Below are 72,089 nucleotides of genomic sequence, written 5' to 3'. Positions count from 1 at the left end.
GCGCCCTCTTATCAAGCTTTTTATGTGTAACAAGGTTTACAAATACCTTTTTGTATTTTAGAGTGTAGTCTGATAAAAATTTGATTCCAGGTTTCACCTATATCAGTTATTTTATATTTATATTGCAGTGTTAGTTCATTATTGTCCCGTTTTCAGTGATATCATGTTTTTTTTAATAAAATGGATAATTCATGATTTATCGATGAACAAGCATAATATGCCAGTTTTCTAAGAGTGTTGTATTTTCATGCATTCCATCTCTGTGGAGTTTCTTACTTTGGGAACTTGTTCTTACCGCTAGTTTTAACAAACTAGCAGGATGATCTGCCAGCTTGCTTATGTGTGATTGGCCCTGCTCATGCTATTTGCTAACGCATTGATACTCTTTAGATATCTGGTAAGCCAATCAATGTTAGAAGGGCGCTTTTTGAGATTTCCACTTTATTGCATCATCATCCACGAAAAGATAACCCTCCTTTAGAAGATATCATATCTGCAAGTACCCAACACCTCTACCCATCAGGTTCTGAAATACCTCCTCCTTTGCCGCATGGAAGTCCAATGTTGTCCCGCCATACGCCACCAACATCATGGTTTGATGGGTATAGAAATGAATCATCTAGTCACGGCCCAAGCAGTTTTAACCTTGGTGCTGTCAGAAATGGAGTTCTGGAAGATTTTTCCATAAAAATTTTGTGTGCTACAGAGAAGATTGGCAGTGTAATTGGCAAAAGTGGTTCAAATGTTAAACAATTAGAGAAGCAAACTGGTGCTAGGATTCATGTCGAGGACACTGATTCAGATGCTAAGGAACGAGTGATTATTGTTTCTTCTAAGGAGGTAAATCTTCTACTTCCTGTCATCCTGTGCCATATGTGTCATTCTAGTACCTGTCTTTCTGTTCACGTTGTGATGTCAACTATAGCGACATTTTATTTTCTGTTGACGCATTTAGGGTCCTGCAAATCCAATTTCTCCAACCATTGAGGCTGTTCTTCAACTCCAAAGAAAAACTAGCGAAGTAGCTGAAAAAGGCACAATCACAACAAGGCTTCTTGTCCCCGCAAGTAAAATTGGTTGCATTCTTGGAAAAGGTGGAGATGTAATTACAGAAATGAGGCGTCGTACCCATGCGGATATTCATGTTTTCTCAAAATCTGACAAACCAAAATATGCAGCTAATGATGAAGAGCTTGTTCAGGTATTCATTGTTACGTCCATTTTTGGCAGGTTCTCCTGCTTTTATTTATTTAATTATCTCAACTGAAGAATTATGCTGATTCTATGTAAGAACTGAGAAGAGACTATAGTTATTAGTGTGTTTTTAATTCAAAATCATCAACTTCGGAAAAAGAATTTTATTCAGGGTAACTTAGAAATTGATCATGCTGTATTCGAGTGAATATATTATGTTTTTTTTTTTTATTTTTTTTGAGTGAATATATTGTGTAAAGAATCTTGGAAAAGTAAAATAGGGTAAGGCTGGAATTTTATTAGAGAAAAGTAAAATCAGATTATATTGATTAGAAAAAAATGTAAAGAATCTTGGATTTTATTTATAGATTAGACCAAGAAAGGAAGGCCTAGATGAAGTAAGCAAGTTGTGCAAACCCTGGTGAATGGTCTAAGAATAGGTACCTTGGTGAGGCCTCCTTTCCTAAATTTCATTATATTTGGAAAATCATATGATTGCTCAATTGTATAGAAAGAACACACTTGAGCAGTGAAGCATATGCTTCAGTTGTGAAGTGCAAAGAGAGTTGATCCTCTTTTTTCACATATATCATTGTTTTATGATTACGGTTGTTTTTTTTTTCTTGTCGTTGAGCCCATTTTTTTCTTCTTTTGGGTGAGGCACGTTTAAATCTTGTTATTGCTATGACATTTGTGTAGGCTTGCATGTGTTCTTTTAGTTTCCTCATCTTATCCATTAAATTCTTTGCCAGACATCTACTATCATTTTTTTTCTATTTATGCTTACATCTATTGATTTTTTTCCGTGAATTATTCTTCATACTAGTATCTGATCTTTCATTTTTCTTTTCTTGTTGGGGCATTGTTGCTCATTCTTAAATTAATAATTTTATATTTTTATTGTTATAGACTGGTTCTTCTGTACTTTTGTTAAATAATGATTTGTTTGTCATTATTTTCTTGGTTTTGTTTTGTATGTAGCTTGATGCTCATATATAGTTTACTTTTGGTCAAATAGATTGGAAACTTCTACACTATTTTACATTGTATGTAAAACATAAATTTATATATTGGACTTTGCTTAAGGGAATTGAAATTGTATGATGCGATCTTCCATTGGAAAATGAATAAAAAATAGTTCCATGAAGAGGGAGGGGAAAAAGGATTTTATTATTATTATATATAACAACAACATCAACCTTTATCCCACTACATAGGGTCGGCTACATGAATCTTTTACTCCATTATGTCCTGTTGAGTTTTAAATTCTCATTGAAATCTAATAGAAAAAGGTAATTTCTAATACTTTTTAACCAAGTCTTTTTAGGCCTATCTCTACCTTTCTTAATATATTTGGCCAATTCTAATACATCTACTCGCTTAATCGAGTTATTAGAAGGCCAATGTTTTATGTAACCAAACCATCTAAGGCTACTCTCTCTAATCTTATTTCCCACTCGAGCTACTCCAACCTTATCACATGTATACTCGTTTCGCATTGTCTCTAAGAGTGAAGTCACTCATCCACCTGAGCATCCTTATCTCTGCAACACTTAACTAAATTTTTTTCTTTTTGTTTATAATGGTTAACATTTTGCACCATAAAGAATTGCAGGTCTCACTATCATCTTATATAATTTTCCCTTAAGTTTGGGGGATACTTTTCTATCACTGAACATACCTGATGCATTCCTCCACTTCAACCATACAACTTGAATTCTACTAAGAATATCCCCATCTATTTCACCATCACTTTAAACAATAGACCCGAGATATCTAAAACATGTACTATTTTTAATGATTTTATTCCCCAAAGTTTAATTCCCCTATTAGCTATCACTACGAAAATTATAGTCCATTTATTCGGTTTTAGATCTACTCAAACAAAAACTTTTGAACTCTAAGGTTGACCTCCATAATTAAAGTTTTCTTTCAACTTTCTCTCTAGTCTTGTCAACAAGAAGAATATCATCAGAAAAATAATATACTAGGATACATCCTATTGCAAATATCTAGTAAGAACATCCATGATTAAGCAAAAGATATGGGCTTAAAGTTGATCGTTGATGTAATACAACTAAAATAGGAAAATACTTGGTTAAATTGCCTTGTGTTTGAACTCAAGTAACAACTCCTACATACATATCCTTAATTACTTGAATATAAACATTATTAACTCCTTTTTGTTGACCTCGATATCAGTATTGAGTTGAATTGCACTAAAATGGTGAGCGAATGACTTGACGTTGCACAATAATTGTTCAAAATGTGTTGACCAAATGTCAAGATTGATGAAATAATGTTTGTTCACAAAATGAACAACACCGACATCTTCGGGACAACTGAAACAACCAAAATCTACACCCATGTTGGCTTGGGTTTTCGATCGACAACAATTGAAAATTTATGTGCACGAGAAACTCCCCACTAACCACTATCTCTCCCCCACTCATGGCACTCACACGCTAAAACCCTTAGCCAAAATCATATCCGTCGCATCCAATATGCACGAATCCATCCTCATGCAACCCATCTACCTTTCTCAATCTTCTCTCTCTCATTCTTGCGTGCACGATCCTAAGTTGAACCCCCCTTCTTCCCTTCAGCCACACACAACCCGACCTAGTCTCCTGCTCACCTTCGACACTAGCTCCCCGTGCACGGCTTGCAGCCCAGCCGCCGGCCACCACCGCATTTCCCTATCATCTCATTTTTTTTCTTCTTTTTCTTCTTCCTTTCTCTCCTCTTTCTTCTTCTTCTTTTTCCTCTCTTCGTTTCCTTCTTCTTCTAATTCTTTACATTCTTCTTCTTCCTTTCTTTCACCCACCTCCATCAACTCCTACCGTCAAAAATCCTATTTCTGCTAGCCACCTATAGCTGACAGCCCTTCTCACTAGTCCAACTCCCCTCTCTTTCCTTTTTCTGTAAAAAAAAAGCCACACACACATGTAATGTATATATATATAAAGAGGAGCCTTTGTCCGAATTCATAGCTGCAGAGAGGTACAAAACTGCACAAAGGTATACCTTATATTATCTTTCTTGCTTGAATAGAAAGTATTTAAGATCCCACATTCCATTGGTCTTAGATTTGGCTGGGAAGAACAAAGTATATGAAGACCTTGTGTCCGTTGTATCTTTGATTCGATCGGTAAGAGCAAGAACTATATGAAGACCCGTGTTCCCTTGATCTGTGATTGGTCTGTGAAAGACAAAAAAGGCTTTAGCCTACCCGACAACGACTGCGGGGGAGATGCTGGGAGGTTGCCAAAGTTTTAATTGACAAAGGACCATTAAATAACTAAAGTGAGTCTAAAAACATGATGATAGATCATATATAATTAATTTAATATATTAAAAAAAAGAAATGAAGATGTTTGCTTTTGAACTTGCTCGCTGTATATAATGTTAGAAGATGATCATGATATTTCGCTTATTTAACTTGTACCATGAGGGCAAGTTGTTATTAGCTAGAATATCTTGATACTCAGTAATGCATGGATTAAACACATTTTATATCCTCAATGAGCAAGCATTAGAAGGAACACACTGATATTTAGATTGTTGATGGCGGCAATTTATTGAAATAAAATCATACTAATGAAAGCGAGGAAGTATGCTGATCTCAATATTAATATAAACTTATCAATATAAATCTATTTTGCAAGACCAGTCCATGATCATTAGATAGTCATGTTAATTCAGATGTTATTACAATTTAAGGATCAAAATGTATATCATATGATGATCCTTATATACTATGTTAAATGATAGATTTGATTACCAAGTAGCTAAACATATATTGATTAAATTATAAGTTAACTCATGGCCTTTTATTGAAGAAATTCCTCTGTGGATGATGTTTTTTTCAGAAATGCCTTTTTTAAGCTTATGTGCAACATGCCTTTTTGAGTTCCTATCCATTTTGTTTAGGCAAGAACTTGTTTAATTCTTCAAATGTTAAAAGAAAGTATTATAGCCTCTAATGGTGCTATATTATATTAGAATATCAAATCTTACGGCCAACTCTTAAAATAGAGTAGTAAGCCCCAATTGAATTAAAACACTCGGTCTTTCCAATGAATGTAATCCCTACTAAATCAATTTCTAGCATTCCAATAGATGTTAGCCTTTCCATAACCAAATCTATTGGTCAGTCTCGCCCATAAGGCTAGTTGTAAGACCCATAATACGAGCAACTCATAAATAGAGCAATAAGTTCTATCTCTACCCAGCACAAAGGTGTCCTACACTTTTTCCCATATAAGCTTCTTATGGAGTCATTTTAATACTAGATTTGAAACTATTATTATAGGCAAATTCTATTAAAGGTAGACGAATTTTCCAATTTCCACCAAAATACTATACACATAATCGAGTAAATCCTCTAAAGTCTGAATTATTCTTTCTGATTGTCCATCCGTCTGAGGAATAAGTGTAGTGCTAAAGGTCAGTCTATTACCTAAGGTGATGCAGAACTAGCATGTGAAGACTTGCATTATGAAATTAAAAACAAGTTGAATTTAAAATCAGTAAAGATGGTGAAAGAGTTGGTTTAATTGTAAAGTCATGATGTGGAGGCTTTTGAACCACAATAATTGATTTGTAATATTGGATTTGACTCATCCATAAACGACAACCAATATGAATTGTAGGATATGTGACAACCTACCTACAAGTCATTGTGCAAAAATCTTTAATGAATGTCATAGCTAATTCATAAAGTCTATGTCAAATGCAAATCACAATGAAAAGTTGTACTATATATAAAGAGTTGTTTGGAGGTGACAACAAGAAATATGCGACCAACATGTATATGAAAAGCATGTCACACGCCTATAAACAAATGAAAGAAGCTATCATGATGGAGAATTTGATTGTCACCAACGACAATTGACGGGTGGACTAATGCATCAATTTGATGATACTCAGCCACCTATTAATCATGGGGATGTGTAAAATATGCTTCAAAACAAGTAAGAAAGGCAATCCACAAATAACAATTAATCATAACGAAAGTTCTAGAATTCAAGAAGAATAAATCAAATCAATAACTTGCTAACATGGGTTGGCAAAAAAGATTCAACATTTAACATAGATTAGTCACTATAAGAACCATGCACTCAATGATTTAAGAAGCTAGCAGATTTAAATTAAAATGAAAATAATGATGTCACAAAGAATTGGACTTCAAAGATATCTACTTAAATGTATGAAGAGTAGAAATACTTAGGTATTTGTGTCGCAGGGAAGCTTCCTTTAGATGTCGTGTGGTATTGACCGGTTGATCTTCAAAGGGTTGCTCCGTAGTACCTTCCTTTTGTCTTGCTTCATAGTGGAGAAAAAGAGATGCTGGCCGAAATCTGGATGGAGGGAGGCCACAATTTTTGCTATTTGGAGGAGATTAGGAATGTTGTGAGGTTAATTAGAGTGGTGGGGCTTAGGGGAATGGGAGAGAGTGGGATTGGAAAATGGAAAAGTAGTTTTGGGAAAGAGAAAAGTGAACTTTGCAATTAATTGGTCAACTTCCCATTAATTAATATGAAGAGTTCCAAGAGTGGGCCAACTATGGGGAAAGGGAAGGAGTTGTGGCTTTTCCAATTCCCAACTAATTTTGAAAATGAAAATAAGGAGAGGCAATTAACACAAATGCCCTTGAGCTTTCAACATAACATTACGGAAAAGTAAATAAATGCACTTGGGCTTACAACATAATATTAAGCAAAAGTTCACAAACTAAATTAAATCACATACAACACACATAACAACTAATAATATAACGACTCAATCGTGGCCGACGATCAACGACCCCTTCTATGATAAACTTTCCATGCATTGATGAGCCTATCATAAGGCTTCTTGAATCTTTTTCCATAATTTAGAGGTAAATTTGACATCTCTATCAGAAACTATAGATTTTGGAACTTTATGTAATCTCACAATTTCAACATATTTCTTTACTAATTTTTTTATTGAATTGGTTTGTTGATTGGTAAGAAATGATTGGACTTTGTTAATAGATTCATAATAACCCAAATAGAATCGACACTTTGTTTTGATTTGGATAATCCAATTACAAAATCCATTGCAGTTTTATACAATTTCCACTCAGGTATTGGTAAAGGTTGAATTGACCACCTGGCCTTTGATACTCTTCTTTAATCATTTGACATGAAATATATTTTGCAACGCTTTTTTTTTAATCATGGCTACCAAAATATTCCTCTAAATCCTTAATACATTTTATTACTTTCTGGATGAATTGTATGGCAGAGAGGTGTGCTTCAGACAATATTTCTTCTCTTAATTTATCAACATTTGGGACATAGATTCTGCCTTGATATTTCAACAGTTTTCCATCATCTAATAGAAAATTTTCCACTTGCGCTACTTGAACTTTCTTCATAATTTCTTGGAAATTAATATCTTGAGATAAATAATTACATATCATATCCTTCTATGTTGACTGAATCACCAACAGATTTAGTATCATAAATTTTGCTTCTTAAGATTTACTACTCGTATTTTCAATTTTTCCTTATCATTAATGCTCCTGCTAGATGAGTATCCAATTTGCATTTCCAGAAATCTTTCTACTTAATATATCCGTAACCACATTTGTCCTTACATGATGATACTATATATCTAAGTTATAATCTTTGATACGCTCCAACCTTCTTCTCTATCTTAGATTAAACTCTTTCTAATTAAATATGAATTTGAGACTTTTATGATTTATAAATATCTCACGTCTAACTTCTTATAAGTAATGTCTCCATATTTTAAGTATAAAAATCACAGTTGTTAATTTCAAATCATGGGTGAGATTATATCTTTCATATATTTTTAGTTGTCTTGAAGCATATGCCATTCTTTTAACAAGATACAATGGTGAAAAATGATTCATGTAGCTGATCCCACGTAGTGGGACAAAGGCTTGATGTTGTTGTTGTTGAAGCATATGCCACACTACTCCTTGTTGCATCAATACACATCCTAATCCCCTCAAGGAAGCATCATAAAAAATTTAGAATCCTTATGTACCTAATGGAATTATTAATATTAGAGTAGTTATTAAATAATTCTTCAATTTTTTGAAGTCTTCTTCACACTGATTGTACCATTCAAATTTTATTGTCTTTTGTGTTAATCTTGATAATGATGCTACAATATGAGAAAATCTTTCTACAAAACTTATGTAATAACCAACAAGACCCAAAAAACTCCTCACTTTTAAAACTGTGGTCGGCCTTGGCTATTCTGCCATAGCATTGATTTTATTTTGATCCACTAAAACACTTTCACTGCCAATCACTTGCCCAAAAAAATTCACTTTTCAATCAGAATTCACATTTGGAGAAATTTGCATATAGTTTATTCTTCTTGAGTGTTTGCAGCATTGCATGCAGATGATTGAAATGGCTGTCTTCATCTTTGAATAAATCAAAATATCATCTATAAACACAATCACAAAAATGTCAAGTAAGAGTTTGAAAATTATGTTCATTAAATCCATAAATATTGTTGGAGCATTTGTCACCCTAAATGATATCACTACAAATTCATAATGGTCATATCTTGTTCTGAAAATAATTTTAGCAATATCTTCTTTCTTAATGCGCAACTGATGATATCCATAATGCAGATTAATTTTAAAGAAAATTGTAGCTCCCTCAAGCTAATCAAATAAGTAATCATATATGGGCACGCTCCGTCCACATTCTTACGATTGTATGAGTGGAGAGTGATTCTGTTTGGGTTATGCCACACTCCGTCCACATTCTTATGACTAATGAACGAGTTACTCAAATCCTTCTTGGATAAGTTTTGTGTTGTTTATTTGATAACATCCTTGTCTGTAGCCACACATTTGAAAAGTAATTGCAACATTTAGCAGTTATATTTACAGCCTTATGACAACATAAACTTTATTTTATCATACCAAAATGTGAGTTTGCAACCTCTCAAGTTTATTTCATGGGCTTTATCATCTTATTTATCGGCGTTCATTTAGGCCCACATAAAGTTGCTTCTATTGTTGATGGCTTATGCCTCAATCATTTTTTATGTTTGTAGCTTTCACAGACTAGCCAATCTGTTTTGTCATTTTATTTGTGACTTCAGCCTTATCACAGCACCCATAATAGAATGCTTAAACCTCAAATTCTTTGAGTGGAATGACAAACAACTCAACTTTAAATCCATAAAATCTGCACTCAGTTGGGCCCCTGTTCTTGCTTCTTGACTTAAAAAAGCCCATTGAATTCTTTAGCAAGAAATTAAGTGCCGCTCTTAAAAAAAAAGGACAGTATATTAATAAGAGTTGTATGATGTTCGTGTTTTAAAATAGTGGGTGCATGACCAATTACACTTGTATTTTGTGTTTTGCTAGTGATAATCATGTCTTACAATATATTAATATCCAAAAAATCATTAAACTTTTTCTTCTTTCATGTTTCCGACATTTATGCATTTTATTGCCCAGACAATGCCTCAACCAACTGTAACTCGTTAGACATGAGTTACTATGTTTCAGGCCAGACTTGATGCGGTGCATCATTCGGTCATAGCAGCATACTACCAACTATTATTCTATCTTTTTATTATCTAGTTGTGGCTCCACTTTGACTGACACTTTATTCCCTTTTTCAATTTTATGTTCTGTTACTCCCTTTTCGCTTATTGTCCTTTTACAGCAATATGAGTATAACTCTCATATATATATATAAGAAAAATGTGGAAGATGAAAGTTGAGTAAAATATATATACAATATATCTAGTTTTCTGCTAGCTTTCGGATTTTTAATTTCTATAATGCATTCTTACAAGTTACAAGGACTATCCGCATCAATTTTGTTGGGGAGTATTAGTATAGTAGGATTGGTGAATGATACTCTCTTTATGAAATAAAGAAGATACTTCGTGAGTCAAGTAATCATGAGCATTATTTATCTGAAATATTTTTATTTTGGTATTAAATTAAATTTTTATTGTGGTAGTGAACGTGGGGAGGAATGTTGACACCAGATTTTAATTTTATGAGATATACTCATGGCATTTGAGTACAATCATGAATAAAAGTGATAAATCAAGTAGCTTCAAAAATATTGGAAATTTTGGAGGATCTCCATATATTAGAATGAACTATCTTATGAAGTGTGGAAAATCTATAATCACTTTCAGGAAAAACAACATGATGATCTTTTGTAATTTCACAAGCCTCACAATAAAATTTTTTATTGGTTGTATACATTTAAAAGAAAGGAACCATATATTGTAGAGTTTTAAAGGATGGATGCCTTAGCATATATGATGCTCTCAAATGATTTCAGTATTGTGGGTGAAAATGAATGATCATGACAAGTGATTTCTATCTTTAATCAGATGTAGCCCATCATTCCATCTAGTTTGCTCGATTGGCTTTCCCATAATGAGGTCTTGAAATAGACAATGATTAGGAAAAAAAAACTTGTAATTATGATCTTTGGCAATTTTATGGATCGATAAAAGATATCTAGCTAGATTAGAAACGTGTATTACCTTGGGAAGAATTGAAATATTTTTTTGACCTGTAATAGGGTTTAGGGAACCATTGGCTACTTTTATATTCCTATTATTGGAGCATAGTTTGTAGGCTTGAGAGATGTTGATAGGATTTTTCATGTGGTCAGTGGCTTCTAAATCTAAGATCCAATTTTGGGTGAATTATCTGAGGCACTAAAAACACGGGAGTTAAAAGTCATACCATTTTGAGTTAAAAAAATATGATGTAGATGATTTTTCGAGGGAGTTGAGGAAGTTAGTTTGTTAATTTTTTTTAGAGTTAAACCCTTCTAATTAAAAAAGACCAGCTTGCTATTTTTGGTGTTATTTATTTTCACCATAGCTTTAGGGCTTTTTGTAGAGTTTCCAACACTTTTTTTTGGTCATTTCTTCTTATTGTAGTTATTCCATCGATTGCCTTTGATCCTTTAGGAGAAGAGTATGTGGCAGTAAACCTCTTACCTTGGGGTTCGATGTTAGCCATAACAAATGTTTTGAAAAATGGAGTGTTTAGAATTACTATCATTCTTCCTTCTTCGATGGTAGATTTTCTCTGCTTAAGATTTGGATATGAACTTGATCGAAGTCATTATTGAGTCCTATGAGAAACTCTAACACCATTTCTCTTTTTACAAATTGCTTGAGAATTGCAGCATCATTGCAACGCGTCTTCTTGATATCTTAGTAGTAGTAGTCTAGTTTAAGCCTATAACTTAATTGCATTGAAGTATTCAAAACAAGAATTTTCATCTTGTTTGGCTAGCGGTGTCCCAAGATTCTTTTGCGGTAGATATGAATATATATGACCCACTGATTTCATGCATCATTTATTCCACAATCATGTCATGATCATGGAATTAGTTTCATCATAAAATAAAATTTTGGAACTTTTAGCTATGGAGGAAGATCCACGTGGTGATGAATATATATATATTTTTTAATTTCAGAAAGGTCTTCACAATCTAGAACCACTTAAGATAGTTTCATACCTTCAAATAATATAAAGCTTGTAAGCTTTGGAGTTCTTTCTTATTCTAATTTTAATCATTCATGTGATTGACTCTTTAGAATGGGAGTAAAAAAAAATCAAATATAATGAAGAGAATTATGAATCCCCACTAGAAAGAAGAATAGAAAGAGAACAAATATTTGAGAAAGAAAACCCTAAATTGCTTTAATATCATAAAGAAAAGTAGAGATCTGATTAAAAATAAAAAATAAAAAAATATAAAAAAAAGTAGAGATGTGATTATTTATTAGAAAAAAAGCAGAAAAAGTAGAGATGTGAAAAACTATTTTGAATTTTATTGCTTACTTTCTATACATAGATTGGAGATATTTATTGGTTCCTCCAAATATATTACATTTGGAAAAAGGTATATGCAATCTACAAAAAAAAAAAAAAAAAAAGGGGGAAAAAAAAAAAAAAAAAAAAGGTGAGGCCGGTGGCTAGGTGAAGGGAGAAGAGTGCATGGATTGCTATCCAATACTTGAAGCTTCTTTATCCATGTGCTTAATAATCATGTTGTGATTTCCTGCATAGTGGGACCCACATCTTCATTATGTTGGAAATTTGGACATGCAAAAAAGAAGCATAGGAGTTTGTCCCACAGTGTGGGTCGTCACGTTCTTCAACTTAACCAATTGTTGGGTTAAGGCCTGTAGCTTCTACTAGTTATTGATGAAACTGGAATGGGCTTGAGAATCTGAAGTTTATTTGCAATATATTCTTTTAAGCGGTCTCAGCTTGCGTCTGAATTTGATAAAACTCTACTAGTCTGCATTCTTAGCTAAAAATCCAGTACAACGAGGATCACTTGCAGGTGTTATAGGGTCCTGCTATGAGAAATAGTGTTTTGATTCGGAGTCCAATAAAGTGTTTGTTATTCCTCAACCTTAGTCTCCTATAGTTTCTACCATGTTTTATTTTACCTATTTTGACATGGCTTTTAATAAATTTTTTTATTAAATTTATCTGATTTTCTGACTTGGTTATTTAGATATCTGGAAATGAGAGTGTTGCTGCGATTGCTCTCTCAGAGATTGCATCCAGGCTCAGAGCAAAGTCTCTTACAGGAGGAACTGTTCCTATAGATCTTTTGGCTCCTGGACCCGGACGTGGATTTGCTCCTTCAGAAAGTTTCTCTAAAAGAGCAAGGCAACCATCTGCTGCTTTTGGTTCTGCTGATCCAGATATCTATGACTTCCCAATGGGTTATGATTATCCTAAGGGCTCGGATTACTCGAAGAGCTATGATCACCGAAAGGGCTATGACTACCCAAAGAGTTTTGACCATCCAAAGGATTATAACTACCTAATGAGCTATGACTATCCGAAAGGTTATGAGTATCCAAAGGGTTCTGATTATGCCGAGAGTTATGACCACCCAAAGGTTCAATTCTTTATCTATTAGCTCTTATTCTGTTGGATGCAAACCGCAGCTGATTTGCATGCTTTTATGCATTCTTTTTGAAAAACTTGCTTTCTCTAATTGACTTAATGAAATTAGTTTCAGGTGTCTCTGGTTGCTTTATTGTAATCTTTGTAAGCTTATAAATAATCTTTATATGCTTATAAAACTCACGCTGTTATTTATATTGTTAGAAAAAGCTTACTGTCAGCCTATGCAGGTATTTATTTAGTTTGTTCAGGATTCATTTTATTATAGGTTCCACAATGCTTTATATGTGAAATTTCAATTATTTGTGCATGCTTAACATGAGATAATTGTTCTTATGAATATATATGACTTGTATTGATTCTGGATTTAGTTTTTAGTCATGGGGCGACAATGTTTATGTCTTCTATTATGCAAGATGTTACTTTGCACTGGCTATCCTCTCTTTTTCAATCATAGAAGTTGAATTGCTGATGCTGTGCCTCTCCTGATCGTATCTTCTATGTACTAACCTTTATTTTCTTCTGATGACTGAAGAAATGGGTCGCTGCGTTCTAAATAACAAAATAAATAAACTAGGGGAACAAAATAGTTTTTTTATTTTTCCTTTCTGATAGAAGATTTCATCTCTAAGTTTTTCCATCAAAATTTGACTCCAATTGAAAACTATCTATCAAGTTTTCTAAGATCACGGAGGATTGAAGATATCCTTATATCATCCACCTGACTTTCAACCTTCTTCTATTAATTGCATAAAATATGTCTTGTAACAAAGACGTATGTTGAAATTGATGCAAGCTGCTCAGACCACCCTCAGCATCCTTGTGGTACTTAGCTTCTCTCAATCTTAGTGATCTGTAAATCTTGGCATTAGTGCAAACACCCCCTTTTCAATACCATATGTTGCTATGCGGTTTAATAATTTTTTCTAACTATTGGCTTGTTCTACTATTTGATGTCTTATTTAAGAAGTAGATTTGCGACTTTCATAGCTGTTCATGTGAGGTTATATGAGGATATATTTGACTGCAAGAAATCATTTTGTTTCAGGCTGTTCTCCTTTGCTTCTTTTTGTTATTCTTACTGTTGTTTGTAAATTCTCCTACAAACCGACTTTTGCATTCTTTATACTTATAGCGTTCCTTATGTTTCATTATTTACCTTCATCTTCAAGTTTCCCCTGCACTCCCAAAGCAATAAATATGTCTGCACCCCCACTTTGCACTCACACAAACCCAATCCCAAACTTAAGCATAGAATTATTTGAGTGGCTTTAACATGGCTTGAATACAACCTAACACACGTGCCAAAGGACATCTTTGTATTCCATAAAATTTGCAACACAGCCGGCATATTGCTTTGTGCACATCGAGTGGCTTCCACATAATTTGGTCACATTTCCAGAACTGGATAGTTGTTGAATTGGTTGGTTTCATTGTTTTATAAAGCATGAAACCTTGATTTTTAATTTTTTTTCTTGTAATGCAAATATTTTAATATTTTGCAAATAGCAAGGCATGTTTATTAATGCTAGCAGTAAGGGTGTCAAAATGGGTCAACGGGTTGAGTTCGGGTCCAACCCAAATTGGCGTGAGTCTAAACGGGTTGACCCTAACCCAATCCAGTTTTGCAAATAGGTCAGGAATTCCAACCCCGACCTGCGTGGGTTACCGGGTTGACCCTACCTGCAAACCTGGACGTGGTTGCCTTGCTGCGGTGCAGGATCGAGCATTTGCATTATGCCGACTGCTGCGATGTGGGCTCCGAAAATTCGGCCCCGGCCTCCCCGCCGCGCTTTTCTTTTGTTTCGGCGAGGGAGTTTTAACTGAATAAGTTCCGGGGTAAATTTTGGAAGGCAGATGAGTTTGTAGATAAGACACTACCCAGAAATTTCGCCCTCATTTTGCGAGGACTTTATGATCTGAGTTTTGGTTTCCTATAGGCGCAAGCCCCTATAGTTAATTACCCCTCCCGATCACGAGAGAGAACTTTCGATTAAGGCTAGTTGTCAATCAGATACGTAGAATATACGTGCATCTAGCATATAGTAGTAGCAATGAGTTTGAGATTGGATAAGTCTGGATATTTGGATAGAGTTGATATTTAAAACAGAAATTGCACCATCTTGCACTTAAAGCGGATGGTGGGGGAATGGATGATAGACCCGATCAAGATCCCATGGTTCCGTCGTCCCGGGCCATCGTGGTCCCTAGTCTACTTAGTCAGAGGAGGTAGTCGACCCAACCTGACAGAAGGATCCTTGTCGGCAGCCATGGGTTGCTTCGTCCAAGGGGACCTTGTAGACCGAGGTTGAATGTTTGTCTAAAGGGACAAATTTGAATCCACCTTAGTTTACAGAGGGCTTTGTGCCTTATCGATTATATCCTATTGATTGATATCTCAAGGATTTGATGCCACTAAGGAACGTATTGGCGCTGGCCATAACTGGTATTTCGTGGTGCCATTTGGCGGTAAACCGCCGGTTAGAGAACACGTACCACGTCCTTATTAGCAGGAGACTGTTTGAGAATGGATTCTAGTGATATTTTCGACTATGCATTTGACTCTTTGTGAGTAGGAGTAAATTTTAATTTGTCCACCTCGGCAAACTGTTGCGGAGGGTGGATGGATTTTGCTTTAAGTGTTTTAGGGATAATTTCAATTTTAAATATTTGAGATTTTGAGATTTGTGGAGTTTGGATTTTGAATGGACTTTTAAAATATTTATAAAATGGACCCCTCCGGTTGAGATCTGCATTCAACACGGCCATCATCGGGGTGTACTATAGGTCATTTCCCTTTATGGATTAAACCCTGTCAACTCGACCAAGCTATTGATCGAGGATCGGGTTTCTTATAAGCTTTATGCCTTTATTCATGAATTTTCTTTGTTGAAGGCCTTGAAGGCCGAATATGAATGATAAATATTCTGGTCAACTTTCATGACCGTATATTTATCCGATATCTCGAACCCTGTCTACAAATATTTATCTACTTAGGAGGATCGGGTTTCGTAGGCTTCATGCCTTTTGTTTAGTGAATTCTTTTGATTGTAAGCCTTGAAGGCCTAATATGAATGTATTGAAACAAATACACTGGTCGACACAACCGTGTATTCGTTTAAAGGTTCGAACCCTATTGACTTCTATTGGTCCGTATAGAAGGATCAGGTTCGAACTAGAATTCACTTATCGACCCGCGCAGCATCCCTAGGCGTCACGTGTGTACCAATAACACGCTCGCCGGGGCCCATTCGGGTGATTTTTATATTGATTTAGACGTACCCCATTGTGTACATATGTGTATACAAACTATAGTGCAGGTGCAGGGGTACTTTGAAATATTTTGTAAACGCCTTCTGCCCGCTTGCATGGATATTGCGGGTCCAGTGGCATGGCATTGTAGATTGTGGACGCCTTCTGTCTGCTTTCATAGATGTTGCAGATCCGGTGGCGTGCGTCTTGGTGTTGACTCCCCCTTTCTCATTCACTGGGAAGGTCTTTCTGAACTTTGGAGTCAATGACTGCTGATTTAGGGAGAACTCATTTTAGGATCTTCGGTGTAATTGACTTGTTATTTTCGGTGTTTGTGGGCACCCGAACTGTTATCTTCTTAATTATAGAACTAAAAAGAGACTTTGGAACACCGGGATGTTTGGTTCTAATTTGTTCAAACATTTTCTCCATTCTGCCAGGGGGTGTCCTTTTCGTACATAGAGTCGCCCTTGTACTCAACGCACTTGTAGATCTTAGTTACCGTCGTTGTAGGTAATATCCGTACTTGTGTCCACAGTGATTCATTGTACTTACAATACATCCACTGTTGTTATCCACAAGTATCCATTTGCAGGGGACCGTCGTATCCACTACGGCCTTCTAGAGGTATACGTAGGAGAGTCATTGTCAACTTCATCATATCCACCCTTTCATCAATCTCAGGTGGGCGTTGATTGTACTTGTGCCCACAGTGGTTCGTTGTTCCTACGAGGTACCCACTTTTGTTATCCACAAGTAGGTTGTATTTATTTGCAGGGATCCGTTGTATTTGCTACGACCCCCTAGAAGTATTCGTAGAAGAGTCATTTACATCAATATCATATCCACCTTTCACCTATCTCAGGTGGTTTTGCTAATTGTACTTGTTTACAGGGGGCAAATCCTCCATTATTGGTCTCCCGTATTGTCATCTCAGTCAACAGGCGTTGTAGGGATTGTTGTAGGAATTCTTGCATCGAGGGCTTACAACATACTTTGTGTCACTATTGAACGTACGAATGTCCTTGTAGTTTGAGTTCCCTCGTGCGTGATTCAAACTTTGTTCCTTGTATGTGTTTAAATCCGAGTTAAGTTTCATTCAAACTTGAATTCATCAAGTTCACAAGTCCCCACTTGATGTCGTATAGCCTGAGTTCAAGTGCGAGTTCAACTGCTTTGTTCGGATCCGGATCCAGTCCAAATCAAAGTCTTTGTTTGATGTTCTAGTCTTGTTCAAGTCCCCTGTAGTCCTTTGAATTCAATTGCATGCTCACATTTTGTTCAAAGTCTTCTAGAGTCCTTGTAAGTTCATTTTCATGTTCAAATTGATTTGAATTGGGCTTCAGTTTGATTTTATTTTATTTGAGTTTGAACCTTTAGAAATCATTTAGAATTTGTTCAGGTTTAGGTCCACAAGTCCACTGTTCATCGTACAGGTCCTCTGCTCATTTTAGTTCAAGTTTTGTACATTTCTGTTCAAGTACAGGTCTTCTATATTGTTGCCCAAGAAGGTCTTCTTATTGTTCAAGTCTTCGTACATTTCAGTGAAAATTTCGGCAGCACCCCGGCATATCCCCCATTTGGGGGAAAATTGGGGAGCTGGGCCTTCCCACCACGCTACTAGAGCGTGTATGGTAGGTGTCCGTAGACACCGTGGGCAAGCATTTTTTTCTTTTCTCTTTTTTTATTAATTAATATTAATTATAATTATGTTTAATTAATTATATTTATTTATAATTAATTATAATAACTAATTATAATTAATTATAATAACTAATTATAATTATTATCATTAACTAACATAATTAATTATAATTAATTTCCAATTAATTATAATTAAATTATGTTAATTAACTTAAATTAATCATAATTAATTAATAATAATTAAAAAAATAATTTAAAATAATTATAATTAATTAATTTGATTATAATTAACATTAATTAAAATTAATCAAAATTAACTCTAATTAAAAACTCATTAAATAGTTAATCTCCTCCCTCTACCTCTTTGGCTCGGCAACTTTACAGGATTCAGCCGAAGATGTGTGTGAAATGTATCGAATTTACAGCGGGAGTTAAGTTGGATTTATGCTAAATCCAGCCGAACGGTTTTTTGGTGCGCGCATTAAATCCCAGAGATAGGTAAATCCCGGATTTAAGGATTTGCGGCTTAAATCCCGTATTTACTGAATCTCTTAGTTCGGTGGATTTACGGAATTTGGCCGAAGTAGCGTACGGGAGGAAGAAAGTTGCCTTCACTGCAAACGAGCTTTGCTCCTTGCTTCCGATCAAAATGCTGTAACTTCCGGTCCGACGGCAGAGAACGCCGGATGAGCGAAGTTGATCGTCCACAAGGGAGCCGGAGGAGTGGCAGAAGGGAGAAAGTTACCGTCCCAGCAAGCGAGCTCTCCGTTCTTGTACCCGACCAAAATGTCGTAACCTCCGATCCACAGGAAATGGAACGTCGTCGATGGCAGCGAAGTTGAACAACATCGGAGGAGGCGAAGAAGCGGAAGGGAGAAAGTTATCGTCACAACGAGCTGGCTCCGGTCGTGGCCTCCGATCAAAGTGCGTAGCTTCCGATCCAACTTGGGAGGGAACGTCGTTGCTGGGGCAAGGTCGAGCGAGAGAGGAAGAGAGCGGGAGAGGGAAATCGAGAGAGCCCGAATGCCTTGCTTCCCTCTTCTTTTAACGACGCGAAGTCGTGCGAAGGCGTGGGGAGAAATGGCGGTCGCTAGATTTACGGGATTTGAGCGGCGACGACGTGCGATCGGACAAGTATGAGATTTTTTGCGATTTTTTTGTTTTACTTGTTACGGGTCAACATGCGACTAAGCCGGATGTAAGACGAGCTGCTAGGGGGTGTGCTTTCTAGGACCTTTGGGTGCGGACGCGATCATGTGAGGCGAGACTGCGGAGACCTGAGACCGGATGCTGGATGTGAGGCAAGACCGTGAGAGTGCTAGAGCGGTGCGGGTCTGGACTCCGGATGCGAGGAAAGGCTGTGAGCATCCGAGGCGAGCCCGACTGGTGACTGGAGAGCATCCAAGGCAAGCGCGGGCTGCACAACAAGCTATGTTTTCGCCTTTCCAAGTCAACACATGTTGATTTCGGGTTGCCGGGTCAACACGAACCCAACCCGATTTTCGAAATGGGATGAAATCTTGAATCCGAACCCGACCCATATGGCAAATGGGTTGACCCGAACCTGGAGTTTTCCGGGTCAAGTCCGGGTCGGATCAATTTTGACACCCCCAGCTAACAGCTATTATAGCCTTAACCTAACACGGGCTTCATGATTTGTTGGTTCATTATTCTTACTATATTGTGAAATAGCTGAGACATTTTATGCATTTTATCAAGTAATAATGATTTTGTGTCGTTGAATGTTGAAATATTAAATAACAATTTAGATTATATGCATGCTTGCTTGAGAGATTTGATACATTAGAATAGGTCAATGCTTAAACATTAAACTGTCTTCATGGAATTCATGATGTAAAAATTTAAAGTAAATGAAACCAATCAAACAAACTATCTGGCATAGTTTTCAAGTGACTCCATGTATTACGTGGGATAAATTTAACCATTATCATTAGCTTTATCCTAAATATGAGTGCAATTTTAGTTTAATTGCATGTGCCCTAAGTGCATGTTGTTACATTTAAAAAAAAATAAGAACATCATTAAAATGTGAAATAATTGTGTATTGTAATAATATTATTAAATTAAAATTTTATGTATTTATGTTTAAATAAATATAAGATGATAATTTTCTCTACTTGAGGTGGGCTAAACCATGTTCGTGAATTCTAAATTCATAAAGCACCTCGCCATCATACCCAACTATGAATGTTATATAAATGAATATATAACATGGAGGATCCATACATTAATCTAACAAATATGAATGTGAGTTCTCATAAGACAATAAGAAAATGCAAAGCTGATAACATGGTTATAAAATTTTTAATGCTTTTGATCAGAATAGAAATATGAAAATAAAAGAGGTTATTTTTAAACATGATATATTGAACACATCAATACAAATGCCAAACTTATATTATAGTTATAAGAATTTTAATGCACTTGATTAGAAAATAAATATGAAAATAAAAATAGTTTTATTCAAACGACTTATATTAAACACATCAATATAAATGCAAAACTAATATAATGATTATAAAAACTACAATGCTCTTGTTCATAAAAGAAACATGAAAATAACAAAAAACTCTATCAAAACAGGATATATGTAACACATCAATATAAATATAAAGCTAATATCATGGTTAAAGAACTACAATACTCTTGATAAAAAAAGAAATATGAGAATAACAACAATTCTATTCAAGCAAGATTTATTGAACATCAATATAAATGCAAAATTGTTTTCATGATAATAAGAATTGTACTCTTGATTAGAAAAGAAATAAGAAAATAACATCATATTTATGCAAGCAATATATATTGAACGCATCAATATAAAAATTGAAAAGAAGAAGACTTGCACTATTGAAATATTCTATATCATCCCAGTCAAAGTTTTAAGATGTATGGAGTTTATAGAATTTATTTTCTTTTGGTGGTTTGGAAATGATCATCAACAAATTTGGAAGAAACATCCCTAAATTTAAGCTTAATTTCCTTAAGAGCCACATGTGATGCCCATTTTAGTAGGAATTGAGTAAGAGTGTTAACCCTCTTCTTTGGTCCAACACAATAGTCTTTGAGGAAAAGGTAGTTATCTTTCACCTCTCCAAGGTGAGGGAACCCATCAATTTGAGTAATATTCTTATTTGTCCCCTGATATTCTGGTTGCTTGGCATGTGGGTCCCACTAGGGTGAGTGGCGGGCAAGAAGAGAGGGGAATTGTTTAGGAAAGTTTTAGTTACAATTGAGAGGGAATAATTAGGGAAACAAATATAATTTGAATTCAAATCTGAGAGGGAATGAATTAGGGAAAGAAATATAATTTGAATTCAAATCTGAGAGGGAATTCCTTAGGGAAAGCCTAGGGGAGTTAATATTCATTATGTAAGGAGGAATCAAGCGGGAATTGTTTAGGAAAGTTTTAGTTACAATTGGGAGAATTAATTAAGGAAAGAGATCTAATTTGAATTAAAATCTGAGAGAATTATTTTGGGAAATGGGGCTAATTTGGGAGAGAATTAGGGGACTATTTAAATCTAACTATAGGGTGATTTTAAGATTATGTTTTGAGTTTGCTGAAATTAGAATTTTCTTAAGTTGTGAGGCTATGTGCACCGACACTTCGTTTTAAGAGAGTATGCAGTGTCTGACACGTGTCGGACACACATACGACACGCGAGGACATGTGTCAGACACATCACTAATGTGTCCCATTTAAAAAAAAATTAAACCGGACATGCGTGTCAGACACACGTGTTCGACTATTATATAATTAAATAAATAAAAAACCCTAATCCCGCTATTTCATATTAGCCGGTTCACGCCTGAGTCTTCATCTTCTCCTTAACTCCGTATTCCTATTCGTATTCGTGGTCTTCCAGAGCGATTGAGGCGAGCAGCGGTCGGCTGGAGATCACACCCTTGGTCTTCCCTTTTGACCATAAGCAACAAGCCATCCTCAATTTCTGGGCGCAGCCAAGGGAAGCCGACGCCAAATCGCAGAAAATTTTTCAAACCTGTAAGTTAGTTTCGTCATTTTTTTCTCCATTCGCCATTTCTCTTCATTTATCAATAATTCTGTAGATTTATGATCAGAAGAGCATATTTTTTTAAAGTATTTTATTTGTAGTTCTTTAATGTGATGGTTGATTATGGAGCTTCAGCACCGCTTCTTCAAAGCATTGCAATAAAATTTCTTGGTCAAGTATCATCCTCTTCCTGTTGTGAGAGAAATTGGAGCACATACTCATTTATTCAATCAATGAAGATGAATAAAATAACTCCAAAACAGGTTGAAATTTTAGTTTATGTGCATACAAATCTTCATCTTCTATCAAGAAAAACTCCACTTTATATGACAGGTGATAATAAGGTGTGGGATGTTGTTGGAGATGGGTTTGAGTGCCTTGATGATATGGGATTATTGGAGGTTGCAAATATTTCTCTAGATGAACCAGAGTTGGAAGCAATAATATTCAATGATGATGATATTGAAGGCCAAAGACCAACCTCTGAATCTAATTCTATCATTCCCTCTATTGAGTAGTTAGATTTTCATGTTGTACTAAATGATTTTTTGTTTATATTTTTGTGATTGTACTAGATATTTTTTGTACTAAACATCTTTATGTTATAAGCTAAACAAGTTGTCATGACTTTGATTTATTATTGCTTGCTATTTTTAATATAATGTTACCTTAATTTCTATATATTATATTAAAAAATTATTATGCTGTGTCCACGCCGAAGCCGTGTCCTATATTTTTGGTGGAGTAGAGAAAACCCTAATCCTAAAACGAGAGGGGAAAATCAGGATGTGGAAATATTGGGGGAAGAAGAGGAGATGCCACCTTTGGAGCCACTTCTAAGAAGGGGAAAGGGCGAATGCATGGGATTTTTGGTGGAGTTGCATTAGAAGGAGAAAAAAGATGGGGAGAAGATAGAAGCACTATACATGATTCAGCCTCCCCTACAACAATGTCGAGGGGTGTCTCAGCCAATTCAGGGGTTGTCTCCTTCGCGGGAATGCGAGCATACTATCATCTTGAAGGAAGGAGTCTCACCTATCAGTGTTCGTCTATACCATCATACCCAAATCTAGAATGAAGAGATTGAGAGATTGATTAGGGAGATGTTCCAGGCAGAGATCGTTCGACCCAGTGTCGGTCCATTTTCTAGTCCAGGGCTATTACTCCAGTGCTTCAGCAATAGTTTCCTTCATTCCACCTTGAGGACAAGGTGACTCTTTGGGAGGGGAGTATTGATGGATCGGTGACTAAGCCGGTGGGCGCCATTAGGAAAGAAGAGAGGGGGCAATTGTTTGGGAAAGTTTTAATTACAATTGGGAGATAATTAATTAGGGAAATAAATATAATTTAAATTCAAATTTGAGAGAGAATTCTTTAGGGAAAGCCCAGGGAGTTAATATTCATTATGTAAGGAGGAATCATAGGGGAATTGTTTTGGAATGTATTAGTTACAATTGAGAGGAAATTAATCAGGGAAAGAGAACTAATTTGAATTCAAATATGAGAGAATTATTTTGAGAAAGGAGGCTGATTTGGGAGAGAATTAGTAGAGACTATTTAAAGCTAACTAACGGATCATTTTAGGATTATGTTCTGAGTTTGCTGAAATTAGAATCTTCTTAGGTTGTGAGGGCTCTAGTTGTCGGCTAGGGATTTGGGAGAGCTGGATTTTCCTCTCCAACTGAAGATCCAGCTGTATCTTGCTATTTTCTTTCATATATCTTGCAATAAAATAGTTTTGGTGTGTTCTTCCTAATTTCTTATTGTCATTTGCTGATTTGAAGAAAATTGTATACACTTTCTATCATCCTATTCAAACAAAAAGCATAATTGCTTCACAAGTAGAAAATGCTAAAAAATAATTATCAAACAATTTTAAAATGTTTATAGGTGAATTTACTGTAACATGAAGAAAATCACCCCTCATCATTGTTCTTGATATTTTCTAATAATGTGGGATAGCAGCTTTCATAACGATATTAAATATCTCATATTCAACAAAATTAAATGGTAATTCATGTATCATAACTATGGGTGCTATCAACTCCCTCATTCTTCCCTGATTGTATTTCAAGTTGGCAACTGTGCTACTACTCCCATGATCAAACTTGTTTGATGGCAAACGTGCATGGACAAAAAACATTCAGTTGGCCCTTCCAATCCACACAATGAACTAAGTGACATTAGTATTGTGTAGTTGCACCTTCTTTATTTTTAGTGAGCTTCACCTTACCATGCTTTCATTGTACTTTCTCACTGCCATCACTTAGTTTTACAATTGTGAATTCTTGTCATACTAAGGATGTCTTCTTCCTCATTTTTTTAGCAAACGGATTTTCAGTTTGATCATCTATAGCTGCAACAGTTAGGCTTTAAGATGACCCAACACTAAATTGACTATCACACATTGGTAATTGTGGAAGATTGGGCATTTCCTCTGCTGAATTAACATATTGTGGTGAATTTTGTGACATGTATTTCAAACAAATTACGGTTAGTGAATAACCAAATGTCATTACAAAATAACATTACAAAAAGGTGCAACTAAACATTACTAAATACTATTACAAATTCATAATACATTCTCTTCCTAGAAACTTATGCAAACTACAAGATGATGTAGGAAATAGTTATCCTATAATATTACAATTTGAAAATGTAGCTTTCTCGCAAAGCTTTAATTGTGAAAAGAAAACTTTGATCCAAAGATGCGAATTGCCAAATACCAATCTCCCATTTTCGATTTTAATAATTGAGAATTCCTACTGGTTATTTATTTTAAGTGGTAAATAAAAGATGGAAATTTAAATTTAAGCCGTATTTATTATATTAGCATAATTTAAGCATAATTAATCTTTAATTAATTCAATTAAGCACTAATTAACTATTTGGGCACCAATTAACTTAAGTTACTTCTAAGTAGTTTATTACTAGTCAACTTATTTAATAAATTTTGTGTTTTATTAACCCAGTTAAAATATTTTAATCCCATTTAAATACTACGTAGCCTAGTCAAATCCTACCTAAATTTTAAGTAATCCTTACTTGCAATAACAACATTTCCCCTATCAGCATTCTTTCCAGTTTTTCATATCATTCGCTCTTATTTCGTATCTGCCCTTGTTGGTAAAACCTTTCTTTATTTCCTGATGATCAGCAATTGATGACTTCATAGGTTAATTAATATTTTTATTTAATTAATTTAAATTTAACTTACGAAAGTGAAGTTTATTGAATCCTTAACTAGTGTAATCAAGCACTAATTTCCATAATCACCTCATATTATTCAGCATTAAGTTATTTTAATTAATCTATTTAGTATATTGATTAGCTTAATTAAAGTAAATTATTCTGTACTTTTTGTATTTGATGATGTCTTATTGTGAGTAAAGGTGTCTGCATTTTGATTGGTATTTGCTTTGCTGCAGCTGAAAGTTGGCCGGCGGAAGTTTGCTTTTGCCACCAATTTTTACTGCACATAGCCTTAGTAATGGGAAAAGTTGATGTGCTTTCTACTCAAATGATTTGTCATCTGTTTTAAGGCCTTTTTTTGTTGCATAGCAGGATTAGAACCCAATCAAACTGGCACTTTGTGTGAACTGAAATCCCCTTAGCAATATACACCATATCTTTATCTATTTGCATTGTTGGTGTCTATTGCCACTTGTCAGTCTTCTGAACCATCTTAAGCTTAACAACTTCAATGTCAACTTAGTAGTATTTCATTTGCTGAACTTCTGAAAAAGTTTGGACAAGTTTTTAGCTTACATTAATCGTACATTAAGTTCAATTTACAGCACAATTTTAATGGTCCATGCATGGTTTTGTTCACCGTTCGGTTACTCCCTACATATTTAGATTTATTTTCTTCTCTTATTGGGGATCAAAAAGTGATTTCAAGAATTTCTGACCAGGATGCTGGTCGACAATTTAACTCTCATGGTTATCCGGGTCCACTGCATCCTACTGGGTAGGTGCTACCTTCCATTGTTAACTATTACTTATTTCTGTTATCCCTGGAATTCACTCCACGGCTTCTACTTTATTTCTACTATAAAGGTACTCCGACATGAGGAGTGCTATGGAAGTCAAGACTCCGAGGAGCTCAGTTCGGGGAATGGGTGGAAACAATGCTTCTAATGTTCATCAGGTTTGAATTAGACAGGCATTCTTTATCCAGCAGTTATTATATTTGCATAACCTGCTTGCTTTTTTCTCGCTGACTCCAAGACTTGGGATGCAAATGTCTGTGACTACAGTAGGATTCCATTTTACAGTCTAATCTTAAGTTCTTACTGCTGTCCTTTTAGAAGCATAGGTGCCCTTATCCTCACACATCTTATGCATCATACTTCTAATTTCAAGTAGAGTATGTTAGGGGTGCAAACGAGTCAAGTTGAGCTCGAGCTAGGGAGTGTTTAAGTCTAACTCGACTACCAAATACCATGCTTGAACTCGAGTCGAGCTCAAAATCCGAGCTCAAGCTCGACTGGTCTTCATGTCGAGCGGCTTGTCGAGTTCAGTACCGAGCTCTGCTGTCAAGCTCCGTCCCGAGTAGGCTCATTGTTGTGTCTGTCGTCCCGAGGTCTGTTGTCGTCCCGAGCTCGTCTGTCGTCGTTCATCCGGGAGCTTGCGTGCCTCATCTTTTTGGATTTCCTGCCCGCGAGCTCCGTTGTTTTAGATTTCCCACCCGCGTGCTCCATTTTAGATTTCTCGCCCACGAGCTTCGTCGTTTTGGATTTCCCAGTCAACTCCGCGAGCTACTTGACAAGATGACGAGTCGAGCGGATGCCTGTTTGAGCTCGAGCTCGATAAGCCGTCGAGCTTGTTACCGAGTCGAGTCCGAGCCAGTTCGCGAGTCGGCTTGACTCGGTTACACCCCTAAAATTATTTTCCTTTTTCAATTTCCAATCTCATCGTGTCTAATTAACCGTTATATATTTTTAAATCTCAAGTCTTAGAATGGTATTCAGTTTGTATGAAGTTTAATATTTTAATTTTTGTCTGACTTAAATGCATCATAGTTAAATTGTACTTGCAGTTTCACCAGCATTTCTCCCCTCCCACCCTAGCTCATTAAGAAAAAAAAAAAAGAGAATAAAACTGTTAAACTAAAATCTGAATATGACTCTACAACTTCATATATAAGATGCATTGCAATGTTCTTATCAATCTGAAGTTTACACTCCTAGTTTATGTTCAATTTAATATAAAATCATTTTGAAGGATATTGTGCTTGTTAGCTTATATAGTTCCTATAGTATAGGGAGATTAACGACAAAGTAGTTGTACAGTGCTATGAGAAAAATAAATTTTTTTTTATAAACAGTTGTAGGCATTATAAATTCTCTTTTGAAAAGGTCACTGCTATCACACTCTAGACTCCAGTAGATTTAGGCTTCGTTTGGGACGGCTTTCTTCTTACTTTCTAAAACAGCTTTCTAGTAAAAAATTTCTTGAATTTGAAAATTTTGTACAAAAAGTTGTTTTATAAAGCAGTACGAAAGTTGTCCCAAATGAAACATTTGTTATAAAAAATTGCTTATCACTGTAGAAATTTTAAAAAAGTAACAAGAATGTAACATGTAACTTTGCCTCAAATAAGCTGCTAGGCAGATTTTGTTATAGAAAAAAGAAATAAAAAATCTTCCACTTTGTATTCAACAAATGTATATTGTCCCAGATTTCAGGCTTGGAGAATATTATTAGTTATAAAACCTTATTTGATCTCGTTCTCAGGTACCAGCAACTGCATCATGGAGATACAAAAATCATCCGAGGCAGTGAAGAAAGCTGTCGCAGGTTTGAAGTCCAAAAACCCTAAAGAGCATATTTACTCCCCAATCAATAACTGCATTTATCTTTGCTTCCTATTTGTGGCAAAAACCATTTTCTCCTTCCAAACCCCCTTACATATGGAGACCTGAGGATGGAGTTTAAACAACGGCTAATTATGTTTTACCGACCATTTTTAGGAAAATGTTTAAACTTTGAAGTGGTCATTATGAAAGAATTAGCATTGCTAATGATGCAGGTTTGTATGTTCTATTTCTTTCTCTTGTATTATTATATTAAAATCTTTTTTTTTTGTTTTTTTTTTTTGTGAATGACGAGTTTAATGTTTTTGTTGGAAAAAAAAGCTTTGATCCGGACAGGATTTAAAATCTTTGGATTTGTTTTAAGACGACTATAAATTTGTATTTCACTTTTTTTTTTTTTTTTTTTGGACATTTAGGCCATTTAAGGCAAACTCACACACACAACGCATACACATGGACTCGAACCTTGGACCTTTTAATTGGAAGCCTAAGCTCTCAACCAATAGGCCAAGGAGAGTTGTGTTATTTCACTCTTTTCAAAATAAATTTAAGTTTTGTTTGTGACAGCTTTTTTAATGTTTTATAAAGTAGCTATGCTTGAAGATTTTTAATTTAGTAAGAAAGTTGTTCCAAACTAAACCTTAATGGCTTTTAATTTTATCTTAACTGAAATTTAGGCTTTTGTTTGGAAGAGCTTTCTTATTGCTTTCTAAAATAGTTTTCTAATACAATTTTTTTTAATTAAAAAATTATTTTAAGAAGCATTAAGAAAGTTGTCTCAAACAGTCTTTAATTAAGATGTGTCTTTGAGGCAATTTTTTCCCATTTGTGTTGCTTTCTGTTGAGTAAGCATTATAAGTTAGCATGCAGGCCAATTTGTAAGAATTTATTGGGGGATTTAGAGATATATCATTGAATTTTTATGAATTAGATAGAAATATTTAATTCTTATATAATGTTATAATTCTTAAATGATATTAAAAGTTTATTAATAGTATATATATTATTGCAGTCTTCAATCACGAATAGATTTAGGATTTGTTTGGTTTGAAGTAAAATGAGAGTAAAGCATTTCATATTATGGGATTTGAAGAATATTGATGTTTAATTTGAAGCAAATGAAGTATAGGATAATTTTTTTTTTGCATTTAGAATTTACCTTTTTATTTATTTTTTATGTATTAGGAATTCTCCCATATGAGCGATTTTTGAATATATTGAAACTTTTTTCTGTCGTTGCTCATTGTTGCATTCATATTCCATCATTGGTCATATTTTATATTGTATTTATGTTATTTTAAATCAAATAAAAATATAATTTTTATATCTATTTTACATTCATCAATTATTTTTTAAAAATTTCAAATTTTATGAATTTCTGGAAGGTATTCTTTTTTCCCATTACAGTGGAGGTTTTATGGTTCCTTACTGCCCGGTTTTTTATTTTATTTTATTTTGTTTATTTATTATTATTTTTTATTTTTCTTATTATTATTATTATTTTTTTTTATTTCCTTACTGGCTCACTTATATGTCACCGATATCACATTAGGAACTCTTAGCATAAAGCCACATGAAGTGGAAAAAAATTGTTTAAGCAGATTCTGATATGATATGATTTGTTTGATTAAGTTTGAAAATAAGTAGAATTATTTTAAATTACTGAAATATAAAAAATATATAATATTAATTTAAAAATGAATTTAATGATTTTGTTTTTTTGAGATTTCTGCAATAAATATATTTTGTAGTTTATTTCTTTTCATAAATTTATGATGGGAAGTCATTTTTTTAATAACAAGATATATGTAATGTGATATATTAAAAAAAAAAACATTCTAATCGATTTTTAAAATAAAAAAAAGTATATAATTTATAATAGCTTTTAAATTGCCGCCCAAATGAATATCTTCCTGCTAGCAATGATCGAGGCTGCATCTAACGGGTAATATGGACTAAATTTTTAATATTCATGTGGGTGTAGAAGAAATATATGATTTATAGGTGCAATTTTGAATATTAAATAGAGACTAATTAAATGTTATTATTTAATAAGTATAAACTAATTACTTTTAATACCCATCATGATTAAATGGAGAACAAAAAATTCCTATAATTATGACAACTATGATGCTCATGATGAACTTAAAATACTTGAGCTGTGTGTACTATATGTAGGCTTTGATCTTTAGCATTCTCTCACTTTACCCACCATGATGAGTTATATTCATGTATGTTTTAAAAGGGTAGAAAACTTCTCACACAAATAAGTATTAATTAGGAAATTTCAGCTTCAATGACATATCTATGATGTAAATAATTTTTTTTTTTTTTGAGACATTTAGGTCATTTAAGGCAAACTCACACACAAAACACATACACAGACTCGAACCCAAGATCTCTTAATTGAAAGCCTAAGCTCTCAACCAATAGATCAAGCAGAACTGTGTTAAATTAAAAATTTATATTTATAATAACCATAATTGTTATAATAATTTTGATATTTTAATAGTTACAAGTTACAACATCAAAATATATAAATAATCATGCTTAAAAATAGGTTATGCACACTCCATCAAAATTTTACTTTTAACTAGAAACCTACGAGTATTATGCTAAAATATATGTACTAAAAAGTTGCTTTAGAACCAATTAACCTACACAAACCCTTAATGAGCTAAGCCAATATTGATGGAACCCTTGGTCCTAAATGGTCTTATTATAATGACATGGCCCAAAACTTAGGCATCCCATCCTCAAGTTATTATGACTCCAACTTTAATTATAAGTCTTGTGAACTCAGGTGGGCCTTAATAATACCAAGTCAAAAAGGAACAACTTGACCCTGATTGGACATGTCATCTGGCATCTCAGTTGACTCGCTATGGTTGACCTAAAATATCCCAAATGTTCTTACTTGTCCCATTAGTCAACCTGAATTCTCTGGACTCCCTAAATTGATCAAGTTGCATACAATAAAGTCAAACCTTGGGAAATTAAGTCAACTGATAATTTAACATGTTCAATCTAAATGATTTAATTAAAAGAGTAGCATAATACTAAGCTAAATGTTGCAGATATAAGGATGCTCAGATGGATGAGTAACTTTACCCTTAGAGATAGGATACAATGAAAAGGTTGGAGTAGCTCCGATGGAAGATAAGATTAGAGAGAGTTGCCTTAGATGATTTGGTCACATAAAACAACGGCCTTCCGATGATAACGGTTAGGATAGTAGAGGTATTAGATTTGACTTTTGTTGAGATAGGTAGAGATAAACCTAAAAAGACTTGGTTAGAAAATATTAGGAATGATCTTTATTTATTATATTTAAATGAGAATTTGATTTTTAACATGGCACGATAGCGAAAAAGGATTCATGTAGCTGATCCCACATAGTGGGATAAAAACTTGATGTTATTATTGTTGTCGTCATCTAAATGATTTAATTGAGCTAAAAAAGGCATGATTAAGCTAAAATATAGTACCGAATAAATTCAACAATCTTGTGAAAATGATTGTCAACCATGAATTCTCAAAATTACAAATCAGAATACAACACATTATAAGTGCCATCATAAGAGTGATAATAGTGATGAACTATAAAATCAACAACCAAATTGATGAGAAAGTTTACCTCCTAATGCATCACCATTATGCGCTCATATCACAAGCTACAAATCAAGAGTAAAGTTCATCATCATCAACAGCATTCCAAATCTTAAAGCATGGAACATGATTTCGAGCTTAGCCAACCCCTTCACACTTGAACTCTAATATTTGCCACAAATAAAACCAATCCCAATTCAAAAAGTTTGGTTGGTTCCTCCTCCCATTCAAGCATTTTAACATGTGATCAAAAACAAATAGAATTTTCCTTCAAAAGTAAATGCCTGGTTACTCCAAGAAGGAAGCAAGAAAATTAAAACCAAGTGAAAATTCCTTTTGTTTTCTAATCTTCATATAACCTTGCATTCTCTCTTTTATAAAGGTTCTAAAATATTGAATTTGCAAAGCTTGGTGAGCCCCCTCCAAGGAACTTTGGCGAGTTTCCAAATTATATACTTGTATTTTTATTTTTCCCACTCACTCCACTCTCATCCTACACTCCAAATCCTAATCCTAATTGCCTTTAAACCTCTCTCAACAGTCCATAGCAAACTCTCAGTCCACCTCTAGCCATCAGCTACACACCATAAAACCCAAACCCTAATAGATTGCTCTCGAGTTAGGCCTCAGCCAGTAAACCCTAAGCAATTCGGCAAGCCTCTCCAGTCGTCCGACATAACCCTAAACCCTAAAACCTTACCACTAGCTGTCGACCATAGCTTTACATAAAAAACAAGAAACCTTCATTCCCCACATGCCCACCAAAATAATTCCTAAATGCCTCGAGTGCTCAGCCAATATTTAAAGCCTATACCCACAAGTGAGTGCCTCTTTAATCCATTATCTATAACCATCTCTTGAATGAATCGAGCAAAAACATGTGAACATCTCACAATCTGTACATAAATATATACCTTCTTTTGAGATGAACGGCAAATGAAACAATAGAGTGAATTACATAACAAAAAGCGTATGTCAGTGCCAATTCTGATGGCTTAAAGGGAAAAAGTGGCAGCAACCAACCCTATCTAGCAAAGCCTTGCGTGGGGTCCTGGTTGGGTACCCATGCTTTACTCAAACGGGCTTCGCCCATCCACAATGACTTTCGGGATGCCATACCCACATATACCCACCCACTTTCCATACTTTTGAACATAGTCTGCCACGGATTGATGGTCTAAGGCTTGTTTCCCTTTGCTCTAATTGCAAATTTTCAAGCTGCATATCAGAATTTATCGTAGTCGCAGCGTGGTTAAGTGTTGCACACTATATAGTGAGGATTGCAGTAATATAAGATACATGGTGATTAACAATGCAAATCGATTTATCCCTCGATATTGAGTACCCACCCATACCCACCCACAAGGCTATGGGTACCCAATGCAGGGCTCTGCTATCTAGCCCATTAGCATGACTTGGTTTTGCACAAGAAGGATGTAATTCATACCCTTAATCAAGCATTCCACACATACATGAACTCAATATGATACTACAAAATTTGTCAGTAATTTCTCACACCATTCTGAGCATTTTTAAGAATTAATACAATCAAACTAAGTCAGAAAGCTATGGTTCAATCATCTCAAGATGCGTCACTGTGAATTGAAAGCTGAAGTGATTTTTCATCCTTTAGGCGTGAGTTTAGATGGTCGACGTGTACGCAATTTGATGTTCTATGCATGCAAAGTTTCAAGATCCGAGTCCTTTGCTTCCGCTGCCTTTACTTTCATTACGATTATACGGTTAAAACTCGACTAGAGTGCAGTTTTATTTAATCATTTTGATATCATAGAATGCAGTTTTCAGAAGTTTCATATATTGATTGAATATTTTTTTCCAGATTTAAACATATATTTGGAACAAACATGTATCAATCCTTTTCTCATCCTTTCTGAAAGTTTGAACATATTGATGTGAAGCAAATTCAGATATTAAAGAATGCACAAATATGTAACAGTCGTGTCTTCCTTGATACTCCTAGAAAATGTTTAAACAAACACTTTACATCAATACTCCAAATTAACATCCTTTTGAATTGTAAAAGAAAGAATCTTAATATTTGAATTCATAGAAACTGCGGAAGAATTAAACTGCAGTTTACTGCACCAAAAAGGTTCATGATTGAAAAAATAATCAATTTTTTGTTAAATCATTTCGAAAAAAGTTGTACCCCAAATAAACCTACACAAAAACTGAAATACTTTACCATTTTATATAGGCCATGTAAGCTTCCAGATCACCAATACACAAGAATCTATAAAATCTCAAAACTTACGGAATTCTATATAGGGCCATTCATTCTAATAATGAGATCACATACCAAAATGCCCACTTGCTTTGAGTAGATAATCTGTTAAGTTAGTAAGTTGGAATTTAAAAAAGATACTAAGCTAATGTACAAGGTAAAATCGCCACAGGAAATAACCCAAGTTCCCAACATTATTTCCGAAATTACACAACCAATTCAAACAGGTATAAGAAAGTACTTATAAGGGTTGTGATAGAAGAACAATAAAACGCTTGTTTAAGCCTTCACCTTCAACAATTACATCCATTCTCGAGGTTCGTTAAGGATATACACTTTTTTCCTCAAATGCAAGCAGCATATAACAAATTATTAATGAGCAGTGAATAAAAAGGACCTGAAGACGAGTTAAACAAACGCCAGATGCCATTTTTAGGAAATAAATTCAGAAAACAGTACTTTGTGAGGATTTAAATACCTAATGCTCTCCCTCTAAATTTATCGAAAAGGAAAAGATGGAATTAGAAGACATCTGGCGGGGTTGAAATGGTTTTATGGAAATCACCATTTCCAATCTCAAGTTTAAATAAGAAAGATTGATAATTTATGTTAGGTTGACAGTCAAAAGTAAAGATTTATTCTAAATTTAAATTTGATAGAATTAATGAAAATGTTTTTGAATCAATGAGGTATGGATTGTGGTCAGATCAATCAATCATGATGTGGTATTATAGTAATGTTATTATCAACACAATTTACATTCAGATTCAGAAATTAAAAATGGGTTGTCAACTACAACTTCAGTGCTGTACCCGATCATGTTGATAACAGCATACCTGATTAATTACTTTTTACCTCAAGTAATAAGTTTACTTGGATGAACAAAGCCATTTGTTTAGTATTTCATGCGCCCAAAACGCAATGAATTCTTCCACAATTGATTAAACAGCATTATATCCTACAAAAATAAAACAAAGAGAACTTGAGAGTGATAAGCTCTAAGATTTAACAACAAAAAAATAATGAAAGCAAACTAGTAATTTATGCTTTTCTAGAGATGCTTTTAATATGAAAACTTTATTTCTATATATCATAAATGGAAAGAAAATAATCGTTGAACATAATAAATTGGCATTGATCCGTAAGAATCAACGGCTACTTCATAGTTAGCATAATTCATCACTTGGCCATCAGCCATCATTTTTAGCTTTTTTGTTCGTGTAATTTGAAATTAGATCTTCACTCTAATCGTATTTGATTTGGTCATTTGTTTTTCAATTCACCAATCAATTCTCCCATTCTGACTTTTTTCATTTCCCATACAAGTTCCTCCCCAGAATCGCTTTAACAAGAGCTTTATGCACTAGGTATGCCCACGTTTAATTTTTCACTGAACGTTATCTGTCATTAATCAATAGAATTTTTATGAAATTATCTTTGCATTCAAAGTGTGGTAAATAAGCATGATGGCATCAAGAAATGAGAGATAGTTGGGTATGTTTCTATAAAATTTACCTCAACACTTAAGTGCATCAAATTAAAAAAACTGTTTTTGCTAGAGAGATATGGAAAGGTAGCGGAGAGGAAGCATTATTTACCGCCTTGAGGCCCTCTGAATAATTTTAGTGAAAAACAGCTTGAGGCTTATGCCTCGAATTTTTTTTTATGAGGTGTGTGCCTTAGTTTGGCTAATGTGCCCCTCGCCTCACTAGCATGAGGTGTACGCTACCCACTTATACATTTTTTTATTAAAATTTTTATAAATCATAAAAAACTAAAGCCTTGAACAAATAACGCATTCATGCACACCCCCGAGCCGCAACAACTTTCTTTTGACTGCCACAACCTATATGTTGGCTCAAGAAAAACAGTGTGTCAGCATGAATCTCGCTTTGCAGATATAGAATTTCATTCCCCTTGAGTCAGATTATAGTTAACTAGATTTCCCCTGAGGATAGTGGCAGGGGTTAGTTAGATATGGGTCCTTACTTCCTATGAGCACAAGCACACACATAAGAGAGAACTCTTAATTAAGGATAAATAATTTTAGGTATTTTTAGTTTCAATTGTAAGAGAAAATGGAGGTAAACCCGATCAAATCCCATGGTTCCATCGTCCCGGATATACAGTAGGTTTCAATCTACCAACACTAGTGATTGTTGATCGTAGTGTCCAGGAAATCTGATTAATAGCCATGGGTTGCCCCCTTTTAGGAATCCTAAGTAAACTGAAGTGGTTATAAGTGGGTTATGAAAGTTTAAGGTTTACATCTATTAGAATACCAGCGATTAATTTAACTTGGAATTTATGACTTTGTTTGTTTAGAAATTACCTAATAAATTGAATTGGTTTGAGACTTACGACTTCATTAGAAGTAACCCGATTATTTTAGAGTGGGTCATATGGCTTTTATTGAAATTTGTCCAAATAGCAAGTCTTACTTCTCTTGGAAGATGTCTGATTGTTTGAGTAGATCTTATGGCTTATGTATTTCAAAAGTAGCTTGATTGTGAGTCTTATAACTTAGCCCTATAAGCTAAGCTGCTTGTTAGTTTTAATTATTTGGGTAGGTCTTTCGGCTTCATTTTAGAAGTTTCCTGTAGATGGGTCTTATAACCTAGCTCTATAGCGAGGCTGCCCATTAGCTTAGTTTAGATTTTTAGGGTTGTTGCACTTCATTTAGGCGTTTCCCTAATGTATGAGTCTTACGACTTTACTTAGAAGTGGCCCATAGGTGGATCTTACAACCCAGACCTATAGACTAGCTACACGTGAGCTTTGTTTTGAAAACCGGGTCTTACTGCTTTTGTTGGAAGTAGCCCGATTGTTTACTTGGATAGGTCTTATGACTTTCTTTTATAAGTTGTCTATAGATTTATATTTTAGGGAAAATGTACTTTGTTTAGATGTTACCCCAATAGATAAGTCTTACTGCTTCACTTATAAGTGGTCCGTTGATGGGTCTTACAACCTAGTCTTATAGGCTAAGATGCCTATAGATTTGTAGGACTTACTACTTCCCTTTGGAAGCAGCCTAAAGGTTATGTTTGTGGAATTTACTACTTCCCTTTGGAAGCATATGGTAGATTAGACAGCAATTACTTTAATTCAGTTCCTTACTTTCTTCACGCCAGTGTTTTTTTTAGTGTCCTATTTTTCTTTCAGTACCTTGCTTTTCTGTATTTCAGCAGTTTACTGATCAGTTTTGTTTCTTACTTGCAGATACCACGAGCTTTATACCTACAAGATCTTGCTTGAAGTATTGGAGAGTTCGCACAAGAGTTTTGGAGTTTGTTGGTATTTTGGAGAGTTTTTTAGTCTTAAGAGTTTTGTGAGCTTTGTTTAGTGTTCCAGTTTTTTGAGTTTGAGAATTCTAGTTTTTAGGAGTTAGGTGTGTTTTAGTTGGTGTGTGTTGTATTAGGATAATTAGTGTAAATATTGTTTTTCTTTTATTGCATTTTCTTTGATTAATATTATTTATTCAATCAATTAAATGAATTTTAAATTGGTTAATTAATGAATTAATAATTGAATGAAATTACAATTAAAATAATTAGCTTTTAAATTTGTTTCAAATTGACTAATTAAATGCGTAATTAAATTGCTGAATTAATAAAATTTTAAAGTTATTTTAAAATTAATTAATGAATTTAATTACATATTAAGATTTTAATTAATTAAAATAAACTAATTATTTTTAAATGGTTTAGTTATTTAATTACATTTTAATGTTATTTCTAGATTTCTTAAATTAATTATTTTATTCTTATTTTAATTAAATTAAATTATATAATTTTGGTTTGGATTTAATCAATTAATGAAATGTGTATTTTAAATGAATTAACCTTATTTTTTTTAAAACAAATTAAGTAGTTTATTACTTGATTAATTAATTGAATGAAATGAATTATTCTTTAATAATTAAATTAATAATTTTACATGAATTAATTAATTTTAAAATAATTAATTGTATTAATTATTAAAAAGATTTAAACATCTCAAAATTACTCTCCAATGGCTTCGAATGGGAATTTGGCAGCCTCTAGAAACGATTTCGACAACCTCGCAACGTGCTCTCCTAGTGAAGGGAGGTTGAGATGACATTTGCCATGGTTTCTACAACCCGGATCAAAGATACAACGGCGCGGGGACTTTCAATTAAAACCATCCTATTCGGATCAAAGATTGGCGACGTAAGTCTTCCAATTTAAAATTCTCCCGTCCAGATCAAAGATCAATAGGGCGATATCATTTATTTTAAAATTCATCTGCTCGGATCAAAGATATCGGTCTTCGAAATTTACACAACCTGCTTGCTTTGCCTCTCCCGTGTGTATATATATATATATTGAATTACACAAACATTCTTACAGCTTTTCACACTCATTAATAGTTACAAGCATGGTTACAAACAACCAACCCCTCTTAGTAGCAAAACAACCCATATATATATAAGAGAAGGGGGATATGGTCATAAATTGCTCACTTGATTATGTCATCCAAACAACCAGCATATGAAAAGCCAACAACATGTAAAACCTGACAGCAGCATTGGGAAAAACAACTAGCAATGGGAAAGAGTTGGGCTAAACCCAATAAGCAAAATAGCCCAAAATAAATACCCAACTAACCACCAAAGAAGCTAGATCAACACAAGTGAAAACCAAATGAGTGAAACTTCCTATGAGCACCAAACACAAGCATGATCACAAGTTGTTTTCCATCATAGGGTATTGCAAAAAAAAAAAAAAAAACTTAGTCCAAATTACAAAGAGTTCAAAACATAGAAAAATAAAAATATATATAGATTAACATTTCTTGATTGTATCAATTCTCCCATGGTGGAAGAATTACGTCTCCTGATGAGAATGCTACAGTAACCCGTTGAAAGATATCAGATCGATGAATCTGCAACTCTCAGCTTCAATCAAAGGACAGTTAGTCAAAGGTCGTCCACTCCACCTAACCAAAAATCGTCAATGCACTCCATATCTAGTCTTAGTACGGATGACCACAACGTCTTCAATAAAGTCATCACTGGTCTGAACTATAATAAAGGGTATAGTTTCAATGTCTACATAATCAGTCAGCTCTCCTTCATATGTAGTAAGATCGACAATATTGAACAAAGGAAAAGTCCCAACAGAAGGTGGAAGATCCAACATATAATCATTTGTTCCCAATCTTCGCAAAACTCTAAAAGGACCAAATATCTTTCCGCTTAATTTGCCAAATGTGCCAATAGGAAAGCCCCGTCGTTCACAGTAAGCAATTTCCATACGGAGTTTTTCTAGAACCTGATGCTGGACCTATTGAATATGATCAACAATTTTTGTAGCATCAGTATTGATTCTACCATACATGGGTAATGAAGTTCGATCTAAGATGTGGGGAACAGGCTAGTCATAAATATGAGATTTTTCCAGTGGATTGGTTAAGGGAATTGTTATAAGAAAATTCGGCTTGGGGTAAAATCAAATCCCATTGAGGTCTTTCTCCAACAAGACACCTAGAAAAATTTCTCAAACTTTTGTTTACTATAGTTTGTCCATTAGTTTGTGGATAATATGCACTACTGAATTGGAGAGTAGTCCCTAATTTTTACCATAGTGTTCTCCAAAAATGACTTAAGAACCAATTATCCCTATCAGAGATAAAAATTCTAGGTATGCCATACAGTCTTACAATTTTTTTTTTTTTTAAATAAATCAGCAATATGGGATGTCTCAAATGTTTTCTTATAAGGGATGAAATGTGCCATTTTGCTAAATCGGTCAATGACAACAAAAACAGATCGAACTTCCGGGATGTTACAGATAATCCTAAAATGAAGTCCATAGTGATATCTTCCCAATGTTTGTTTAGAATCGAAAGAGTATATAGACTAGTATTTTGGGTTGTTCCTTTGAATGATTGATATATTTTACATTGTTTTACAAACTTTGATATATGTTTTCGCACGTGAGGCCAATAATATCATTCTTCAACTAAGGTTGTAGTATTTCCTTGACCAAAATGTCCTCCTAATCCTTCATGAAGTTCTTGGATGAGTTTTCATGTAAAGAGCTTTGAGTGATACAAAGTCCAGTTCCCTTAAATAAAAATTCTTGTTGAATGATAAATTGAGCAGATGGATCAATTCCAAAATTACGACATGATTCTCAAATAGCTCTGAAGTCTAGGTCAATGGCATATGTATCTTTCAAGGAATCAAGAGAAACCACAGTGGGGTGAAGAGTTACCAATAAGTGAGCTCTTGCTTAAGGTATCAGCAACTTTATTCCCAACTCCAGCTTTGTGTTTAAGATGAAATGTGTACTCTTGTAAAAATGATGTCCATTTAGCATGTCTCCGATTCAATTTTTTTCTGAGATCCTAAGTATCTTAGTGCTTCATGATCAGAGTTTAGCACAAATTCTCGTTGGATAAGATAATGTCTACAAAATTTTAGAGCTTGGACAATCACATAAAAATCAACGTCGTAATTCGAATATCTTGATCGGGTATCATTGAGTTTTTCACTAAAGAAAGCTACAGGTCGACCCTTTTGACTAAGGTAGCTCCAATGCCTACGTTGGATGCATCACAGTCTACTTCAAACATCTTATCAAAGTCAAGTAACTTAAGAATGGGTGCTCGGCTCATTTTTGTTTTAATCAGATGAAAGGCCTTTCCAGCTTTAAGGGTTTACCTAAAAGTTCCCTTTTTAAAACAATCAGTAAAAAGTGAAATCAAAGTACTAAAACTTTTCTTAAATCTTCGATAAAAAGAGGCTAATCCATGAAATCATCTAAGTTCACTAATAGTTTTTGGAGTCGGCCAACTATGAATTGCTTCAATTTTAATTGATTCACTTTAATACCATCATCAGAGGCAATATATCTAAGGAAAGTCAAGCTATGAGTCATGAAAGAGTATTTCTTTTAAATTGATATATAAGCTTTGTTCTCTTAAAGTTTGGAAGACTTGTTTCAAATGTTCAAGATGATCATTGGGACAAGTGCTATAAATCAAGATGTCATCAAAGTAAACCACAACAAATTTTCCAATAAAGGGACGTAGAATATGATTCATGGTTCGCATAAATGTGCTAGGAGCATTTGATACCGAAGAACGTGACTATCCATTAGTAGAGTCCTTAGTTTTAAAGGCTGTTTTCTACTCATCACCATATCATATTCAAATTTGATGATATCCACTTCGCAAATCAATCTTAGAAAATTTTTTGGCACCACTAAGCTTTTCATTAAGTCGTGGAATAGGAAAACTATACTTGATGATTATCTTATTTCTAGTCCGACTGTCCACACACATCCTCCGAGTTTCATCTTTTTTGGGTGTTAGCAGGGTTGGGACAGCGCATGGACTCATGCTTTCTCTGATGAGTCCTTTAGTTAAGAGTTTAATTACTTGTTTGTGGAGTTCTTCTTGTTTTGTAAGACTCATACAATAATGAGGCGAGTGAGTAAAGTGGCTCTAGGTATGAGATCAATATGATGTTGAATATCTCTTAGAGGAGGCAAGGAATCAAGTAAATCTTCAAGAGTTATGTCTTCATATTTGTTGATCAGAGGTTGAATTATTTCAGGAACTTTTTTGTTTACTTCAGTCTCTTTTTCTACCACAAGATAGATCACTTCGATGTTTTTGAGTTCATTTGTATTGAGAAGCAATTGAGGAGTGGGTAACTTTAAGGTCATTTTGATAGATTTTATTGGAGGGTCAGAAATTTTTTTTCAGGGATATAAGGTGAACTCTTTGTTTTCTTGAGTCAGGGTGTAAATATTTTTCTCTCCATTGTGAATGGTCTTATGATCATATTGCTAAGGTCAACCTAGAAGAATATGACATACCTTGAGTGTCATGATGTCATATAAATGTGACATAATACTTGGTCTTCGTAAAATTTTCCAATTGAAAGGTTGACAAGGCATTGCTGAGTGATTGGTACCTCTCCTCCTTCCTTAAACCATGACATCTTGTAAGGCTTGGCAAGGGATTTTGGTTTAATTTCAGTTTATCCACCATGAGTTGTGACACAAAATTTCCTGAGCTACCACTATTAATCATGAGGGTACATAATTTTTCTCCTACAGTATGTGATTTGAAAAATATTTTGTTGACCTCCGCAGATAAACCCAAAAGAACAAAAAATACATAACTGTAGACCGTTGGATCCACGAAATCCACCAAAATCGCGCCGAGTCGGCGCCGTTCCGAAAATCCTGCTCAAAATCTGCGATCTCACCTCGATCGTCACCTCATTCACGTCGTTAAATATCGACTCAAAGGGCTCTCCGCTCTCGGCTTCTTCCACACGACCCTCCTCTCTTCCCCGTCACTGCTCCGAGATCCCTCCTCTGTCGAGCTCCAACCTCCAAAGCCACGACCAAATCTCGATCTCCACGGCTTCTTCTCCTCTGCACCCGACCTGCTCACCCGATCAAAATCCCATTTCCTTTCATCCCCTCTAGCTCTTCCTTCCCGCACTCAACTCCCTCCCCCCTTGCTGCATCCGTCCGACCTCCGACAGAGAGAAGCCGAGAGGGATAGATCAAGAGAAGCCGAGAGAGGAAGACTCACCCAGCCAAGCTCCTTCCTCCTATCTCCCCTACCAGACGCCTCCAAGCCCGTCGCCAGAGCCTCTCTGCCCAGTTCCCTTGCCCGATCCAACTCTTAACCGAAACCCATCCCCACTTAAACCTAGCCTTCTAAGCCCTAACTCACTCACTCACTCACCCATTCAATTATTCATTATCATTAATAATAATTAATTATTTTAATTATAATTAATCTAAAAAAAGAAGAAGAAAATGATTCTTTTCTCGTGGCTTGCAACGAGCCAGCAAACCCCCTACGCGCTCACGTAGCATTGTAGGGAGGAAAACCGGCGCGGTGCTTGCGGCGATTTAAGAATTCATCTTAAATGCTAGCAACGAGCCGGCAAACCACCTACGCGCTCAAGTAGCGTTGTTGGCAGGAAAACCAGTGCGGCGCTTGCGGCGAAGGGGATATAAAAAAAAAGTTTTCTTTATTTTTTTATAAGTACCCCCGAACGCTCACGTAGTGCAGAGGGGGGAAATCTGTGCTTATTTCTAACTTTTGTTTTCTCTCTTTTAATAATAAATGAACCTAAAAAAACCCTTAAATGCTCACGTAGCGGGCGGGGATAAAAATAAAAATGCGACTGTGGTGTCATTTTGACACCTACCTGAAGCGCTCACGTAACGTCGAGGGGAAGGTTGCCTCTTGGTTTTTCCCTTAAATTGGGGAGACGCCGGGAGGCTGCCGAAATTTCCACTGAAACTGAGGACTTGGACAAAAATTGGAGCTTGATTGAATAACTTAAGTGAACTCAAACTCAAATCATAATTTGAACAATTTGGATATGAAATTTCACTTGCAAGGACAGCAGGGGACATATGACTTGTACCTACACTTGAACATTTGAACTTGGGCAAAGATTTGTTTTGATTTGTTTTGAACCATAAAAGACTTAAATCAACCTTGAACTTGCAAGTAGCACAATGTAACAGCAAGTGATCTCAAAATGAACTTGAACTCTACAAGTACCACAATGGACTTGATATTGAACATTCAAACTCAAATGACTTGAACAATTGATAAAAGACTCAAACATGGACATGCAAAATTGACTACAAAGGACATGAATTAGAACTTAATTTGAACAATCATGCAATATTTGCTCAAACTTGAGCTTAATTTGGATACAAAGAAGACATGACATGAACTCAATTTGAACTTGGCTTGAACCTTACAAAATCACATGGAACTTATTACACACGAAGGATAATAAATTGAAGAAGATAGCTTGAGCATTGATGAGCAACAACAATCCGAATGCTATCATTGGTTGATAAGGAAGTGTAATCTAAATCACAAATAGATACACAAGAATACTTCAATGAATATTATAACTCATATGTGAAATATTTCACTCACAAGTGATAATGATGGATAACATGAAGTTTCCCATAAGTGATGAAAGATTTCATTATCCTTAGAATATGATAGCAGTTCAATATACAAGATCCACACAAGTTGTGTAGAAGCACCTTCGACCGACATCCACTGTCTTGCAAACATGTGTAGCAGTCCCTACATCAACTTAAGGAGATGCAAGAAGATGTAGTCAACATTGCGATGTCCCTACGATCAATGTTAACTAACTGGTAAAGGAAAATGACATTCCCTTACAAACAACTATGGGGTATATGTGAGTATGCATGAGCGATAATGATATACATCCAAATGAATATCATACAGTCCATATAAGGACGAGGATGATTGATGCATATGCTAATCATACAAACAAAGGTGTTGCCTCCTTATTGCTTTCAAAGACAACGGAGAACTTGTCTTCAAATATAAATTTGTAAGATAATATGCCAAATTCCTCCAAGCAACGATAGAGATTAAGAAATAGCAAAATAACCTATGAAGCTGTGAATGGTAAATGCTATGTCAATATTCAAGCAATGATAGTAGGGAGGTCACAAATGAATGATGCAGTTACTTATGTATGCTGAAAGTCAACATACAACGAGCAGTATGCAGTGAATGTCGGATCCTCCCTACGACCAACTATATGCATACATACAACTGAATACACCAGTCTTCTGCAAGCAAAGGCAAATAATACAAAATGAATGCAAGTGTCTTCGAGCAGCGGAAGAAGTTCTACCATACACATAACATGTCATCTACAAGAAGGGTACAAGGAGCCTACGACAAGCACTTATATATTTATACAAGCTTGTAATAAGGCAACAACAAATACATTGATCCTCTATCAACAAGAGCAAAGGATGCATAACAAATACAAGTGACTACAAATCTTTACAAGCTGTCATAGAAGATCCGTTAAGTGTCCAAAATACCTCCGCACAAGTGCACCGCAGTTTGTATACACATGGGTACACTAAAAAGAGTAAAAGCAATTATAGAACCCGCATGGGCCCCGGCGAGCGTGTTATTGGTACACACGTGACGTCTAGGGATGCTGCGTGGGTCAATAAGTGAATTCAAGTTCGAACCCAATCATTCTATACAGATTAATAGGAGTCGACAGGGTTCGAACCATTAAGCAAATATAAGGTTATGGCGACCGGTATATTTGTTTTAATACATTCATATTAGGCCTTCAAGGCCTATAACAATATGAATTCACTAATAAAGGCACAAAGCCTATGAAATCCGATTCTCTATCAATAATTCGATAGAGTTGACAAGATTCAATCAATATAGAGAAATGACCCCGAACACCCCGATGATGGCCGTGTTGATTGCTTATCTCAACCGGAGGGGTTCATAAATATTTTTCGAATGCCGTTCCCAAATATCCAAAAATCCAAAAAAAACTTAAAATCCCAAAAATCCAAAAAAATATTTAAAATGAAAATTGAAAAATATACCACTTAAAGTAAAATCCATCCACCATCCGCAACAATTTGCCGAGGTGGACAAATTAAAATTTACTTCAGCTCACATAGAGCTAAAAGCCTAGTCGAAAATATTACTAGAATCCATTCTCAAACAGTCTCCTGTCAGTAAGGACGTGGTACGTGTCCTCTGACCGGCGGTCTACCGCCAAATGACACTGCAGGATAAACGGTTATGACCCGGGGCCCTCTGAACTGAGTGGTTTTGCCGCCAAATGGCACCACGAAATACCAATTATGGCCAGAGTCAATACGCTCCTTATTGGCATTAAGCATTAAATCTTTGAGATATGAATCAATAGGATATGATTGATATGACACAAAGCCCTCTGTAAGCTAAGGTGGATTCAAATTTGTCCCCTTAGACAAATATCCACCCCAGGTCTACATGATTCCCTTGGACGAAGCAACCCATGGCTGCCGACAAGGATCCTTATGTTAGGTTGGGTCGACTACCTCCTCTGACTAAGTAGACCAGGGACCACGATGGCCCGGGACGACGGAACCATGGGATCTTGATCGGGTCTATCATACATTCCCCCACCATCCGCTTTAAGTGCAGGATGGTGCAATTTTCAGTTTTAAATATCAAATCCTCAAATATCTCAACCCATATTCCCAAATTCTCCAATCATTTCAAATGTTCTTTGCTACTACTATATGCCGGATACCACGTATCCATGGATATGTGTATTCATTGACGACTAGTCTTAATCGAAAGTTCCCACTATAGGGGCTTGCGCCTACAGGAAACCAGAACTCAGATCATAAAGTCCTCGCAAAATGAGGGAAAAATCTCATGGTAGTGTCTAATCTACAAACACATCTGCCTTCCAAAATTTACCTCGGAACTTATCAGTTAAAACTCCCTCGCCGAATAAAAAGAAAAGCGGGCGGAGACCTGAGCCAAATTTTCGGAGCCCACATATTTCTTCTAAGCCATTTATCTCGAGCATCTGTTTTGGTGGTCAAGACCAATCGGATAACTAAATAATTAACTCCTTGGTCACCTTCAACATCAATGGATTCCATCTCCTCGTTTTATTCTTCTGACTCATCATTTTTCGAAGTATCATGATTTTCCTCTTATTCAATGTAGTTGATCCTAGGTGGGTTATTTCTTCTACATGCTGCAGAGAGATAACCAACAAGCCACATTTATAATAGGGTCCTACCACTCCTTTTTCCTTTTTCATTTACTTAAGTTTCATTAGGTTTTATTCATGGATTTAAATTTGAAGAAGTTGAACCGATGGTTATTTGTGAATTTTAAACTTTATTTTTGACTTATTGCTTAGGTTTAGTTGAGTCAAAATTTTTATTGTTGTTTTTCGTTTTTGTTTTTCAATTTTCAATGTCATGTGATATGTCTCATCGAGTTTGATAACATGATGAAGATTTAAATGATCTTGGATTGACTAATTTAATGCATTGTTGTATTGTGTTATGATTTGTTCCTTAATTTCATTTAAATTATTTATGGATTGTAATTTGTAAAAATTTTTAGTGTATTCTTTTATGGATTGATTTCCTTGGCGAATGTTCTTGTATTCTTGGAATAGGGTTTGGGAATGGTCAGAAAGCAAGAATTTTTCTTGCATTTTTTCTTTCATTCTTCCCCATGTTTGAGTTTTCTCTTTCCCTCTCCTTATTTTGTTATTTTAAAGATATTTTCACCAAGTTAATGCATGACCCGTCAGTTTTAAACTAGTAAACCTAACGTTTTTGTTTTCGGAGATTTTTTTCTATTAAAAAAATTGATCCATTTTCTCAACCAATTCAAGAAATTGTTCAGATTATAATTTTCCTTCAAATTCAATGATGTCTATTTTAATCCAATGATCCCATTGTCAATTGTTTTTATTTTGGCTTCATGGTGCTTCATCATCACTCTCATTATTTTGGTCATGAACGTTATTTACATTTAGAGCACCCAAGGTATTAGTTAATGTTTTCAATTGTTGTTGTAATTTAGCTATTTGTTATATAATCATTTGTAACCAATTTGCTTGTTGATTGTTTTGGTAGTCTTTTTTTTTTTAATTTTTAAAGAAAAAAAGAAAACTCATATGACAAGCTAAAGCACTGATATTAAATTGATGCAATCTAGGTTCTAAAACAAGTAGGAGAATACTATGAATGCAAGAAGACACTTCATTTCAATAAAATATAAACCAACACCAACTAAATGAAACTTTATAATAAATAGAAATAAGTAAATGATTAGAAAATCTTGTAAGGAAACAAACTAAAACTTAAAATTAACTACCCTCAGAACAACCTAAAAAGGTTACCTCACATGCAAAACCTAAAATACGGAAGGTGCTCAAAGGAAATAACAAACCAAAGTGATTCACCACAGAAATTTTGATCCAGCTCAAGTCAGCACTTCTCCGGCAAATACCGATAAACAGGACACAACAACACCTTGAAACTCACAATATTTGGAGAAAAAATATACATGTGGAAAGGGAACCGTGGAGATAAGATTAGATAGAAGACCGAGACAAAATATAAGAAGGAAAGTAGAAGAAGATAGCTGACAAGCTAAATAACCTGCAGATTTTAGTATGATTACACCAGCAACAATAACAACCAATCCCTTCCAGCAGCAAAATAACCCTTATATATAGGAGAAGGGGGAAATGACCATAAATTGCTCACTTAATTATGTCATCTAAAAAGCCAATAGAAATATCTCAAGTTAGCCCATTTAATGAGTTAATGCACTTAGTATAAGAAACAACAAGATGAAACCGGACAACCAGCAGCAAGGAAAACGAGATAGTAGCATGGGGAAAAACAGCTAGCATATGGAAAGCCAACAACAGAGAAAATGGGACAGCAATATGGGGAAAAACAGCCAACGTAGGGAAATAGTTGGGCCAAGCACAATAAGCAAGACATCCCAAAATAAATACCTAACCACCAAAGAAGCTAAATCAATACGACTGGAAACCAAAGGAGTGAAACTTCCTAAAAACACCGAACCCAAGCATGATCTCAGGTTGTTTTCCATCATAAGGTATTGCAAATTTAAAAAAAAAAGTCCAAATTACAAAGAGTCCAAAACATAAAAAAATAAAGAAAACATATATTAGCAATTCTTGATTGCATCAGGAAGGAGGTAGGCTGGCGCGAGGGATTGGTACGACGTGAGGGCGTCAAACGCAGGCACTCGGTCGGGATTTGCTGAATCTCGAGGTGCGGTCAAATCCGGTGTGTGGAGGCGGGCTCGATTTAGAACAGTAGGAGGTAGACGATGTGAGGAGGCGGGATTAGGTGGTGACTGAATTGGGTAGTGCGGCCAGGTGTGGGTGTAGTCTGAGCAGAGGAAGAGAACAAGGTATGCAAGAAAAGAGTGCCAATTGTTCTGGTTTTTTTGTATTCTCTATCTTTTATAGATTGAATTAGTCAGTTACATTGAATAGATGCATTGCTTGGCGAAGTTGTGCCTTTGTTCACTCTGAAACTGCACCTTATTCTTTTTTTTTATTCAGTCAACACTTAGCCTATTGCCTCCACCGCAGCCACCATCGTCGTAGTCGTCGTTGGGGATCACTTGGAAGCCGCACACCATCACCTCATCCTACAAAAATTTTGGAGTATTACTCTCATCTTTATGTTAATAAAAAATATTTATAAAAGAAGATGATTGAACTAAAAGAAGAAATAAATTACGAGGCATATGACTGCACATGATGAGGTAAGGGATAGATCAATTTGTTCTGATGACATCAAAAAGAAACCTCAGTGATGACAGTGCAAATAATTTGAGTTGTTGTCAACTATTTCAGATTTCTTTAGGAATTAAATGTGGATGAGTATGAAACCGAGAGAAGGAATTTAGAATTGAACTTAATATTATTTGATACTTTTATACAAGTCTTATATTTTATGTTATTTTGCTCCTGTAATATTTGAATTTCAATTCTATTTTTCACACAATTTATCACTAGTTACTTTACTTATTGTGTAATTTTTTATTTCATATGTATGCTAATTTGTTACTTGATAGTATAATAAAAAATTAATATATTATCCTTTAACATATTATTTGAGTATTATATAAAAATCACTTTTAACCTTTTTCATTTTATGCAATTTTTTAATTTTAAGATTTATGCATCAAAATTCCTTTAGGTTTACACCTTATCTCACAAACGAAAAAAATGTCTGAATACCCAATTGCGCAATTTTAAACCTTGAGAGGAGGGTTATGTTGGTTAAGAAGATTGAATGCAAGAAGGCGGAGGGTGATTTGGTCTAGTATAAATATATAAGCATCTGCGCGTTGAGGCTTATGCCTCGTTGGGTTTGGCGGAGCGTGCGCTTCTTTCGCACGGGGCGTAGGCTTCGGTGTGTAACGTCTCGAAGAGAAGCGAGGCACCGCTTCGATTTCGATTTGTAAGTATATACACCGAGCGGCGAGAGTCGTATAAGAGTCGATTATTAGGGTAACATACTTGCTTCTGCTTCGGGTGAGAACTGAAAGGCGAACTTCGCCGACTTCGACGACCACAGTTCGGTCGAGTTTGAACATAGTTGGAGGCGTGCAAAGGTAATGATTTATTTCTTCTTTTTCTTCATTTTTTTTTGCTTCCCATAATCTTCTCGTCGTTTGCTTCATGTCTCGCTTCTTCATGAAGTTTCAAGCGAAGGTGCGAAGAAGGGATATGTTTACATGAAATGTAATTTCTGTGAGAAGCACATAACTAGTGGTGTCAAAAAGTTGAAGGATCATCTAGCCTACACTCATGTCAATGTGGGACCGTGTGCAAAAGTACCTAATGAAGTGAAAAAGGAATGCATAGATTACTTAAAGAAGTATGCCACCATGAAGGAGGTCACACAAAGAAATATGAAAGAGATGATAGAAAATTCTTCTTACTATGGATCACAGCATGAAGGTTCCAGTAGTGGAAGCCATCTAATTTCTTCTAATCGAGGCACTCGGGGGCCTATGGATAGATTTATAGTTAATATTGATGACGAGGAAAACATAAACACTCAGGATATTCCGCCTCCTACTTCTACAAAGAAACTCAGGAACATAGTTTATTTAGATATCGTCATATTCATCTATGAAAATGGGCTACCATTTAATGTTGTTAGGAGCCCGTCATGGATCAATATGTTACGATCTATTGTAAGCTATGGAAGAGGACTACAACTTCCAAGTATGTATGAGCTGAGAACTTGGATGCTGAATGAGGAGGTCAAGACAACTTCAACAATGATGGATGATGTTAAGAAAACTTGAATTGAGACAGGAGTGACAATAATATCAGATGGTTGGTAAGATATTCTACATAGAAGTATTATAAATTTATTGGTCAACAATTCATATGGAAGTATTTTTCTAAAATCAGTCTATGCTTCAAATTTTGTAAAGGATGCACAATTATTATTTGAAATGTTGGATGTCGTTGTGGAGGAAGTGAAAGATGCCTTAGTAGTTCAGGTTATTACTAATAATGCAAGTTCATACAAAGCTCCAGGGAGTATGTTAATGGAGAAGAGGCCTCACCTTTATTGGACTCATTGTGCTGCGCATTGCATTGATTTAATGCTTAAGAGGTTGGGATAGTTGCCTCAGCAAAAATCAGCCCTACTGAAGGCCAAATTCGTTAGTAAGTTCATATACAATCGTTCTTGGATACTCAGCTTGATGAGAAAATTCACAGACAAGGAAATTATTAAACTTGCTGTTACAAGATTTGCTAGTGCATATTTAACATTGCAGAAATTCAAGGAATTAAAGACAACCTTTGAAAGCTATGTTTGCTTCTAAATAATGGGATAAAAGTTCATAGGCCAAAAAACAAAAAAGGCAAACAAGTTAAATAGATTGTTATGAAAGATGATTCATTTTGACGCAGTACAAATTATGCTTTGAATAATACAAGACAATTAGTTAAGGTGCATAGAATGGTTGATGGTGAGAGGTCCCCGGCTATAAAATTTATTTATGAAGCAATGAATAGAGCTAAAAAAGACATTGTAAAAGATTTAGGAGGTCAAAAAAGAGCCTACAAAAAATATGGGATATTATAGATGAAAAATAGGATCATCAATTACACCAACACTTACATGCAGCTGCATACTATTTAAACCCTCAATTTCATTATGATAAGGACTTTCATGCTGATAAAGAGGTGAAAACTAGTTTGTATGCATATATGGATACTCATTTTTGAAGAAGACTACCTCAAAGTGAATGATCAACTTGAGGATTTTCATTTGAAAAAGAAAATGTTTGGATTTAGAGCAAGACAAGCATGCTACAAAATACGATCTCCTGATATGTTTATAGTTTGTATATTTATATTTTTAATTTTAATATTTATGTTTAAGTCTTCTACTTCAATCAATATTCATAAAATACTATTCATTTTTATGTAGAACATTTGTGGGCTTAGTTTGGAGATGATGTTCCTGAATTGAAAGATTTTGCAGTTAAAGTTCTTAGCCTAACATGTTCGGCTTCTGCATGCGAGTGCAATTGGAGTATCTTCAATAAAATTCATACAAATAGAAGAAATCAATTGACGGCAGATCGAATGAACAAACTAATTTATGTAATGTTTAACAAAAAACTGAAATATAAACATCTCAAATTGCAGAAGCAATGAAACATTGATAATGAAATTAACCCTTTATTTGCTGATGATTTACAATCTGATGATGAATGAGTTACTCCTAAGAATGATGATATTTTTGAAGTTGAAGTAGAAGAAGAAACTCATGTCAATGAAGACAATGAAGCAACTATCCAAGTATATAAAAAAAAGAAACAAAGTGAGATTGAAGCTTCAAAAAAATTCAAAAGTATTCTTGAATATAATGAATTATCTTTTATGTTATTATTTTTTCATCCTAGAGCTAATGAAATGTTAACTGATATAGGGGATAAAGGAAAAAATATTATAGAAGAAGAAGAGTTTGATGATGACTTCGACATTAATTATGAAGATTCTTCTAAAGACTCTTTTGAAGATAATCAAAGTGACGATGAGCCTGCATTGGGTCTTGATCCTAAGGGGATGTTTTATTTTTAAGTGTGTTTATTTTAAATCTTCTTTTTCAGTAATATTATCTTAGAACAAATTATCAAATTCATAATTGACATAATATTTTATTATTTTTTGTCATTATTCATAATTTTAAATTACTTTATTTTTATCATTTTGAGGCTTACGACTCGATCCGCCTCGAGGCTTACGCCTCGCCTCGCCTAGATAAAACGCCTCGCCTCGTCTCGCCTCGCCAAGATAAAACGCCTCAATTACGCCTCACCTTATACATATGGTTTTTAGATGATTCAAAGTGATCGATTTTAGCAAGTGCAATTGCAAACAAGAGCGCATCAAAGAAATTTACAGGAGGCATCTAAAAACCATAAAATATACAAGGCGCTAAAAAGTATGCGTATCTCACTAGAAGCGGGTAAAAATGAGCTTAACAGTACAGCAAATAAATCAATGAAATAAGTTCATTCTAATGTAAAATAACTTCATACTCAAACAAATAAAAACAGGTTTGAAATAAAGAAATATGCTATTTAACAACATACATCAACTAGGAAGTGAAGACATCTGTAAATTGTTCTCAAAGGTTCCATCAGATATTTCCTGAGCATCTACAGAGCTCCTCAAGCGCTCCAAAGAAGTTGCTTCAAAAATGCCTAGAAATTGCCAACTTTGATAGTTTCAGAATCACTAAAGTAGAATAACGATGATATAGGATTACTGCGTTTAACAAGTGCAAGAAAAAAGCATGTGATTAAATATAAGAAAATTCAAAAGGTTTTCTTTTTTGCAGTAGTACCAAGATTGAGAAAATAAGAAAAGCATATTTCCTTCAATAAAGATTTCATCAGGTTAACGTAAGAGAAACAACTATTCAAAAATTTCAATGAATCAGAAAATAATAAATTAAATTTATAAAACGAATGATATCTCCTTTCTTCAACAATTTGGCAATAGAATCGGTAAAGGCATAAAGGCAAATGCTTATTTTTAACATTTAGCAAATTAGAATGTGAGTTAGAATAAAGAAGAGTGTGATAATGATTATACCGAATGCAAGCACCGAAGAGCATATCAGAAAACCCAACAGAGAGAAATCCATTTTGTATGTCATCTCCATGACGATTATGCAGCCTGTAGCAACCATTAAATGCCTTGGAGAGGAGAAAACAAGACGCAATCTGAAAATAGGTAAAAAGAATCGTAAGGAAACCACGTACACACAAGGATCTATAACACATGATACAAAAAATTAGAGTGCTAAACTTCAAGACCAAAATAAGATAATCCCTCAATATCTGCAAATTTCCAATCAACATGTCCCAACATATAACATGTACTGATAGTAATTATACGGCTCAAAATTGGATTTGATGATTGATGCAGATATCCATATTAGATCCCTTTAGCCCCAAACACCCACTAACAGACATATCAGGCTGATAGTGAATTGAGTTTGAGCAAGATTACCAAAACTCAAATTTGAAATAGTAAAGTTTAGCTCAATTCAATTCAATTTATTTCAACTATCAGGATTGATTTATAATCAACTCGGAATTAAATTAAAAATAAACATTGGATGGGGGATTAGATAAACAATTGCAAGTATTTCAAGAATCAATGGAAAAACTAGCAGTTTGTTACTATGTAATACCAATAAAAAATTTTGAGAATAGCTCCTGCCTGATTAGATTTAATTTTAAGTAAGTGGCCTTAAACTACAAATTGAATTGAAATGGAATTCAAGCGATGTAAAAAGAAGAATGATTCAATGACAATTTGATGAAGGGCCCTTGGCCTGTTGATGATGATGTCCTTCTTGATTTTTTCTTTTCTTGAACTCAATCCTCCATATATATGATTGAAGAAATTATGAGATTTAGGATCCAAAATTGTATATTCTGTAGAAGAGAGGAATCATTCCCACCTTGAAAATTGTGCTACTTTGTATCATGAAAAAAGATAGAACATCGCAAACAAGATTAGAGAGAAGATTGTAAGAGCTAGAGAAGAAGGACGGGGGTGAGGAGAAACCCAATGGAAAAAGAGAAAAGAAAGATGAGAGAATAATGGAAGGAATCTTTTTCAAATTCAACTCTTAATTCATAAGTGAAAAGCACCAAATTGGTCCCCTAATTTTTTGAAAGGCCAACATAATGTCTAACTATATAAAACTACCAATCTGGTTCGTTGGTCTTTAAATAAGAGTCAAATTAGTCCTTCAATGGAATCATTTTGGTCCCTAAAAAAAAATCAAGGGACTAAAATGGAACCTTTAAATATCAAGGATCATTTTGGTCATTCGTAAAGAGTCAAAGGATCATTTTGATCCTTATCTCTAATTCATAATCAAAATGATAGCCATTTGATCCTCAAGTATCTCAATATTCCCAATTTCTTCAAATTTTTTAAATATTAAAGAATGTTTCAAGGTGTATTAGATGTTTTTAGAAGATTCCCATATTTTCCACAAATTTCCTAAGAGGTTGTAGATAATTTGATCAAGATCAACTACAGCTCAAACCAGAGAAAGGAGGGGTCAGTTAAGCATGGAAGATCAAAATTCAATGTGTAAAAACGGAGACAAACAAAGTGAAGCTAGCAAAAAACTAGTAACTAAATCTGATCCAAAACAGTCGCAAAACAAGCGAAAGAGTATTTCAGGGATTTACTTGAATTCGTTATCTATAGGAATTTCCCTATATTTCCGTACACATTTCCAGAGTTTGAGAGTTGGTTACTTTTATAGCAGTTCCTATTTTCTGGCTTACTTGAATTTGAATGAAATTTCTAGCTAAATCCTAGTTTTCTATCTATAGGGATTAGCGGAAATTTGTTTTTCAAGTTAAATTTGAATGAAACATTAATTCCAATTCTCAAAAATCTCCTCCCATACTAGTTGTCTCTGTCTCCTTCTCACTCTACAGTCTGAAGGGCAGCAAGGAACTCTCAGCCTTCTTTATTCTCATTGTATACAGTCAAATATCATCTCCTGCAGCAAAAACTCAACCATTACGCAGCTCTCTAGCTGGCTTCAATGATTGATCACCAGCTGTTGTCTTCTCCATTGTGCCAAAAAATAGAACAATTACGCAATGTTTAAGGCAAACATTAGAGAAGAACTGAGGTAAAAACAACAAATATAGCGAGCTGAAACCAAAGAAGTTCATATTGAAGGAGAAGCCAATGGAGAAAATTTTTAAGGAGATACAACCTTCATTATGGTAACATCCTTTCAACCTGTTTCCTAAATTAACATCAATTCTCAATGTATCGTTGATCCCATGAGCTCACATATTGATGGCTGATTTTGATGATAAATAAATGTGTGTAAGTTGCTAATGGTTACTTCAAGAATTGTGCAGGGATCAATCATACAAATCCAAACAGTTCACTAGGACCTTTGTGAACCAATTGAAGAATAACAAATACATGAGATGAACTGGATTGGTGCTGCAAGTCCTAATTTTAGTTTAGTTTGAGTGTGTCTATGTTGTAATGGAAATTAGATTGCCAAAGTTTAACTCAAAGAGCATGAATGATGAATACCATTAAAGACCTAATTAAAGCTTGTATTTACTTGTAAATATTTAAAATATAATTTAAAACATGTATTAATACTAAATTTTACTTTAAGAGTGTGTTCGGGATAGTTTTCTCACTATTTTGCTTTTCAAACCATTGCAACCCTTTTGTTTGGCAACTTCTTTCCATCGATTTGCCAAAAATTTATAAAGTAGAAAGATGCTTTTACAATCAAATTTGTTAGTATGTAGTAACTATAAGAAAGGTTTTATTCAACTTTTTCAAAATTTTTAAAAATTATAATACCCACAAAAACTTTGAAAGAAGTTATTATCCATACAATAGTTTTATATCCACCTTTACAAAAAGCTACAGTTACCTCAAAAGAATCTTAAGTTTCAATTGGAATAATGTATAACATCCATTTTTACCATACTAAAAATAGGGTCGATGGGCCCACATGGTGCGTCAACAAGACCATATGGAGAATAGGAATTGCGTTGCCATTTCTCAAGAAATTCAAGGGACCCTGTCAGATCCACAATAGAATCTTGTGGCTCCGGTGAAATGCATGAAATGGCTCTCTTGATTTTACTTGATATTTGTGGATCCAATTGAGGGGAATTAATAAATGTTTAATTCCTATAGCAAGTCAAAAAATACCGATTAAAATACAGCTGTAAGAAGTTAATCTTCTGTACACAAAAGCCATACCAAAGTAATCAAGGTGTTCAAATTAAAGGTGTTCTCAAAGCTTATTTCTACAATTCTAATATAATCTCCAAGACTTGGAGAGTGTTCCACCTATTAAGAAGGTCTATTTGTAATGGGGTTTTACTTGCCCTCAAAGGCAGTACGTCGCGTAATTTCTCCACCAGCTGTGGAAATGAAGCACAGATTTGGTAGTGGAATCCTAGTATGTAGGCAGTTAGACGAAAATAAGTAAAATCTATGTTCTTCGCTACATATTTTATTACTTGCACATTTCAATTTATTTGCACAATATTCTTTGCTCATGCTGCGCACTTTTTCCAATGCATGGTTATGTGTAGTTGAGTCTGTGTGTGCATGTGCACAGGTGTATGTGAGTAATTTAGATTTTTTTTATTAGTATGACCTAAAATATTAACCAGCCAAAAAATCTGGATGAATAGCATTTCAACAAAAGCATGAATGATTAGAGTAGGAATACACTTGGCCATCAGTTAAAAAGCAGGATCATCCTGCTAATAATTTTATTGATAGTTCATGCACATAGCAAAATGTAATAAAGATCATATTAAAAATGTTGTAAAGTTAAATAAGATAAATATATAATCAAAGCATATAACAGTTTACCTCACCTTTCCTCAGCTAAATTGTCAATGTAAAATATAAACACAATTCCAAAAAAGATTGTGCTCAAGTATGCCCAACTCATAAACTGTAAGTTGGCAATGCTGTTGGACTCTGACCCCTGTATTTGATCAATTAAAATTCCCATAAATGGCCTAAGACTAAAAAAAAAGTAAAATTAAGCAAATAATAGAATGTAAGATACATGTGCATTTACAAGCAGAAAAAAAATATAGGACTCACTAAGATTGTATCCCACATGGCCAGAGGAAAAAGAAAACAGGCAGCCGAAGCAACAGTAATTGCATGGAGTCGCCTTTTAAGCTGATTCTATTTATTTTCAAGGAAAATAATTAGGAGTTATGCATTGGTACATGCAAAAGAATGGAAAAACTTTGATCTTAAGCCAAGAAAATCTAAAAACTACAAAAGAATTCATACCTTGAGTGAAACACGGCGTGCCATCACTCTTCTCAAAGCTGACAAGACACCAGCCAAGATGGGCACTGCAATTTCTTTGAATCCTAAGGATTGCTTAGCTTTATGCACTCGCTCTGAACTAATGCTATCTATGAATATCAAGTCCAGTACACTTTATTATTGGAAAACAAAAATTGCTCATATGAAACACAGCAGAAAAAATAACAGTTTCCATTTACAACAAGACTTTACTCATTCGCTAGGAGACGTGTGAAAAATAAAACAACCAAATATTTCACAATTTATTGGATACGGAATGGTGAATAACTGCTTGTTGCCCAACCAATAGATAAGAAATAAAATGACGCTGACATTGCAAAAAGTCCACCCACCTATATAAGATAAAACCAAGTATCTTTTATTAGATCAAAAAAAATCTAAAAGGAACCCAAACAATAAAATTAGCAACTGCTAAAAATTCATCTTACAATTTTTACAACATCCGTTAAGCAAAAGACCAATGCTACTTACAAGAATATTTAAAAAGTAAAAGAAAAGGATGCCTGTCATGCTTAGCCAAAAAATAACCACACGGTACACAGAAGCGTAGACAATTTTGAGAATTGAATCCCAAGAAAGTCTTCATTTGGCCAAATAAAGAAGTCAATGAATACTAAACAGCAGAAGCATTATAATTTATATTTATGAAATGTGTAGTGATGCAAAAATCTTCAGTCCACTATATCAACAAGATATTCGTCTTACACTCACAATAAAAAATATGGCTTCTTCAAACAATTTTGAAAAAGCAGTGAAATCACATTAGTAGCCATGCCAAAAATCTCACTGCTCTTGACAAGATAAGGATTGATTAGTAGCCATGCCACCCACCCCATTGTCGTTGTTGGGTTTATGCTGAATTAATTTGACTTCAAACCACATAGAAAAAAGTAATCTCTCGTATTTGTAATGTACTCAACCAAATAACTCAAAAATATTTGAAAACACTATATTAATTTTATGTTATATTCATTTCTCTACATTCTTTTTCGGCAAATCAAATAGTAACTGAGAGGAGAACATGACAGATATGCAGGCTAAGAAATCAACGTTATGTTAAATCAAATAGTACCTTCTTCCAAATGTTGACTCTCCTTCCATAGAATAATGCAGATAAAACTCCAAGAACAGCACCTGCATACTCTGTCAAGAGTGTACTAAAAAAGAGTAAATAAAAAAACTCAGTAAATAGAATAGATGAAGAAATTTTAAAGCAAAAAAAGGTTAGGAAAGGGAGAGTTGGGTTGGAGAAGTGACGAGATACTAATGATGTTCATGAACTTGGTTGCAACAATTTAGGGTATTATAATAAGGTCCATTAGGGTCGACATCAAGTTGAGTGCAAACGAAGTCCAGCACAACTACAACAACATCAAGCCTTTATCCCACTACGTGGGGTCGGCTACATGAATCCTTTTTCTCCATTGTGTCCTATTAAAAGTCAAATTCTCATTTAAATCTAATAAAGAAAGGTCATTCCTAATATTTTCTAACCAAGTCTTTTTAGGTCTACCCCTACTTTCTTAACACAAGTCAAATCTAATACTTCTACTCTCCTAACCGGGTCATCGGAAGGCCGCCTTTTTATGTGACCAAACCATCTAAGGCGACTCTCTCTAATCTGATCTTCTACTGGAGCTACTCCAACCCTTTCACGTATATGCTCAATTCGAAGTCCAGCACAACTCAAAATAAAAAATTTCAATTTTTAGTTGGGTCAAAATTGATGAAGATGAGAAATATTAACTCTTGAGCAATTTCTCCTTTATTAACTCTTGAGCAATTTCTCCTTCTGCTTCCATGAAGGTACATGAAAATAGAGTATGCTTAGATATTACAAGATATTTATATGAGAATAAGATTCCATTTAATGTGGCTAGGAATCCTTCATGGATCAACATGCTTTGATTTATTTAGATTATGGTCAAAGATTAGATCTTCCTAGCATGCATGAGCTACTAACTTGGATGTTTGATGAGAGGTTATAAGAAAAACAAGAATGGTTAATAAAAATTGGTTTAGCTGTACAAACCCTGATAATTAGTTAAAATATAAAGATGCCTGTAAGAAGTCTAAGAAAGCAATTTGCAATTCAAAATTTTAGCTTTTAAAGATTTATATAATATATTAGATAAAAAGGAGGATGAAAGATATATATATATATATATATATATATATAGGAGTAGTAAGGATTTAGTTCAAGTGAAGTGTATTAAGGATGAAGATCAAAAAGTGTTTTTATTAGAAAATTATATTCAATAAAGGTGAATGAGATATTTGCAAAACTTTTTAATAAAGATTATGAGAATGCAATTGACTTTAGTGACCTCAGCACCCTAAATGAAAATAAAGAATTTTATTTTTATCGGCGTATTAGTAAAATCGAAGTTAAAGAGGCTTTAAAGAAAATAAAGTGTGGACAAGCTGTTGGACCTAATGATATTCCAATAGAGGATTGGAAATGCTTAGGAAATGAAATTTATTGACTTACTAAACTTTTTAATATTAATTTGAACACTAAAAAGATGTCAGATGAGTGGAAAATGAATGTGTTGATTCCTATTTTTAAAAATAAAGGTGATGCACAGGATTGTGCGAATTATAGAGGAATTAAGTTGATGTGTCATACTTTAAAACTATGTGAGAGAGTTATGGAGCATAGGTTATGGCGTGACACTAGTGTTTCTCAAAATCAATTTGGACTCATGCCAGGTAGGTCTACTATGAAAGTTATACTTTATTGAGAGGTTTGACGGAGAAGTATAGAGAGAATAAGGAGGATAGACATATGATTTTTATTGATTTAGAGAAAGCATATGATAAAATTAGAGAGTAGCTCCAGTGGAAGATAAGATTAGAGAGAGTCGCCTTAGATGGTTTGGTCACATAAAATAGCAGCCTTCCGATGACCCGGTTAGGAAAGTAAATGTATCGATTTGACTTATGTTAAGAAATATAGAGGTAGACCTAAAAAGACTTGGTTAAAAAATATTAGAAATGATCTTTCTTTATTAGATTTAAATGATGATTTAACCTTTAGCAGTGCACAATGGAGAAAAAAAATTCATGTAGCCAACCCCACATAGTGGGGTAAAGGCTTGATGTTACTGTTATTGTTGTTGTAGATAAAGCATATGATAAAGTTCCAAGAGAAGTGTTATAGAGAGTTCTACATAAGAAAGGAGTTAATAATACTTATACTAAAGTAATTAAGGATATGTATGCAGGAGTAGTTATTTGTGATCAAACACAAGGTGGTTTGACCAAGTATTTTCCTATTTCAGTTGGATTACATCAAGGATCAGCCTTAAGCCCATTTCTTTTTTGCTTTAGTCATGGATGTTCTCACTAGACATTTGCAAGAGGTTGCACCCTAGTGTATGATTTTTGCTGATGATATTCTTCTTGTTGATAAGACTAGAGAGGGAGTTGAAGGTAAACATGAATTATGGAGATCAACCTTAGAGTCTTAAGGCTTTTGTTTGAGTAGATCTAAAACTGAATATATAGAGTGTAATTTTATTAATGATAAATCTGATGGGGGAATTGTGACTTTGGGCGATTAAGTCATTAATAAAAGCACAAGTTTTACATATCATAGGTCTATTGTTCAAAGTGATGGTGAAATAGATGGGGATATTATTAGTAGAATTCAAGTTGGATGGTCGAAGTGGAGGAATGTATCGGGCTTGTTATGTGAAGTCCCTCCCAAACTTAAGGGAAAATTCTATAAGATGGTAGTGAGACCTGATATGCTTTATAGTGTAGAATGTTGGTCATTAAAAGAGAAGCATAATATTAAGTTAAGTGTTGCATAGATGAGGATGCACAGGTGGATGAGTGGCTTTACATTTAGAGACGGAATATGAAATGAACATATATGTTAAAAGGTTGGGGTAGCTCCAATGGAAGATAAGATTAGAGAGTCGCCTTAGATGGTTTGGTCACATAAAACGGCGGCCTTCCGATGACCCAGTTAGGAAAGTAGATGCATTAGATTTAACTTATGTTAAGAAAGGTAGAGGTAGACCTAAAAAGACTTGGTTATAACATATTAGAAATAACCATTCTTTATTAGATTTAGATGAGAATTTGACTCTCAACAGGACACAAAGAAGAAAAAAATATAGTCAATCCCACATAGTAGGATAAAGGCTTGTTGTTGTTGTTGTACTTGCTAAAGTTCTTAAACTTGTTTTTCAAACTTATCCAAAGGCCTATAACATACACATTGATAGGATATGACATTTCTAATATGAGCCGATGCACTTACATAAGTGGACCACAAGACAAAAGACCTTTTCCCCATAAGATCAAGAATAGTGCCATTATTGCTCCATTTATGATAGTAGGTACAATCTAAACGAAATAACACTGCTTTAGAATTTACTTGATTGCAAATATAGATTGTATACAAATACAGAAAGGAATTACATGGAAGTAAATGGCCCATACAGACCTGTGAATTCGGTAATGGCCTCCCCTTCCAGGGCTTTTGCAACAAAAAAAATATGATAGAAGCTGGAACCAAACAACTGAATATAAAGAGTATAACAGAATCTCCTTTTTGGGAAAGGTGGTGGTATAAAGCATAAACAGACCATATTCTCATGAAGTTTCCGAGTACATGTATTACTTGCAATGGAGTCTGCCTGCAAGAGAAGAATTTGATTGAACATTATACAGTAGTTGATGGAAAACGTATCATTCTAGGGCTTCTACAATGCACAAAAAAAGAAGTTATTATAAAACGTCAAATGTGAAAAAATAAATAATCTCTGGAATTTCTAAAGAGAATGTAAAGCAACCTAATGCAAATTGGATGCACAAATTAGTATGCAAAATACTTTAAAAGTCCTAAGTTAAACTCTTAATATTTCCGCACCTATGAAATTTTGTCCTATAGCTTTAATAGCAAACTCCACTAATGTCAGCTACAAAAATTGAAATAATGATGTGCGATGATGATTTAAGCTATTGAAAGAAGTGGAGTAAGTGAAACTATTTAATTCCTCATGTAAGTAGCGAAGAGCAGAAAAGAAAGAAGTGGAAGAAGGAGAAAGAAGGGGAAATGTAAGAGTGTGTTATTTTGTATATAGAGATGTATTTTATGCAAATGAGTATTGTGTAAAGTGTTAATTTAAATTTATCTAATTTTTGTCTAGTAACTGCTTTAGTATATAGTATATAGGGAGGAAATTTAAGGATTTTCATTGTGTATGATGTGATAGAATTATAAGGTATTTAGTTGAAAATTAATTATTTCGATAAAAAAGGAATATAAATTCAAGCTACTTGAGTTGGTGTAGGTACCTTATACATGCAAGCGGGAGCGAGATGTCCGAATTGGAGAGTCTGCACGCCGAGGAGTTAAGATATGCATTTTTAGTACAAAATGAAAGTTGATTGAGTGTTTTGGGGATATATTATACTCTTTTCGGGTGGGGATTAGCCAAAATTATGATCCATGCAACAATTCCGCTTGTAATTTCCTGAAACAATAATTTTGTTATATGATGCTGCTATGTACAAATCTATCATTCAGTCACACCTAATTATATATTGATACACCTGACAGCTATATCAATTTGCATGCATATGCATGTTTATATAGATAGGCAAGTGTCATATAACATAGAAGGAAAAAAGCAATGATCAGAAAAGTCTAAGAATTTGTCATGTTTGGTGATAGATGGGTGGGGCAATGCGAACCTGACGGGTAGTACGACTTAGTAGAGGCAATGCGACCTTAGTATAATATGAAGTCTACGGGCAATAAAGATAGTGCGACCTCAAATGTCTACGGGTTGTAGACTTAGACATAAACATTTAGACATGACACCTTCTAAAGATGAAAAGAGAATTCTGGGATGAACTGAAATCTATTTCTAATTACCTATAGTAATATATGATGTACAGTTTGGAAAATAATTGACAATGTGAGATTTACTGGTAGTTTAGTATTTTCATGTTAAATGCCACTAACCTAATGTAATGATATTAACATAATATTCTACATAACTCTCATAAAAAAATTAAAAAAAAAAATCTGCATAACTCTCATGTGTAGTAGTATTTTCACTTGTTACATTGTAACATATTGTGCACCATTCCTATTAAAAGATTACATATAGCTTTATTTTCTTACATTTGCTTGTCGAAATGAAAATGAGCATGATTTTAACAACCGGACTAGACCGGCCAGTTCAATCGTGAACCGATCTGGCAGCCGATTTGATTCTACTAGTGAAACTGTTCTGTAATCGAACTGGGGAAAACTAGCGGAATTGCCAGTTGAACCGGGAAACCGACGGACCGACCAATTTCGAAAGAACCGCCCTGTTCATACTGCTGTGATAATGAGCCCTTGATGGCAAATCTAATGATTAAAATTACACTTCGTAAACCAAATTAGTAAAACGAAAGCAATAAAACAAATCCATCGCATGATTTTCCTCTGAGTTTCCTCTCCCAGAACACGAACTCGTGAAGCATACCTCTCCCAGCTCTCCGTCTTACTCTCTGTCCTCGGCATTTCAAAGCCGTTTCTACTTTCATAACCATGTAATTTACAATAGGCGATATTAATCATCATGTGGATAGTAACAATAGCTGCCATGGGCAGGAACCTCTACTGAAATTTGAATTTCAAAAAGCATGCAACCTACTAGATCGTATGGTATGATCCAAGCAAACTTATCATGTTAGGCTTGTTACAATATAACATCAAGATAGAGATGTGGCTTTTGAGTCATAATGTTTGCAATTCTTTGCATAGCTAAGATGCCCTTAACATGCGCTATGCTCCATGAGTTGCACCGTACATTCAACCTCAACCATTGAATAAATTAACATCTTCTCATAGAATACCAAATTTTACATCATAAGGTAAAACCAATGGAACTTACCTTGCAATGCGAGTTAGCATATAGTAGACTTTACAGATGATATTAAACGCAAGATACTAATTTACAACTCTAGCAAAAACTTTACAAACTCCAACTAGCTCAAATTCACGTCAAAATATGGAAGACCAACAAAAAACAAACTATAGACTTAGAGCTTAGCTCGCTAGTTTGCTCTGGGAAAAAAGTAATAAACCGACTGGTTATTGCATTCAAAGTATGCAGGTTAATAGCATTTATGGTTTGATGACAAATTAGTTTACACAACATTTACAACAAATGAATTTCCAAATCCATAGGTGTACTTCTATTCAACAATAGTTTTTGAATTATAGAAATATTAATTTTCATTTATCCCATCCTCCTTTAGACATTTAAATGTGTAAATCTAGGGTTTCAAAGGAACTCTAAACTATCATGTATCCAAACGGAATGCCTAAATTTTATGGCACTTATACTTAGAGTCTGACCGCCAGAAAAAGGGACATGCACCAAACAAGCGCTCAGAGGAGACAAAATAATCAGACAACTTCAAATTTTAAAAACCTTGCCAACGCCCACAGATTTCTTCGGCTAACAATAAATGTAACTCTATCAGGCTCACATGTTTCTATCCCGATCTAGCACTCTTCCAGAATGATTAGGATTTCAAAAAGCATAATGATTCAACAGTTCGGAATTCTACATTTCAGCATTCCACGGGGTCAAAAACGAGAAAGAAGGGTCATGAAATGAAAGTTTTACCTAATGGAAGAAGAACGAGTGAGTCGTGAATCAGAAGCGGGTTCTTTTGGGGACATCATCTTCCACTTTTGCGTTCCGTCTCCCTCTCGCCCTAGAGTGTGCTCTTGCATTCCTGGTCCGAAGTGTATTTCTTTTAAGACCGCAAGATTTTTGAAATCGCTATTAGCCTACTCATTTTTTTATGTTTTTTAAAAAGAAAATCTTGCAAGGTAAATATTTAGAACTTCTATAGATAAAATCTTTTATGCATGTTGAAAAACAAAAGAGAAAAACATGTGATGAAGATATAGATTAATTTGAAAGACTTTGCATTCATTACAGAGTCGTTGAAAAAAAGAAAGAACTTAAGAGTAAGGTATATTTTACTTACCAAATAATTTCTTTTCAATATATATTATGAAGTAACATACGTTTTGCTAAACTTAGTTTTTCAATAGAAAAATCTGTTGTAAAGGCAAATACAACAAAACTGTGTTCACCTTCAAGACATATCAAGTTCTCAAACAAACCCAAATACTTCAACGAGAAGTTTATAAACCGAGCAGCAATGGTTTATGTATTTTTTGTGATGTTCCACACACATTTATGTAGAATGTATTCTTCAAAAATCTATATGTCAAATGCCACATAATTTACAAGCTTATGTAAATCAACTATGTAAATTTTATATAAAATAATAATTTGTTTTACGTTCATTATTCTCTCAGATGTAATTATGATGCATTTTTCTCTTTCGTTTATATGATAATTTATTCATTTTGATATTGTGTAGCACTGTGTATCGCTATGTACCACTATATATCACTGTGTACTGTTGTATATCATTGTGTACTGCTGTGTAAATGCACTAATATGTTCATTTTGATGTTCCACACACATTTACTTAGAATGTATTCTTCTATATGTCGAATGCCGCAAAAATACAAGCTTCTGTAAATCAACTATGTAAATTTTATATAAAATGATAATTTTTTTACTTTCATTTATTCTCTTAGATGTAATTGTTATGCATTTTTCTCTTTCGTTTATATGATGTTTTATTCATTTTGATATTGTGTACCACTGTGTACTGCTATGTACCATTACATATCGTTGTGTACCGCTGTATACCGTTGTGTACTGCTGTGTAAATGCACTATGTATTATTAGGTATTAATGTGTATTCAAGCCTACATGAATCCACATAAATATTGTATTTATTCATTTGAAAGCTTTTTGAACTTTTGCACAACTGTGTATTAAAGAAATTATGTTGACAAATATATATATATTTTTTTGCTAAAATGTATTATATATTGTTAAGTTTTGTTGTGTATTCAAGCTTATATGAATATATAAATATTGTATTTATTCATTTGAAAGCTTTTTGAGCTTTTACATAGTTATGTATTAGAAAAATTATATTGAAAAATATATTTTTTTGCTAAAACGCACTATGTATTGCTAGGTATTGTTGTGTATTAAAGCTTGTATGAATCCACAAACATTGTCATTATTCATTTGAAAGTTTTTTGAGCTTTTACACACTTATATATTAGAGAAATAATGTTAAAAAATTAATTTTTGGTTAAAACTTACTATGTATTGATGTGGTAATTTTGTACCGTTGTTGTGCATCGTTGTGTATCATTGTGTACCTCTATGTACCATTGTGTACTATTGTATACTACTTTGTAAAATGCACTATATATTATTAGGCATTGATGTGTATTCAAGCTTATATGAATCCATTAATATTGTATGTATTTATTTGAAAGCTTTTTAAGCTTTTATATAACTATGTATTAGATAAATTAATTATCTTGGAAAATACAATTTTCTTGCTAGAATGGATGTGTTAAAGCCGTGTAATATACAATTTTCTTGTTAAAATAGTTATGTAATATATATTTATTTTTTTTTGCTAAAATGCATTTTCAACATAATTTCTCTTATACACAGCTATGTAAAAGCTAAAAAAACTTTGAAATGAATAAATATATAAGCTTGAATACACAGCAATACATAATGCGTTTTAGCAAGAAAGATGTATTTTTCTACATAATTTTTCTAATACATAGCTATATAAAAGCTCAAAAAGCTTTCAAATGAATACATACAATATTAGTGGATTCATATAAACTTGAATACACATCAATACATATCAATATCTAGCAATGCATAGTACATTTTACACGACAGTAAATAGGGGTACACAGCGGTATACAACATCAAAATAAACAAAACATCACATAAATGAAAGAAAAAATGCATAATAATTATATCTGAGAGAATAAATGAATGTCAACAAAATTTTCATTTTACATAAAATTTTATATAGTTGATTTACAGAGGTATTTGTTTTGTGGCATTCGACAAATAAATTTTTAAGAATACATTCTAAATGAAAGTGTGTGAAACATCACAATAAACACATAAATTATTGCTGCCTAATTTATAAATTCCTCATTGAAGTATTTGGGCTTATTTTAAAACTTGATATGCCTTGAAGGTGAACACAGTTCTGTTGTATTTGCCTTTATGACAGATTTCACAATTGAAAATTAAGCTCAGCAAAATATATATTACAAAATAATATACATTGAAAACAAATTATTAAATAAGTAAAATACACCTTACTCTTAAGCTTTTTCTTCTTTCCAATGGCTCTGCAGAGAATGTGAAATCCTCCAAACAAATCTCCTTCTTCATCATCTATTTTTCATTTTTTTCTCAATAGTCATGAAAAATTTTATTATGCAAAAGCCCTAAATATTTGAGAGCTTTCATGGGTCTCTTTTTTAAAAACATAAAAAATGAGTGGGTTGTCACTATTTCAAAAATTTTATAGCTGGGCTGGGTAGGGTTGTCAGGTCTTAAAAAATTCATGTGTCCTAGTTTAAATGGAGTCCGGACATAGAGTTACATCCAGAGCCTACACATAATAATTTCCCCCATGACTGAGGGGATGTTCAACAACAATTGGGATTTAACTTTAGTAGAATTTAGTAAATTCATTAAATCCAAATTTAATAACTCCTAAGGGTGTTAAATCCTAAAAACTGCTTTGTACGTCAAATGATAAATCTTATTAAATCCTAAGAAACTACTTGGTAACATATTTCAAGATTTATGGCAGCTAAGGATTTAAATTTGAAGGAGATAATGATAAATATTCAAGATAATTACATAAAACATAACAAACCTAACTTGTGTTCATACAAGATTATTGAAAATTCAATAAAGAGCAAATGACAAATTAATATTGACCAAAACACATATGAGCTATTAAATAAGAGCAATCATCATTTTTCCTGTTGACTTCATATATTTGTATGTGGAGATAAATTTTATCACGCGATCGATTTCTTTGACTTGCAATCTTAAATAAAGAAATGAAGAAATTATTATAAAATGTAATGTAGTTAGAAGTATACAACACAAAACAAAATTCTTACATGAGCATTCTATAAATCAATGGTGATATTGTGCTTATAGCTTCAACTTGAATTCTTTCTTCTATTATCACATGCAAATTGGGATCATCATCAAACATTTAAACTTTGCCACCTTGAGCATCATGTTGCATTTCTGTTTGTGGCATATTGAAGTAGAGATCATGTTTATAGTATCAACAAATGAAGTTGTGCATAATGGCACATGCAATGACTATATATGCTTGAACACCTAATAAAAACTATCGCATGTGCATCAAAACCTGACAACATTCCTTCCAAATCCCAAAAGTTCACTCAACCACATTGTGTAGTTTTATGTGTCGATGATTGAATAACTCTTACTCAACAACATATCACCTAGATGTATTTCCACGATAATTGACTAAGTGATATCGATATTTGTGAAATGGTGTAATCAATTTATCAATATTGACATAACCTAAATGAACCAAGTAATATCTAATATGGGTTACTTCAAACTGTCTTTGCACCTCCGCCCATCTAATCACATACATATCCGCAGCAGTCCCTCCCATCCAAAGGCTACATATATGAACTGTCGATCAAATAACACTGCAACCATTACATTTTGTGAAGCAAATCCCTTACGATTATGATGATGATTTTTTAAATTATTATTGACTACTACCAGAAAATGTGTATAATATATCACTCCAATTGTATTTTTGAAGAATGAGTAAAATTATTCATTTGCACGCACCAATGAATGACAATCAATATCTATTAGATGTAAGCTTATAAATTCATCTACTAAAGACACAATAACTCACAGTACTTGATTGAAGTACAAGCTCACAGTTTTAATGAATTCTAGAAGAACTCATATAATTGTATATAGCTATGCGCATGTGCTACCTACATAAGAATATGCCTAGTTGTTTGACTGCAAGCATATCCTTCAAGTCATATAGATAACCTCAGCCTACTAGCAAGTCTCTTAAGCTTATAAATGCATCATGTGGTAACCTAAAGCACTAGTAGGCTTGTTCAAAATGACAAGATTGTACGTCCAGCATATATTAATGATCGATATATGTTCTATCAAACATTGGTTGTCAGATGGGCTCTTCCTCATTTGTCTTCTCAACTTCCTCTAGAATAGTTGATGCAACTTCTACAATGGCATTTGTGACCTGTATATGCAAATCGACCATCTCTCATAGGCCATCAGGAATAACACCACGCAAGTAGTTTGATATTGGCTAGATTAACTATAATAAAATATAATTTAATTAATAACTACTAAAAACATGTAACATTAATTCATGAGTCATAAGTCATAATATGATATAATAGAATACAACAAATTAACACCTTAAAAAAATTTATTAGCTTAAGTATGCTTACATTTGGACTTTGCTTGCAGTAGGTAATGAGAAATATATCTAACATATTTCACTATTTAAATCTCACTAGAATGAACACAATAAAATGTTATAAAGCTTTTTAAAAGAATAATCTAGGCTGCTTGTTATTAGCCAAAGTTAAAATCACTTTATAAGATTGCTTCTAATAAGCCAAAATTGATCTTAATAGGTACATATTGAATCCAAAGCTCTTAAATTTCCCTTAATTATTTAAACAAAATATGAAGAAATAGGATCATAAATAAAAAAATTTTCTAAATAATTTTTTTTTTCTAAAACAACATTTCTCCTTTCAATGACCAAATAACACAAACATCCAAAATCCTCCTGCAACAGCTCTACTTATTTGAAATGATCAAATAACACAAACATGCAGATAATCCTAAAACATTTAAATTTTTCCTACAACCATTCTACTTATTTGAAATTACCAGATAAGAAGAAAAAAGCAGATAATCCTAAAATATCCAAAATTTTCCTACAACATACTAAATTAAGGTTGAAATCAACTACAACCAAATTTTTTATGCATAAAAGCATGGATGATTTCAACTATATATTCAATCCACTCCTTTAGGATGTCTCCATCCCATGTTATTAGTATTGCTTTGTTATTTTTTTTTTCTCCTTCAATGTGTTTTGTATAATTAATAGTGCTTGTGTTGTTAAGTTCTCCATTTTACCTATCTTGTGCAAATAATCGATCATTGTGTAAGGGTCACTCCTTTCGATCATTTCCTTAAAAACAACATCATTTTTATTTGACTCTACTAATAACTTGTTAAGGTTTTCTAATCATCCTTTTCTTTGGACACATTGCAATTCTTGAGGGTTCATCACTTGATCTCTTTAAACTTAGCATTTGACTCACAATATGTTTGGAAGTTGGAGTCATGCCATCTATTGCATCAAGGAGGTTGCCATTATGAGGTCCTTCGAAGTCATAAGTTACACTGTTAGTAGTGAAAAACTCATCTTCAAACTGATGTGCCTCATATTCCTCTAAATTTACTAATTTAGTTTTTATCTTATTGGATCTAGCACTAGTGCCAACAATAATGTCTTAGCGCATATTTTTTTTCGAAAATGTCATATTGGTGAAAAGGATGCCAGCAAAATCATAAAAGCTTTGGAGTCACCTGAAGTTCTATTAATAAAATTGAGTTTTCTTGATGTAAAGTCAATCATAAGAAAAATTACAAAAGAAAATCATTACCTTACCAATTTTTTCCCACACCTTGTTAGTGGCAATTATAATGTGTAATTCATCATCCCAACCTCAACCACTCCAATTTGTTAATTGATAAAGTATTTGAAAGTTAGCTTTCTTATTTTTGAATCTAATCATTATAGAAGATTTAGTGTAATATGTCCCCAAACGCCCATTCAACACAATAACAAAATTTTACCACTACTCCCTCCTTAAGTTACTATTACATACATTACCATATACGAACTGCTCAAATAAGAGCTTGGAAAGTACAATTTTGTGCTCCTCCGGCCTCCTAGGGATATGCTTTTAGGTTGGCTAGAGTGAATAGAGATGTCATTACCTGCACGAGGTTGGAGCTATAGCAATCATAAGCAAAGCCTTTGCCTTTTAAAAACTTTTTCATTTATGTCAAACATTAAGGAAAAAATTATTAGTTTATAATTTGAATGTCCTTGAATATGAAATTAAATTTCATAAAGTATTTTTATGAGTTATACCCTTTCTTATTTCACAAACTATCTAATTAAGATCAAACCCACTATTTTTGAGATATATGGCTCTAGTGCCCAATTTCTCTAAACACATTAACAGAGCAGAATTATGATAGTAGTATTATTTGAGAATGATATATATAAAATGAGCAATGTATTAAAAAAACAAAAAATGATAGCATAAGAATGCATACAGAACAAAAAGGAGAAAAAAATTACACAAAAAATTGATCTTCTGTCTGTACCATATGGGATTCATTACTGGGAAAAAAATGTCAAATAGGGCATTACGATGCATAAGCGAGTTATCTATAACGAAAAAAATTACTTGTGC

The 72,089-nt window shown here is 34.0% G+C and overlaps 2 protein-coding genes across 6 annotated transcripts in view; one reads left to right on the top strand and one right to left on the bottom strand.

Annotated features, from left to right (window-relative positions):
* LOC110106086 (KH domain-containing protein At4g18375) overlaps nt 1-28,164 on the top strand; it is a 39,745-nt gene extending 11,581 nt beyond the window's left edge. The window contains exons 3-8 of the mRNA XM_020835828.2: nt 391-840; nt 956-1,201; nt 12,738-13,130; nt 25,986-26,041; nt 26,131-26,221; nt 27,811-28,164. Of these exons, the coding sequence (XP_020691487.1) occupies nt 391-840; nt 956-1,201; nt 12,738-13,130; nt 25,986-26,041; nt 26,131-26,221; nt 27,811-27,858 (1,284 nt within the window). The 3' untranslated portion in view covers nt 27,859-28,164. The remainder of the gene's footprint in view (nt 1-390; nt 841-955; nt 1,202-12,737; nt 13,131-25,985; nt 26,042-26,130; nt 26,222-27,810) is intronic.
* Nucleotides 28,165-34,436: 6,272 nt separating this feature from the next.
* On the bottom strand, nt 34,437-65,415 carry LOC110106087. Of its 5 annotated transcripts, XM_020835833.2 has the most exons (12): nt 65,227-65,415; nt 62,179-62,229; nt 62,037-62,098; nt 61,851-61,936; nt 58,650-58,734; nt 57,831-57,909; nt 57,539-57,689; nt 57,341-57,427; nt 57,106-57,218; nt 53,288-53,418; nt 52,783-52,893; nt 34,437-34,702 (listed from the first exon to the last, which is right to left on the bottom strand). In XM_020835833.2, the coding sequence occupies exons 1-11, from the start codon at nt 65,334-65,336 to the stop codon at nt 52,784-52,786; spliced, it is 1,065 nt and encodes a 354-aa protein (XP_020691492.1). In that variant the 5' UTR covers nt 65,337-65,415; the 3' UTR covers nt 34,437-34,702; nt 52,783. The 5 variants fall into 5 exon arrangements, with proteins under 5 accessions (XP_020691492.1, XP_020691490.1, XP_028556195.1 ...); XM_020835831.2 differs by having other exon boundaries at nt 58,650-58,720; nt 62,037-62,229; nt 65,227-65,411; XM_028700362.1 differs by having other exon boundaries at nt 57,539-57,681; nt 62,037-62,229; nt 65,227-65,410.
* Nucleotides 65,416-72,089: the final 6,674 nt, after the last annotated feature.

This window comes from Dendrobium catenatum, unplaced genomic scaffold, assembly GCF_001605985.2.
Source record: "Dendrobium catenatum unplaced genomic scaffold, ASM160598v2 fragScaff_scaffold_1497, whole genome shotgun sequence".
In the NCBI taxonomy this organism is placed as follows: Eukaryota; Viridiplantae; Streptophyta; class Magnoliopsida; order Asparagales; family Orchidaceae; genus Dendrobium; species Dendrobium catenatum.
Note: the sequence above shows the minus strand (reverse complement) of the source record. Positions and strands in the feature narration are given on the sequence as shown.

Coding starts and splice junctions, on each gene's coding strand:
- LOC110106087 (XM_028700362.1), bottom strand. CDS start 65,336: ATGCAAGAGCACACTCTAGGGCGAGAGGGAGACGGAACGCAAAAGTGG. Junction 62,230..65,226: donor ACTCGTTCTTCTTCCATTAG/GTAAAACTTTCA, acceptor CTTCTCTTGCAG/GCAGACTCCATTGCAAGTAA. Junction 57,910..58,649: donor GAGTCAACATTTGGAAGAAG/GTACTATTTGAT, acceptor TATCTTATATAG/GTGGGTGGACTTTTTGCAAT.